This window comes from Adiantum capillus-veneris, chromosome 17 (genome assembly GCF_014529385.1).
Source record: "Adiantum capillus-veneris isolate H3 chromosome 17, ASM1452938v2, whole genome shotgun sequence".
Classification (NCBI taxonomy): Eukaryota; Viridiplantae; Streptophyta; class Polypodiopsida; order Polypodiales; family Pteridaceae; genus Adiantum; species Adiantum capillus-veneris.
In genome coordinates, this window is record NC_140947.1 from 128,886,295 (window position 1) to 128,958,383 (window position 72,089).

Sequence of the window (72,089 nt, forward strand, 5' to 3'; positions counted from 1 at the left end):
AACCGTCAATTTCTAGTAGGGAACTAGGCCCAAATTAGAAAGTCTAAGGGTGCAAGTGGGAAGAGAAGGGAGGAGAGTGGAGGACTTGCCCCACATGCTCTCATTCCCTCTTGAGGGGGTAGGGTATATATATAAGAGTGAGTCTAGTGTAAATCATAAGACCGAGGCCTGGGCTTGGGCTTGGGCTTGCGCTGTGTAGCCCCCCAATCACTCACGCTTAAATATTTTTGGTTTTTTATTTTCGGTTTTTTTTTTTCAAATTTTTTTCAAATTTTTTTTTTATTATTTTATTTTTAAAGGCGACGATCGCGCGCGGTTTAGGTGACCCTTTCTTGGCCACACACACTGTCAACACCTACCTAACCTCTCTGTCAACCGCTCACAGACAACTCACTACCTTATCTACTTACTAACAGTGCTGCTAACCACTAACTAATCTGTTAACCACTCTGCTAACTGCTTACTGACAGTGGGCTAACTGTCCACCTACTTCCTTTCTCACTACCTTATTGTGCAAAGAATGTGTGCAGGCAAACCTTGACAGAAAACTATGTACAGACTGTATGCAAACAGAAATTGCTAATTGCCTTCCTACTTATTCATTCACTGCGAACAAGCTAACGACTACTAATTGTGCAAAGACTGTGTGCAAACAGAAAACACAACATTATGCAGAAATCACAGAACTTGCAGAAAATACAGAATTAACAACTTGCAGAAAAATAACTCATTCCTCTTCCTCTTCTTTCCTACTACAAACAACTCATAGGAGAAGCACAAAGTGCCTCTTGGGCTTAGTGCAGGGCGATTCCACGGCAGCGGCGCCAAAAATGTGCGCTCCTTGCCGCACTGTCGAAGCAAGCGCCTTGCCTAACACTGTGTGCGAGCCACAGACGGCTCCAAGCACACAACTAGCTTAACTAGTAAGCTCAAAAGAGGGCAATGGTGTGTCACTCACCGCTCTATGCTCCTGCCGTGGAGGATACCTCGTCGCGAAGAAGAAGGAGACGTCGCTACGTCGCGCTCAACCGCTTCACCACCGTCGTGCCGCCGCAATGCTCGATCGCACTCTCTCTCTCTGACTCTCTCTCTCTCTCTCTCTCTCTCTCTCTCTCTCTCTCTCTCACACACACACACACACACATACACACACACATACACACACACACACAAGGAGGTGAAGAAGAAGAAGATGGAGCAAGAGCACTCTTCTATTGCACAAATGAGAGAATGAGTGAATTTTAGGTTTAGTTGGCTTTTATATGAGATCACCCCATTCACACTTGGGCGCCCATGCTTAGCCAACTAATCCCTTGAATGTCCCAATTAAAGTGCGCCTCTCATCGGCGATCACTCTTACCCTTTTCCTATTGGTCCGACAAACCCGGTACCTAACTCTACCAAATACATAATACACGTCCGTCGTAGATGATGAGGTGTCCGTGAACCGTGAGGATTAACACTCCTCTTCCTCCCAAGCAAGAAGCCCAAAACTTGAGCAAACCCCCCCCCCCCCCCCCCCCCCCCCCTTCGAAAACAATGCCTTCTCTCTCCCTTTTTTTCACCCCAAAAGAAAAAAAATTGCTCTTTTGCAGTGACTCCCGGCGCCACTGTGCCTTGGGCTTTTTGTTCCTTACTTCAGCTTCCCTTCTTTAATGTAGCCTTGAACTTCACTTTTTCTTCCTTTCCCTTTTAGTCCAGCCACACTTTGCTTTTTTACCTTTACAAAACAAAAAAACCTCAAGCATGTGATTCACATGCTGTCGGTGCTACGTGTGCCCGGGCTCGCCCAATAAGTTTTCCGGCTATGTTGCATGGGAGATCCACCTATCGGCTCCATGTCATGATGCCTCGACAGTCTCAAATGGTGTATTCCAAACATCAAAAAAAGCATCCGATCATCCATGTTCCCTACGAACTGCTGACCTCGGCCGAGCATATCTCCATGCTCCGGACACGGTCAAGTGCTATCGACTCTGACTAGCATCACATGCTGCATGCTACCCACCAGACACCTGGCGAGCTCGAGAAAACACCAAATGGCATGTTTCCCAACGTGGTCCAACCGCCTCGAAACTGACCCCTGTCAAAACTTGATTGTCCATAACTTTCCATCCAAAAGCCCGATTCTCAATCCGAAAAGATCGGCGTGCTCCACAACTCGAGCACTACACGTGTATCATTTCACACCCGCCTTGAACAGCCACCTGTGCTCGCCCAATCCGGCGAGGATCCGCAAACACATCCCACTTCAACTGGCCATATCTCGCACATCCGGGCTCCGTTTGACGAGCCGTCTGGACGAGCTTCTAGAGCATATCAAGCATCACATTTCGGCACACAGAACCATCACTTCGGACACATGAGACCACCGTCCAATTTAGCGCCTGGCAGCACACCCTTGGCTAAAAAATCCATCATGTGCATACATTTCTCGATCCACCTAACCACAATGGCACTTCACAGCTGTATTATCACCTGGGGCCGCATCTGCTCGACCACATAGCCCCGCTTGTGCCCATTTCTATCGTCGATAGCATTTGGCTGCACCAACGGGTCGGGTGGCCAAAAACTTACTATTTTTGGAAATTTTTCACAAAAATTATTTTAATTCACATTTTGAAGCTTTATAACATTCTTAACATCAGGGCACTGACAGAATTTGGAAAACTGCTAAAAATAGTAACTTTTTCCATTATGATCTTTTCATGGTACAATGGTGCTCTTTTAGCTCGGGGTCGGAGACCTTACATCCTCCCCAACGTGAAGAATTTGAGATGTCCTCATCTCAAGAATACATCTGGGTAAATTTTATGCTAACTACTTAGGTACATATATCCTTTGTTTAAAGTAAAGATATCCTTTGATAATAGAATAGTCTTCAACTTTATGCGTCTTATTCTGCTGAACTTTGATGAGATCCTTGTGCTTGAATTATTGCTCACTAGGATTAGCAGTTGCAGCATACAGAGTTGTTCTCTCATCAGCTTCATCACCCACAGTTGGTTGTCTCACTACGGCATTAGCGAAAGCTCCGCTTCCTTGTCCTATGTTTCCTCTTCCTCGGCCTCCTCTTCTGTTTGGTTGACCTCGCCCATTGACGTTCAGAGGTACATTATTAGAACTGGATGTTTGGGAAATCCTTTTTGGACATCGGATTTTGTAATGTCCATACTCATGGCACTCAAAGCATCTTATATTGGGAAACTCCGTAGCTGTCGTAGTAGCTACTAACGGACGATGGTCGTATGCAGGGTCGATTGGTCTGTTACTCCAGTTGTCTGCCCTGGCCCTCTTTGAAAAATAGTATTGACTATCTTGGGTAGTCCTCCGAATCTCTTTAGCTAACGGTTTGGCCCTTAGCAAGGCATCTTGCAGAGTTGCTGACCTGAGAGCTTCTAGCCGGTTGTTCAAGGGGTCGATGAGTCCTTGGCAGAACCGTGTTACTTGCTGTTCCAATGTCATCCTAGGAGCATATCTTGGAAGTGTGACGAACTTCGCGTAGTATTCTTCGACGGAAGAAGTCAGCTGTCGAAGTGAGAAAAACTCATTCATCTTCAAGGCTTGTGAGCGGGTGGTAAATATCGCTCCATCACAGCAGCCTTGATGTCTTCCCATGACTGGGTAGATCCCTTGATATCCAAGTCCTTGCAATGTTGTTTCCACCATATCTTGGCATCGCCAGACAAGCGGAACATCGCAAGCATGGTTTGGTTCTCGGGTTGAGTTCCGGCAGCTTCAAAATAGTCGTCCATTGCTTCCATCCATACTTCCGCATCTCTCTCCACATTAACCCCTTCGCCTTTAAAGGTTGGAGGCTGAGTTTCTTAAGGAGAATCTTTTTCTCCCGAACGGCGGTATATAGAGTAGTAGACGGTACCTATCCAATGGTATAAAACTCATTACTATAGTACTCTTCTCAAATGAACCTAAGCTTTTCCATACTCAAGAAGAAATTTAACTTTTGGGCTTACCTAGCCTACTTAATCTGTACATCTATCACAAAGGATTTAACCATTCCACCATTAGTTTAAATTCCATTGAATACATCCAAAATTGTCCGATAAATAATGGTAAAAACTTTACTCGATAGCTCTGATCCATAATTATAACTTTATGTGCATCAACAGGCTACCTGCCCGCAGCACTAGTCGCACCAACAAGCTCAACGAGTAAAACTCTTTAACATCACTCAGGAGACAATCCACTAGACAAATCCAATGTCATTATTCCGGGAAACATCATGCTCAAGCTTTGAGTACGAGCTATCCTACTATCCCTAATTTTTATTTTTATTTTTCAAACAACATCATTTTCCAATTCGTAAACCATAGCTCTGATACCTGGTGTGAGGTCCCCACCCCGTCATCTCAAACAACGGATCTGATGGTAAACCTGGTGGCCACTAGATCTACAGCGGAAGCAAACAAATTGGTTTATGGTTCATCTAGCGGACGATCTCTCATCACAAAGTGAGTCGAGTTCGAGCCTACTAGCATCAAGATCTAGTTCCACCCCGCAGGGGAAGCGTGATTAATCTTATCTAGCAATCCTAAGACCCACCTTCCAAGAGGAGAGAAATCCCGAGTGCCTTTTTTCCCATGTTTCAGAGGCACGTACACTTGAGACTTCGCCGCTCTAGGGGCAATGAGTAATACTAGCGTCGATTTATAACACTATGGGAACGGAGAGTTCCCGACCAATCGGGACCACCCTTCTCATAGGCATTGGCAACTTGAGCCAAGCACCCACTTTCCACCCCATACTCACACTTCATTTGTTACCTAATTACTACCACAATGGTTGTTCAACATATATGTTCTTTGTTTTATTTTCCGATTCAAAAGTTTTTTAATACAGCCCTTCAACCAGTATTGCAAAGCAGGACCAAGACAGTAATTCTAGTAAAAATTCTACTCAAACTTATTCATTAAAATTCCAATGTTCAGGAGGTACAACATCCCCCCTCTAGCGAGAGTTTACTCCTCCCGTTGTCGCCTAGCTGCCCATACAACTAGGTATGTCCACCGCATAGAATGCACGATATGGACATTTCCACCGCATAGAAAGTAAGATGTGGGTTCCCAGTGCATAGAAAGCAAGTCATGGGTATCCACCGCTTAACCAGCAGTCGTGGATTCAAGAGCCCTTAACAAGGAACTCTGTCCCCTATGATCAGGAGGGGGATCAGGACTAATTCAACATTGGAAATAGAATGAACATGTCGAGCTAAATTTTCCCTAGCAGACATTCTATCCTATTGCAAACAGTATGTCTGTCAACCATTTCTTTCCTACTTTAGACTTTAATATACAAATGAATTCAAATGCCTAGGTTTCCGTCAGATTTCTCCAACATGTTTGGGAATATGTTCTTTCCTAACTAAACGTGTGCAATGTTAAATTAAACAACTTGAATAAATTGTGATCTACCTCTTCCATTTCTTCGTCAATGGCCCGTGAGATGGCCGGTACTTGTTTGTCCATGGGAGCTTTTCCTTTTCCATTCACATTGCTCGTTCCCGCCTCGCGGTCGTGGCCACCACCGAAGCAAGTTCGCTTAACCGGGGCCATTTTATACTCACTACTTTAAATGATAAAATTTGAAGAAAAGAGCTAAAGTCCGAGAGCATCATAACAATCCAAATGGCAGATTAGAATCATTGAACAATCCTCCTTATGCAAGAGGGTTAGATTTTTCCTTCGAGACCTAGTAATTTTATGGGTAATACTTTACTTGTCCTAAGGGAACCGGCTCTAAAGTTAATCACTTGGCTTAGATAATTAAGAATTTCAAAATTTTACTAACTAAATTACAAGAGAGATGAATTAAGCAAGCTCAATCACTTTCCTAGTGCAATTAGAAAGATGCAGAATTACCGCATGCATAGGTGAGAGAAAATTCTCTTCTTAGTGGCCTAATGATGGATTAATTTTGCCTTAATCACATCTTAATGTGTGAGAAAATTGAATCTAACTTAATTACAACACTATTGAGTGGTAAAAGAATGAATTTCATCAAATCTACATTATGACTGGGGCTGACAATTAATTACTATGTTGCCTAGAGAGAGAAATCTCTCCTAATCATGTATTAATCATTGATTAAGAGTGATGAATGGCTGCATAAATTAGCTAATTGGATGATGATTATGTAATGGAGTATAGCTATGTAAAATTAGAGAGCAGCTATTGGGAATTATAACTAGGATTAAGCATAGTAGACGAGAAATTTAAAAGAATGATGAAGAGGTTTACAGATGAGCATAAATTAAATCACGATTACCGTGATTAGGGACTGAAATTCTCTCGATTTTCTGATCCAAATGAGTTCTCAAGACGAGAATTCGGCAGCACTTCACTCCTTTGCTTCTCCTTCAAAAACTGTGTGTGTCGGCAGCACCTCCCTAAGGTGTGTGTGTGTGTGTGTGTGTGTGTGTGTGTGTGTGTGTGTGTGTGTGTGTGTGTGTGTGTGTGTGTGTGTACTAGGTGTGTGTGTGAGCATGTGTGTGTGTGTGCGAGTGTGTGAGCACACCTTTAAATAGGCTCCTCAAGGCTGAAAATCGAACCTAGCTGCTATAAGCATCTGAGTGAGCACTCACTCCATGCATTGGCAAGTCTAGTTACCTTCCCACCAAGTATCCAGTTAGCTAGTTTAACTGGCTCTCACACTCACTCTAAAGCTTGGAAACTCCCCCACTAGTCCCACAAGACAAGAGGGCGCCCCCTAGCTCCTAAAGCTGGCTCTGAATGGCCTGGAACCTGTTCCCACACAGCCTCGAGCCCCGGTGCCTCCCCGCACAACTTTAGGAAAATTTGGTTTTAGGCTAAAACGGGCCATACGAGTCGGAATTTAATGTCATAAATTGCTATACTAAGCTCTAACTAAGGTGTATCTGTCCGAGTACCTCATATTTAGCAGCCCCCGAGGTCCGAAAATGTTTTTTTTTTTTCAAATTCAGGGTACGGGTGCAGTTTTTCGAGACGGTCAAAACTAAACGGGTCGGGTGACCAAAAACTTACTATTTTTGGAAATTTCTCACAAAAATTATTTTAATGCACATTTTGAAGCTTTATAACATTCTGAACATCAAGGCACTGACAGAATTTGGAAAACTGCTAAAAATAGTAACTTTTTTCATTATGATCTTTTCATGGTACAATGGTGCTCTTTTAGCTCGGGGTCGGAGACCTTACACGACCAACTCTTGACTAATTCCTACAGAGGTCTCTACCCAATGTCTAAGCTACAGCCTTCAGGAGTGCATAAGAGGAAACTTCCTACAACGCTTTCTAGAGCCGAATACCCATCAAACAATCTCGAAACGCCACAGAACTTGAAAGAGACCGTACTAACACCAATAGGTGCTCTCCCTAAGGTCCATGAACCAAAATCCCGATCCTAAACTCCTGGTGCAAAATCACATAGGATGTCTGTCCGAAATTTGCAGGTCGTCGTTTTCGAAAACTAAAATGCTTAATGTGTAGCTCTACTCAATGTGAACGTGTGGATATGTTGCAATGCAAAACGGACAACGTATGCTCACTGAATCACCAGATGAAGCTCGTAGGTAGAGCTCGTAAAACCGGATCGTACGCGTGCAATGTAGGTATTGGCGCGTAGCTCTCGTCGGGGGCAACACGTTGCACTTCTCTGCACTCGATTCCGACCACCGGTGCATGCGTAGCGTCAAGATGAAGCTCTCACTCTCTCTCGTACACAGTACACTCACTCACAGACTTCAAACTTTTTTTAAATGACAAAGGTTTTTCTCATTAAGGTCAAAAGGTGGTATAAATACCTTACAATCTCAAACCCTAATGTTCCAATTTAACCATCTACTCAATCTAAATGTCAAAACTGGGATACAATCTGGAAACTTTTGTAAGCCCCAATATTTACAAAGGTGAAATGTCGGGTTTTTTCAATAAATGAATAATTACAAAAAATCATAATCCGCCGAGCAGTCATTTTCCGTAGAGCGTGTCCAGCTTCTAACAGCTGGAAATCAAAAAATAATACCCTATAGGTTGTAGACGGCTGGATAGTTCACTATGTGGGAACGTCTTCTTAGAAGATAGGCAGCAAATTACTTAGTAATTACTATGGTAATTACTACAGTAAACCCGCAGTGTATAAATAGGGCCCATTGCATTGTAATCGCGTTGGCAATTATTATCATTTGGGTTAGCGCCTTGGCTATACTTGTACTTGAGAATCATTGGCAGTATTGTCGGCTGTACTTTCTCTCTGTAAATCATATTCGCTGTAATCTTGATCTGTAATCCCAATCATGGCATATATTTCAGTTATACTTACTTCTCGTCCAGTCTTTTGAATCTGAATCTGAATATGAACCTTATGTCCAGTACATAAGTCTGATTCTTATTTCAGTATCCACATTCCAGTCTAGTCTCTGATTCCTGTCCAGTCTGCTGTCTGAAATCTTCCTACACTAATAGCTGAAATCTTCCAACACTGGAATTAGCTGTCTCAAGAGATCAGCTCCAATTCCATTTTGGCGATCACGGTGGCTTGAGATGAAGCTCGTTGACTGAAAGACTCCTCTCCCAGTTCAAAGTTTTCAGCAATGGCACCAAAATCCAATCGTGGCCGGAAATCAACCATTCGTGTTGACCCCATTCCTAAGGAGTCAGGAAGAGAGTCTGACCCCAAGCAAGAGAAGATGACTGACACTGAGGCTCAGGAGGAGCATAGTCAGGCTGATGAGGCGCAGGACTCACAGCACTCCAGCCATTCTCGACGCCGACGGGTAGAACGGGAAGCACGGAAGGCAAAGGGTTCCAAGAGTTCTCGGTCTCGGCACAGAGATGAGGATACCAAAGGCAGTAAGGGAAGTCACCGAACTTCTAGCAGACAAACCAGAGAAGACACTCACACTGAGACAGAGACAGAGATTGATTGGGATGCTGACACTGACAATTGCAAGAAGGCTCCCAAGCGTCATTCTGAATCCAAGAAGAGAAGTGGCAGGATCAGTAGTAATCGAAATGATTACACAGCTTCCCTGAAGATTTTCTTTCCAATATTCAAAGGGGGGAAAAAGGATGATCCAGATGTCCACATACAAGCTTTCGAGCAGTATGCTGAACTAAAAAACATTGATGAAGATGATTGGGGGGAATATTTTCCACAAACCTTGAAGGAGGCAGCGAGGAAATGGTATTACCATTACCCTGCATGCCAGCTCAAATCATATAACAAATTGCTTAAGGCCTTCAGGTTGGAATATTCTGACAATAGAGGGGATGAAGATATTCTCTGTGAATTAGATAAGATCAAATAGAGGAAATTGTCAGTCCGCAGCTATGTGGAAAAGATAAAGGAGCTAACCAGGCAGTTGCGAGAACTGCCATCGGAGAAGAGATTGAGGGCATGGTTCCTGAATGGGTTCAGAAGCAAGAAGCTTAGGGAACAAGAGGTACCAGCCCCTACAAAAAAATTTAATGATCTGGTCCAAAGGGCATTAAAGCTAGAACAGCAGGCTAAGAAGGAAAAGAGCCACAAGAAGCGAAGGACCATTAGCAGTAGCTCTGCTACGGAAACTTCTGATTCCAATGAAATGTCCAGTAGCTCCGAGAGTAGTTCTAATGAACGAGTAAATGAGAAATCAAAGAAGGGATCCTAGACCAAGAAAATTGAAGAGATGGCTAGGCAGATTGCCGAAATTAGCCACACAAGACAACCAGTAAGAAAGATGGAGACTTGGTGTTCAAGATGCAAATCCAAGGACCATATCTCCACTGAATGTTCACAATGTACCTACTGCAAGGCCTTTGGTCACCTATGGAATAATTGTGGCATTAGAATTCACCAATTTAAGAAAGGAAAGGATCTGTCAATAGTTGCCTACACCGAACCAGTGAAGGTAGAACCAATGAAGGTAGAACCAGTCAAGGTAGCTCAACAGGAGAGACCAGGTACCATTGGTACTGGTCAAGGACGTGGCAAATACCAACCAGGAATGGGCAGAGGCAGAGGAAGAGGCAATTTCCAAAACAGAAGCATGAATTGCTATACTTGTGGGAAGTATGGTCATTTTGCAGCCCAATGTCCAGATGCACCTGTAACGACTACTACTGAGGCTAAGGCACCAGAGCCAGTCCCAGTCAGGGTAGTTACGAGGAGCAAGGGAGTAGTCATTGAAGAAATCCGAGACACTTCAAAAACACCAGTCAATCCTAACAGCAACAAGTGGGCTCAACAAAGGGAAGTTTGGAAGGCCAAAGGTAAAGAGAAGGTGGTAGATGAGTGGCAAGAGCAGAGGGAACTAGCAACTAAAATCACGGAGAATTTAGCTAAGAAGCTGCCAGAGCAGCCAGAAAGTTCTGAAGCTAGAGTCATTCAGCGGATACCAGCCCAATCGACTGATAAAGATCAGTCAGTACCGGCCATAACCAAGACCATGCTGGCTGGGTACATGGACTAGCTGATGAAATGGGAGTGGATGGAAAGAGTGGAAGCACTGCAAAAGAAGAATGACAGTGTGAAGATACCAGTTCTTCAAGCTCTGACAATCAGCCTGACCAAGAGAGAGAAGAAATTCATGTGAAAATTTGTGATAGAATCCAGAAGCTAAAGGAGTACGAGCGGAAGTGCGGCGCGAGAGAGAGTGCGAGAAGAAGAGCACGAAGATATGGTGAACTCGCTCTACTGTAATGTGTAGAGCATAGTGAGTTCTTATTAGGTTTTTACAAAAGAATATGTGTACATACCTGGCGGCCCGCCCACTTACCTGGGCGACCACATTGGGCTTTATACCCCAACAACCTCCCACTTAAAGTCCAATGTGGTACTTTAAGTGTGAGAGAAGCTACTATACAAGCTAATATACAAGAGATGTAGAGAAGTGATGTACTACCCTACACCTAACTGCTTGCAAAAATGCGCAAAGCTCTCTGAGGGAAGTCCTTTTGTAAGTAGATCAGCAGGATTTTCTGTGGTGTGAACTTTGACAAGCTGAAGTTGCTTATCCTCGAGCATTTCCCTGATGAAATGATACTTCACATCCACATGCTTTGTCTTTGAGTGATAAACTGGATTGCGAGCCAATTGTATAGCACTTTGACTATCACAATATAACACAGGCATCTCTTCTTTGATTCCCAAATCTGTTACTAGTCGATTAAGCCAAATTGATTCTTTGCATGCCTCTGATGCTGCAACATATTCAGCCTCTGTAGTAGACTGAGTAACACAATCTTGTAATCTAGAACGCCATGATACTGCTCCACCAGCCAATGTAAAGACATACCTTGACGTAGACCTTCGGTTGTCTAAGTCACCTGCATAATCTGAGTCTGTAAAACCCTTTACACTTAGCTCCTGACTCCCATAGCATATACGCATACTCTTTGTAGCTTTCAGGTATCTCAATATTCCTTTCACTGCCTCCCAATGTTTCTTGCATGGGTTTGACATGTATCGACTTACTACTCCCACTGCAAATGCAATGTCTGGGCGAGTAGCAATCATTGCATACATCAAACTACCCACTGCAGACGCATATGGAATCTTATCCATTTCAGCCTGTTCTTCCTCAGACACAGGACAATCTTGTTTGCTAAGTTTCACATATGGTGGCAATGGAACACTCAGTGCCTTTCCCTTCTCCATATTGAAACGTTGCAAAACCTTGTCAATATACTCTGTTTGAGATAACCAAATCAACTTCTTTGATCTATCTCTCTCAATGCGCATACCAAGTATATGACTTGCCTCACTCATGTCTTTCATGTCAAACGATTTTGCCATCTTTGACTTCAAAGCTGAAATTTCTTCCAAGTGCTTGCCAACAATCAACATGTCATCCACATACAAAATAAGGATCAGCCAACTGCCATCCTTAGCCTTCTTTGTATATAGACAGTGATCGAACTCACTACGTTTGTAGCCTTGAGAAAGCATAAACTTGTGGAATTTATGGTACCATGCCCTCGGTGATTGTTTTAAGCCATAAAGACTCTTTAACAACTGGCATACCCAATCTTCCTTGCCTTTCTCAACAAACCCTTCTGGCTGCTGCATGTAAATTTCCACATCTAAATCACCATGCAAGAACGTTGTCTTGACATCCATTTGGTGCAACACCAAATCTAATATGGCAACCAATGCAAGAAAGCATCTCAATGTAGTCATCTTGACCACCGGAGAGAAGACTTCATCAAAGTCAATGCCTTGTTCTTGCTTAAAGCCCTTGGCAAAAAGCCTTGCTTTGTACTTTGGCTGACTATCATGAGCAGTGATCTTATACCTGTAAACCCATTTACAGGGTAGAGCCTTTTTGCCCCGTGGTAATTTAACTAGCTTCCATGTCTTGTTTTTATGCAGAGCTGTCATCTCTGACTGCATGGCCAATTGCCAATTCCCGAAGTCCTTCATTTGCACTGCTTCCTTGTAACATGAAGGCTCATTGCAATCAGTCAACATGACATAATTCATAGATGGAACAAACCTATCAGGAGGTCGCGTGACACGTCCAGATCTGCGCACAATAGGTGGCTCAGGCTCAGCCACAACCTGTGGTTCCACTCTATCATGTCCTTGCTCCTCTTGAGCCCTGACATTTTGTCTTGCACGTGCAGGTCCATCTTCTTGGAAGACAACTCTTCTAATCTCCTCAACCCTCTCTGGTTTAGAATGATATTTGGATTCATTAAAGTGAACATCATTGTTGCGGACAACCTTTCTGGATTTGGGATCCCAAAGTCTGTACCCCATCTCACCAGAATTACCATAGCCTAGAAAGATGCACTTTCTACTCTTTGGCTCAAGTTTGTTCCTAAATTCCTTTGGAACGTGAGTATATGCCTCAAAGCCAAAGACTCTGAGATGCTTGTATGAGGGAATTTTGCCTGACCATACCATCTCTGGCACTGAATCCGTCTGCAAAACCTTGCTAGGAGATCTATTTACAAGATGAACATCTGTTGATACAGCTTCAGCCCAAAACCCATTTGGCAGCTGTGCATTAGACAACATACTTCTGACCTTCTCTTGTATGGTCCTATTCATCCTCTCAGCAACACCATTTTGAGGAGGATTGTAAGGAGCAGTAAGTTCACATTTTATACCTTTTGACTCACAAAATTCCTGAAAGGCCTTTGAAACATACTCTCCACCATTGTCAGTGCGTAAGCATTTAAGCTTCTTGCCACTCTGATTCTCCACAAGTGTCACAAACGTTTTGAAAACACTAAACGCTTCATCCTTGTGCTTGAGAAAGTAAACCCATACTTTTCTCGGGTAATCATCTATAAATGTCATAAAGTAAGAAGCTCCCCCTAGAGATAGGTTAGGCATAGGTCCACACAAATCACTATGAACAAGTGCCAACTGTGTATCTCTTCTACTGTTTCTATGCTTATGTGGCTACTGTGTTTGCTTACCATACAGACAATGTTCACAGAATTCAAAATCATTAAATGAAAAGCCAGGCAAATAATCAGAACGAGACAAGATTTCCATTCCCTTCTTGGACATATGTCCTAACCGGCTATGCCACATAGAAACGTTCGGCTGCACGGTTACATTGATTACATTCTTAGAGACATTTGATACATAAATCATGTAAAGTCCTCTAGACTTTACTCCATGTGCTACTGTCATAGAACCCTTGAATATCTTCCACATGTTCTGTCCAAAAATGGTGATGTAGCCAGCATCATCAAGTAAACCTGTGCTGATCAAGCTCTTTGTAATTGCGGAAACATGTCTCACATTCTTCAGCGTGAAAGAAGATCCATTCTGAAACTTCAATTGAACATCTCCAACACCTAAGATCTCACATGTCTGCCCATTGCCTAGCCGAACATGATCTTTAGTGGTCACATAAGAGGTAAACCACTCCTTGTTTGGAGACACATGAAGTGATGCCCCTGAGTCTATAATCCAGTCACTCAGTGCATTTCCATCAGATGCTGTAAGAAGAGCTGAGTCCATTGTATTCTTCAAGAAGTAGATGTCTCCTGACACTAGACTGTCATCCTCTGCAACAGTGTTTGTCACATTTATTTCTTGAATCTTCACTGAGGACTTGTTCTTCTCACCATGGTCTTCACCTTTCTCTTTGCCTTTTTCTGCTTTCCATTCTCTGCAGTCTCTTTTCATGTGACCCTTCTTGCCACAATGGTAGCATTCTATGTCACTCTTGCCTTTAGCACTGCGGGACTTGCTACGAGACTGATTCCTCTTTCCACCTTTGTACTTTTCTTTGGTCCTTCCCCTGACAAGTAAGGTTGTTCCTTTGCCTTTGTCCATTGTCTTTCTATTGGTTTCTTCAGTAAGCAGACTTCCTTCTACAACTGCTATGTTCAAACCATCTCGAGGTGCAGAATTACTCAAAGCTGTGTGAAAAGTGTCCCAACTTTCCGGCAATGTGATCAACAGGAACATAGCTCTAACAGGTTCATCAAACTTGACACCTTGAGCTGACAACTGACTATAGATTGTGTTGAATTCATTTAGATGATTGGACATAGGTGTCCCTTCTTTCATCTTCAAGTCAACAAGCTTCTTAAGCCAGTATACCTGTGAAGCTGCACTCTGCTTCTCATAAAGATCACTCAGCTTTAACCATGCTTGATAAGCCAACATCTCGTCTGCTACATTGAAGTAAACGCTTTCTGCCAAAGTCAACATAATGGTAGAAAGTGCCAATTCATCCATTTCGCTCCATTCATCTTCGTCCATATCTTCTGGTTTTATCCCCTTGAGCTTTATAGGTTTTATCTGCTTCTTTTGTACCAACATGTGCCAAATCTGCTTCTTCCACAATGGGAAATTGGTTCCATCCAGCTTCTTGCTATTGTAAAGAGCAGTGTCCTGTGATCCAGCCATAGCTACGCTTCACAGTAGTTTACTTTTCTGGGAAAAATTTGGCAGAGTTTCCCCTGTAAACTGACCTCTGAACCAATATCAACCTGTCAAATGAACCAAGAAAGCTTCAGATTCTGCAGAAATTTTGGCAGAGCCTCCTTTGTAAAATGGCTCTGGTGTACTAAAAACAGCTCAAAAAACATTGTCTCTCTGACACTGTAAGTTGCGGGTAAACCTGTCCTGCACCTGTACTATCTCTGACTGTCCTATCACTGTCCTGTAAGCATAGACTGCGACAATGCCTCAACGGCAGTAAAGCAAAGATGCAATCCCAACTGTCTAACTCACAGTCAATACATCCTAGCTGCCTATCTAAGGGTGCTCGAGGGATCGCTCCAAGACCTGTATCACCGAAAGGATCTCAACATTCGAGAATCCCCCAGCTCAATAAAACCTCACTCGACCCTCAACAAAGGCTGCAATAAATCTGACAGTACATAGAGTTCCCACAAAGTGATACATCCACAAATTTCCCACTATATGCTGTAACCGCTGCGGCGGTTGTTTGCTGCGTGACTCACAGCCAGCAAACCCTCAACAAACATACATCATCTCTGACAATACATCCCATGTGGAAGTACCTGCAATGTCAGGATGAAATCTGGAATATCAAGCAGCAAACACAAGCTACCTGATGAACTAGTGGATGTCGCCTACAGTCTGTGTGTAGATGCGCCCGTGTCGTATGTGACACGCCTCCAAGAACTGTGAGCCGTCCTTCGATGTGTAGACAGCCACAAATCAACACTCTAGGAGTGTCGATATCCTCAGCACCTGCAGTCGTAGGCCGAAAACCCCAAATTTGCAGAGTCGGATCTACACCCGTCGAGACCACGTAGTCGAAAATGGCCTGCACATACCTTTGTCGAAGCCGAACGGTGACCGAGATGACCTCAGAATGAAAATATGACAACACCAAGCCCTTCAAGCTTTCCCACGAGATTTGGGGCTGTGTCTTCGCCTATCGAATTTCACTCCAATCTGAGTTGGTGACTCTAGCCTCCTGCAGTGCTGCCCCAAGCCTCGATCTGAGCTCTGATACCAGTTGAAGGAGTACGAGTGGAAGTGCGACGCGAGAGAGAGTGCGAGAAGAAGAGCACGATGATATGGTGAACTCGCTCTACTGTAATGTGTAGAGCATAGTGAGTTCTTATTAGGTTTTTACAAAAGAATATGTGTACATACCTGGCGGCCCGCCCACTTACTTGGGCGACCACATTGGGCTTTATACCCCAACAGAAGCTGACTGTAGAGCTGGAGGATATAAGAAAAACCTTGCCTAAGGTGGCCAACTTTATCAGACAATGCAGGAAAGTTCAGGCAGAGGCCAGAATAGTGGACCTGACGGATGTCCGAGATGATGAAGTTCCACTTATTCAGGTAGACTACAAGGTCAAGAAGCAGTGGGAACCTCTCTCAAGCGTTATCCTGGATGGAGGGGCAGGAGTCAACATAATGGGAGCCCATATTTAGCAAAGAATGGGTATCACCAATATGAAACCAGCACCATTCAAAGTACGGATGGCAGATCATAGAGTCGTAAAGGCGACGGGTATGATTGAAAACATGCAGATAAGAGTCGGGAGAGAGAAATTCAAAACCAGTTTCCTAGTCCTGGATGTGCAGGGAGCATATGGGATGCTACTAGGGCGCCCATGGTTGAGAACAGCACATGCTGTTCATGACTATGCAAACCAAACTTTGACCATAGAAGGGGCCAGTGGCAGAATCCAAATCCAGACCAACAATACCAGGAGCTGGAAAAAGGAACTAAGGCCCAAGGAGTTGTGTCAGAAGTACAGAGCCAAGAAAATCGAGCGAATGCTAGTGGCTATGAACATATTCCCTTTGGCAGAAATCGACTTGAATGCAATCTTGTTGAACAAAGAGCAGGCTGACAAGCAGAAGAGACAATTCCCTGATCAGTTTACTGAAGTCAATACAGGGGAAAGAACAGTTCAACTAACTGAAAGGATGGTGGAACCAGCTGATACTGGAAGTAGAGGAACCAGTATGTTCTGAAGAATACCCACTGGATCAAAATATTGAATTAGAAACGAATGGACCATCCTGGGATTATGCTGAAGAATCGACCAAACGAAAAGAAGGCGGACCAAACTGGTTGCTTCCAGACGACTAAGAAGTAGAAGAGTGGAACCTAGGATCAGAGGAAAATCCTAGAATGATCAAGGTTAACAAGCATCTCAACCCGAAAATGAAGGAAAAGGCACGAAAAATGTTCTAGAACTATAAAGATGTGTTTGCTTGGGAACATACAGATCTGAAGGGAGGAGATCCTGAAGTCTGTCAGCACCGAATACCACTGAAACCGGATGCTAAGCCAGTAAGATTGCAAAGATACCGGATGAACCCCAACTATGCAAAGAAGGTCAAGGAGGAGATTGATAATCTTCTCAAGGCTGGGTTCATTACGGAAGTGGCAAGCAGTGATTGGCTATTTCCCATAGTCGTCGTCCCCAAGAAGAATGGAAAATTGAGAGTTTGTGTCGACTATAGGAAACTAAATGCCCAACTATTAAGGATCCATTTCCCTTGCCTTTTACTGATATGTTGCTTGATGAGATCGTAGGATATGAAATGTATAGCTTCATGGATGGTTACAGTGGCTATAACCAGTTACAGATTGCTCCTGAAGATAGAGCCAAAACCACTTTCATCACTGAGTGGGGAGCTTTCATGTATTTGGTGATGCCTTTTGGCATGTGCAATGCACCAGCTACTTTTCAGCGGTGTATGATGGAGATGTTTAATGAATTTATTCATCGGTTCCTCGCCATTTTCATGGATGAGTTCACTGTCTATTCAGATGAGGAACAGCACCTTCTATTCCTAGAAATGGTTTTCAAACACTGTCAGGAGAAGCGGATTTGTTTGAATCCATTCAAATCTGTTTTTCTAGTCTGGAAGGGACAGCTACTGGGACATGTGGTTTCTCGCAATGGAATAGAGATAGCCAATGACAAAATACATTGTGTTCAGCAAGCTAAAGCACCCAGAACTTCTTCAGAGTTGAGTTCTTTCTTGGGTTATGTGAGTTTCTATAGAAGATTTATACACTAGTTTGCTTCTCAAGCAGTACCACTATATGAGCTTACAAAGAAGACCAGTAAGTTCAACTGGACTGCTGAGTGTGAGGAGAGTTTCCAGAATCTGAAAAAAGCCATTACGAGTAAACCAGTCCTTAGGCAACCAAATTGGGATATTATTTTCCACGTACATGTAGATGCTTCGGGATTGGCAATGGGGGCAATATTAGCTCATCCACATGGCAGAACAGACTATCCGTTTTATTTTGCTAGTCGCAGATTCAGTCAGGCTGAACAAGGCTATACGACTACTGAGAGAGAAGCCCTCGGAATGGTTTTTAGTGCTACGAAGTTCAGGCATTATCTATTGGGAAAGTTATTCCATTTTTATCTGGACCATCAAGCTCTTATGTTTCTGATTAACAAAGTCATCATTCAAGGCAGGCTGATAAGATGGATGATGTTCCTTATGGAATTTGAATTCAGAATTTTCCATAAGCCTGGCTGAAACCATTGTGGAGCTGATTTTCTTTCAAGAAGTACGGAAGGATATTCAGAATCACCCTTGAGAGATGAACCAGTGGATGTTGATTTATTTTAGTTAGAGGCAGAAGAATCAGTGGATCCTGAATGGTATGATATTTATCAATTTCTTTCCCAAGGTGCCTTTCCAGAGGATTGGAAGCAGAATCAAAAGAATCAGTGGATCCTGAATGGTATGATATTTATCAATTTCTTTCCCAAGGTGCCTTTCCAGAGGATTGGAAGCAGAATCAGAAGAAAGCTCTGATCATAAAAAGCCTGAAATTTACTATCATAGGAGGATTACTTTATCGACTGGGTGTTGATGGTATACTTCGACGATGTGTCCCTATGGAAGGAAGAATGCAAGTGATTTCAGAAGCGCATAATGGTGAGTCTGGTGGACACTTTTCCAATGAAGTAACCTACAAGAAGATTCTGCAAGCTGGTCTGTGGCAGCAAACACTGATTGCTGATGTCAGAAGTTTTTGTAAAAGTTGTGACATATGTCAAAGAATGGGTCGACCAATAGCTGCAGATATGACTCCCTTGATGCCAATACAACCACTGGGAGTATTCATGAAATGGGGACTGGATTTTATGGGACCTTTTAAGAAGGTGACTCCCAGGAAGAACAAGTACATAGTAATGGCTACTTGTTATGTTACCAAGTGGGTTGAAGCTAAGTCTCTTCCTGACAACACAGCCAAGTCAACTGCAAGGTTTCTATTTGAGAATATTGTCTGCCGATATGGATGTCCAGTAGAGATTGTGCCGATATGGATGTCCAGTAGAGATTGTGACCGATCAAGGAACACATTTTATCAATGACACCATGGAAATCCTATTGGATATGCTTTCAGTCAAGCATTGGGAATCCACTCCTTACTATCCCAGATGCAATGGACAGGCTGAAAGTAGCAACAAGACAATAAAGACTATTCTCACAAAGGTGGTGCAAAAGAAACCAGACCAGTGGGATTTGAAACTTCAGACTGCTCTATGGGCTTATAGGACAGCTTATAAGGTAACTACTGGAATGACACCATTCAGAATGGTGTATGGTACTGAAGCTGTGGTTCCTATGGAGTTTGTGATCCCCAGTCTGAGAATGGCTGTGAAGTATGGGTTAGACTTCAACCATAATCTTAAAAAGAGGCTAGAGGAACTGATGCAATTAGATGAACTCATGCAAAGGGCTATGTTGGAACAAGAAATTGTTCAACAATGAAGGAAGCACTGGCATGATCGCCGAATAAAAGTTCGAGAATTCCAGAAAGGAGACTTAGTGCTTCTATATCAGTCTAGACTGGGTCCAAAGAAGCCAAACCTGAAGATTGCCTGGGCAGGACCATTTGAGGTAGACTGGGTCTTCTCCAATGGCACAGTCAGACTGAAAGATTTATATGGACTAATGTTGCCAGGAGTATATAATGGAGCAAAGATCAATCTTTATTATTCAGAGACTAGAGAAACTGGGCCAGAATAAGGTACTAAGGAACTGGAACTTGCTGATCAAGAGATACCAGAATCAGACATTTTTGGACTTTTTCATGTGCAACCAATTCCAACTTCAGAACCAGTACCAGAAGAACCAAATTGGGCTGACCTTAGAATTAGTACCAGTATGGTCGAGCCAGACTGAAAATCAGTCCAGTCCCAGTGGGGACACACTTTCCAAATTTTAAGCGCCCAACGGTCAAATGGCACGCCAGTAGTAATTATTTCAGGGATGGGTCGCAGTCTTGTTCAATGCATGTCTGCCACGACAGCAGCGACGCACACAAGTCTAGGAGCGGCAAGTGGTGGAGCTTTTATGGCACGAACACGTATAACAGTCAAGAGAGTTAGCATTTTCCCTCATAAATCCCCTGCGCGACACTTTCCTCCTGTTAACCATTCGCCATCGCCAAGCTCTGAGGTTTCTTCGCTGCAGCCCCGCAAACTTTGACCTCTAACAAGACAGTTGAATGTCAGCTAGCCTTGCCAGTGACACCAAGAAACGGCTTCGACACGACAAGTAAGTCATCTTCTCCTTCGCATGTTTCATCGTCATCGACCTCACAGTGTATGGGTAAGGAAACGTTCAAAGAAGATGCAAGAGTCTCTTGAGGAAACCCATGCCATAGTTGCTGCTACAAAGGCAAGCCTTCCCATTATATCGTACAGTAAAATCCAGTGTTATGTATTCATTGACCAAGCAATGACTCTACTACAACTCTGGGATCTTAGAGTTGTGTTGCAAGCTACAAGAATTGCTTTTGATGCAGACATCATCAAGCAAGTTCTTGATTCCTTCGACGCTGAAGATGGCAGTGCCATGGAAATGGTAGGAAGGTGTCAGTGACACCAAAAGCCATAGCATTTGCATTCCAAATGCCCAATGAGCCCAAACCTTCTGTGGCAACTGCGCAGCAGATAAGTATAGCTGTGAAGGAGGATGAAACGGCTAGACGAAAGCACAAGTGCTCAAGGAGTTCCATTAGCAGGACTGGAAGCTTCCACTACTTACAGGTTTGTAGCCGAAGCAGTCAGCCTTAAAAACAACCCAAAGTATGTATCCGGAAAACTGTTTGCTATGTTGTTGGCCAAGATATTGGATCCACAGGTTCCTATTAACCTTTGTCAAATTCTCTCGCATAATGTACTCCAGCAGACTACCAAGCTAAAATCTCAAAATGTTTTCAAGGCCTGGTATGTTTGGCAATTCCTGTATTGGGCTACTGCTGCAGATGTTAATGAGCAGGTAAAGAAGGCTTGGAGTGAGAAGCCAATTTCTGAACCGAAGAACATTGAGCTGTCCTCAGACGACGAGGAAACGGACAGTCAAACCATTTCAACCAACCTGAAAAGGAAAGCAACTGCAGAACAGGCTGGCAGTTCAAAGAAGCCAAAGATTACACTAACAAAAAGCAGCGAGTTTTTGAAGCAGATAGAAAGCCAGGTCAAGACAGTAAACACTGAGAAAGCTGGAGTGAGCCAGACAGAGCAGCAATCTGCTCAGAATACTGTGCCTGACCAGTCAGTCTCGTAAAAAATACAGTTGCTATTGATTCTGGGAAAGATCAAGCCAAGCCAGCCACTTCTGAGAAAATAGCGGACCAGTCAGGGGACAAAGGCAAGAGCCAACTGGACAAAGGGAAAGGTCCAGCTTCCTCGACTCTGCCTGGTGGAGTTTCTACTCCAAATACTGGAAACCTTCTGCAGCTGGTAAAACAGGACAAGTTAGACTAAGCAATTGAAAGGGCATCTTCTGCTCAACAAAGCTGATTATGCAACTTTACCCTACATAGCTCCAGTGGCAATATATGAGCCTACTGATTCTGATCCAACCACAGTCAAAGACAGATGTTCAGTCCTTACAGTCTTCTTGGAATACCATTGTCAATTGTATGGGACAACTGATGGAGGCTGCTGGATCAAAAGAGGAAGTCAAAAAGCTCAAAGCTGACTTGACAGAGGCATAAGATCATATTGAAAAGCTCCAGAAAGCCCGGGAAGAGCAAAACATACAACACAGGGTACTGGAAGCTCATTCAGAAAGGACTAATGAGTTGTTGAACAAAAAGTTAGCTAAGGCTGAATCTAAAATAATGATCATCAAGAATCAACGGAATGAAGCACTGAGAGCTGCAGAGCGGGCTGAAACAATGCTCAGGATGAAGCGGGCGGAATTCAAAAACCTGTTAATGCGCCATACAGCTCTGAAGGCTTCTCTGACTGAAAGATACATCTATATCTGAAATTTTAAATCCATCAGGCAATGTTGTTTTTAATTTAGAGAATTTAAAGTCCTTGATGGAAAGTATGCAGAGTGATTTGCAGGACAAGGTGACTGAGTATAATAATGCTCTGATGAACCAAGCTATATTAGATTATATTGAGCAGCAGACTTCTCCGGACGAGGAAGAAGAAGACGAGGAATATGAAGCTGATTAGGAGGAGGATGATCAAGAAGCTGGACATACAAAGGATGATGACCACCATATCCACCTCCACGACCTGGTACTGGTGGGACAGGGCCGACTGAAGGAGGCCAGTCACCGGACCAGCCAGGCCAGAATGAGGGCCAACAGGAAGGACAGGCTGAAGGACACCAGTCGGGTAACCAGCAGACTGAAGAGCAGCAGCCCAGTCACACTGGGAATCAGCCAACAGATCAGTCCCAACTCAGCAGAGATGCTATTTAAGGGAAAATGAAAGTGCAGGATGAGGGACCAGTTGTTGATCATCAGCATTCACTGCAGCTCATTACCCTGAATAGGCAATTGAGACATCAACATGCCTCCATAACCAGACAGTATCTGGAAGATGATGATCTCTTGTCTGACTTGGAAAGATTTCAAAGGTTATACGTGGGAGCCAGGGAAATGGTAGAACATTGGAAATCAGCAGCTTTCCATGATAAAGAAGCTTGCCGTCTACCTGCGCATCCCAATATAGTCCAGCTGCTGGAATGAGTTCCTAAATGGATACTCAATGCTGATGAAAGAGTGGCAAACTCGCACTGGCAAAGGCAGTCTACTGCAGATTGTCGCTCCCTAGCTCTGGAACTGGAACTTCTGCTGGGTAACAAACCAACTTACCGCTGTATGAAGGATGTTAGGGTACAACTCAAGGAAGTTTTGGTGCAAATGCAAACGGCAAGAGGTGTTTTGGATCAAAGAGTCAAAGCCATTCTTGAGAACCAGATAGCCACTAGCAAAGGATCTCATACTAGAATGTCAGTCGGAGCACAGGCAACTGCTCTCCGAACACTGTTCCAGCTAGTGAGAATCACCAGAAAGATGATGCAGCAAGAGATTTAGGCTGTTCTCAATTTCTTAGAATTTGTGCATGATTCTCCAGTTCTCTTGTATGTTGTTCCAGCAAGAGAAACAGAACTGCCAAGATTCTTTCTAGCGCTGTATCCTCAACATCCAGAACCAATCGATCGTCTCACATATTTCAAAATCACTGATGAGCTTCAGGATTGGTATGAGCGATCAACTGTAAAATAGAAGACTTGGCAGACGGTGTTCAATGATGCTCTCCAAATCAATGACATTCAGGCCACTGAAAGAGGAGATGCATAGGATCCATCTGTGTATGGGCCAGTGTAAGATTCAAGTCAGAGGACTGACCAGGATTACTAATCAGTTGCTACAACTTACGGTCGAATCTTCTAAATTGCCTAAGAAATACATTGCAGCAAAGCCGGGTCTGGCACCACAGTACAGGGAGATGGCTGAGATTCTTTTCGAAGCTCGAGTCAAAACTAATCAGCCTCTTCCAGAAGGATGGATCGATATTGCTTCACATTGTCATAAGCTGGCCAGAACCAGACTGAGCAAGGACAGGCGTACACTCTATGATCTGACACCAAAACCTATCATTCCCTCACGCCTTATGAAGTAGAGATGACCACCGACCGGCGGGATCAGCTTGAGTAGGAGGCCATTTACCGATTGATTTAGAAGGAGAATGTTGGTACTGGGACTTCTCAGGCACCGTCTAGGTCAAAGGGCAAACGGAAGACGGTCCAATGGAAGGATACTAGGTAGTTCCATCTCAGAATTCAGTGGCGAATTTTCTCCTCAGCAGGCAGGTGGAGATGACAGCTCTACCTTGGCCTAATGACAGCTCCACCTTTGCCTGGTGAGAGCTCCACCTTGGCCTTTTCAGCTGCCTCTCGCAATCCTTGGCCTTTTCAGCTGCCTACTCGCAATCTTTGTATGGCCATTCTATCAGTGGTCAAGCCAGAATCCCAACATCAGAACCAGACGATGGATTTTTCAGTCTCACATTAGAATCAGACAGGGGAATTTTTCAGCAATTTTGGACTCTTGCCAAAATTCAAGAAAGAAGGGAAGGATGTAGACGGCTGGATAGTTCACTATGTGGGAACGTCTTCTTAAATGATAGGCAGCGAATTACTTAGTAATTACTATGGTAATTACTACAGTAAACCCGAAGTGTATAAATAGGGCCCATTACATTGTAATCGGGTTGACAATTATTATCATTTGGGTTAGCGCCTTGGCTATAATTGTACTTGAGAATCATTGGCAGTATTGTCGGCTGTACTTTCTCTCTGTAAATCATATTCGTTGTAATCTTGATCTGTAATCCCAATCATGGCATATATTTCAGTTATACTTACTTCTCGTCCAGTCTTCTGAATCTGAACCTTATTTCCAGTACATAAGTCTGATTCTTATTTCAGTATCCACATTCCAGTCTAGTCTCTGATTCTTGTCCAGTCTGCTGTCTGAAATCTTCCTACACTAGTAGCTGAAATCTTCCAACACTGGAATTAGTTGTCTCAAGAGATCAGCTCCAATTCCACCGATGTTACTGTGGAGATGCGTCATGGACGAGATGCCGACAAATGGCAAGCCTCGTTGGTGCGTCGATGTAGCACGTTCGCCAGTTTCGAGGTCAGCCTGGGCATGCCTTCAGTTTCACTTCTTGATTTTGCGTCGTCACCGCATGACTTGGGCGTCCTTTTTCTTTGGGCGTCGATGTCGATTCCTTTGTTTTTTTATTTTTTGTGGGTGCGTATGAAGTGCGTGTATTGTGTGTTTATATGTGTGTGCGCATATGCATTTGAATGTGTGTATGTGTGTATGCGTGCTCGTGAGTGCATAGATGAGTGTGTGGGTGTATGGAATGGTGTGAAGGTGTGTGTGTGTTAACGAAAGTGCGCATGTGTGAACGAGAGCAAGAGAGAGTTTTTTTTTTTTTTTTTTTTTAATAATAATTTTTCTACGTGTTGCCTACAAAGAAACGAGGGAGAGGGAGATGGCGTGAGTAAGCGGGGGTGGGGGGGGGGGGGGGGTAGGGAAGTGGGGTGAGAGAGGGAGGGGATGTATGTGTGTTGGTGTGTGTGTGTGTGTGTGTGTGTGTGTGTGTGTGTGTGTGTGTGTGTGTGTGTGTGTGTGTGTGTGTGTGTGTGTGTGTGTGTGCGTGCGCGCTCTCTGTTGGTTGCGCCAGCGGGCTGCTCATATATATATATATATATATATATATATATATATATATATATAGAGAGAGAGAGAGAGAGAGAGAGAGAGAGAGAGAGATGCCGACGGGACGTGAGTGGGTGAGGGATGGGGTGAAGTGTGTGTGTGTGTGTGTGTGTGTGTGTGTGTGTGTGTGTGTGTGTGTGTGTGTGTGTGTGTGTGTGTGTGCTTAGAGAGAGAGAGAGAGAGAGAGAGAGAGAGAGAGAGAGTGGTAACTAGCTGGTTCAGGCTGCCTGGCGCGATAGGAAAGAGAGGGGGGGCGAGAGTCAACGGGGTGGGGAATAGGGTGAGGGAGTAGTGCGCCAGGGGGGTGAGGGTGAGAGAGAGGGTGAAGGGGTGGAGGTGTGTGTGTGTGTGTGTGTGTGTGTGTGTGTGTGTGTGTGTGTGTGTGTGTGTGTGTGTGTGAGTGAGTGAGAGAGAGAGAGAGAGAGAGAGAGTAGGTGGTAAAATATATATATGCCCAAATGACTTTCCATCCTTCTTTAAAAAACTAAAAATTGTCTAAATGATACTCATGATTTTTGAACATCCTCAGCCAAGAGCTTTCATAATATTAATGCCAAAAATTACAACAGGTTTGACCTTTACTTAATCTCTATCTACACTCTCTACGTATCCTCCCTCTCTACCTAAACTCTACACCCTCTATCTCTCTACACCCTAATTTATTTCTAAATCTTAATCTTATCTATCTACTATCTACTTAATCTCTATATCTACCCTCTTTCTACCTTCTGAACATAGAGAGAGTGCTAAATAGAGGTAAATCTCTACACTCTCTCTAGTCCCTCTTATCTATCTCTACACTCTATGTGTCCTGCATCTCTCGCTCGACACCCTCTACTCCCTCTATCTACATCCTAACCTCTCTCTACTCTCCCTCTACATCCTAACTTCTATCCACACCTCTCTCTCTCTCTCTCTCTCTCTCTCTCTCTCTCTCTCTGTCTTTCTCTACCTAGTCTCTTATATCTCTACACCTTCTCTACATACTCTCTACCTAATCTACTTAATCTCTACACTTTCTCTATCTATTCTATTCAACACCTCTCTACACCCTAATTTTTTCATAAATCCTAATTTTATATATCTAATCTTTATCCTCTTTGTAAGTCTCTCTCTATCTCCTAATCTCGATTCTCTCTATTGCTAATCTCTATGTATTTTCTCTCTCTACCTAATCTCTACCCACTCTATGTGCACCTCGCTACACTCTAATCTTTTTCTAAATCTTAACTTTATCTATCTACTCTCTACCTAATCTCTATCTATACCCTCTCTATACTCTCTCTATCCCCTAATCTTGACTCTCTCTCCACATAATCTTTCTCTATACCGTCTATCTACACTCTCTCTCTCTCTCTCTCTCCACTCTTTATCCTTGTTTCTTTCTCTAATCTAAGAATCTCTATCTACTCCCTCTCTCTCTCCATTCTTTCTACACCCTTGGTCTTTTTTCCTCTCTCTAATATTTTGTCTTCTCTCTCTTATCCAATCTACACAATTTTAACACTTCTCCTCTTAATCTCTCTTCTCCCATCTCTTTTCTTCTTTCTCTCTCTCTTTTCCTCTCTTCCACTCTCTATTTCACATGCACTAAATTGAATCTTTTTCTCTCTAATCTCTCTCTAAACCTTTTTTTAAATACAATTTTTCATAATCACTTTTTATTTTTTTGTTTTCTAATGTTTAATTTTTTTCTATTCTTGTCTTTATTTTTCTTTCTCTAATTTAACATGCACATCTTTCACACATCAACTCACTTTAAGTTAACAATAAACATACAAGAAGTTTAATGTGTAGGTGTGATATTTAATTTAATTTTTTCTCTCGAGTTAAACATCTATTTAACATTAATCATGAAATCTATGATAATCTCTAAATCTACGCTAATATCTCTTTCTCCCTCTCTTTTCCTCTGTCCTTGATTACACACCAAACAATCAAGCAAGTATCTACAAACTAATCACACGTCTACAAGAAACAATCAAACAAGCAAGCAAGAAAAACCTACACCAAACATGAAAGGGATACAAAATCTTTGAATCTAACTTTTTTAGTGTATGTGTGTGTTTAAAACAATGGAGGGATACAACTTTGCGAGAGAGAGAGAGAGAGAGAGAGAGAGAGAGAGAGAGGTGATACTTTAAAGAGAAGAAAATGCAACAAAAAAAAAAAGAGGAACAACTCTTTATATGAACACAAAGATCTTTTAACTTTCCACATTTATATGTTTTTTGACTTTCCACATTCATGTCTTATGACTTTCCACCGTCGTTTGTCTTTTCAACTGGGGAGACCTAATTGACAAGCTTGCAATACCCATTTTACCCATTTGATAAAGCGCTGATCTTTGAATAGTAGCACATCTAAATTTGTCTCCTCTCATAACCCCCCTAAGCCACATGTAGTTTTTGTGTAAAGTCTTGTTGGACAAGTGTACACATTGAACACCCACTTGAGACCTTTATCACATACATATCAAGTTTCAACAACATTAGGAGCAACTTTAGTGGTTACTAATTTGGAATCGAGCCCAAGTCCATACGCACCAAAATTCGCACTTTACAGCCACTAGGCTATGTAATTCGAATGCATAAGAGTTTTCAATATATTGGTAGAAGTAGCTCAATCAACTAAAGTTAACGTCCCGAGAGGAAACTATAACTTTTACCTACAATGGACAACTGAGTCTTAGCTATAACCCAAAGGGAACTATTAACTTCCACCTACATCTGGACCTTGGAGGCTTGATTATCTTGCAAACTTGGCTACACGGTTCAGCCCATTCGAATGGGCTACATCTGCCTCAAAGAGATCATGAGTTTAATCCAACATTGCCCATTTCATTGCATACGTCATACCAAACATACCTGCACGCAAGTATGATGAGCTTCTTTTTTAAAAAAAATTGAATCCAGGGTAAAAATTATAGGAAATATATACTAAAATCTGCAAATTTATAAGTTCTATGCTTTTGTCCGACTTGGACAAAAGGCTTTCCCACACATACTCCAAATAACTTAACTTTCCATTTGGTTCCACATTTCTAGTTTAAGCTCCACATTGAGTTCTAATGCAATCTATGTTCTTCAAAGAAACATTTACAGGTTCTTGAAATATCTTAACATACCTTTACATCCTCGTGAATGATCATTCTAGATGTATAGTTACATCCCCAAAAGACTTGCGAACCCAGAGGCCCACCTGCCAATATTCAAGCTTTCCCTCCTCAAGTATGAAGTGATATTTTGATGAGCACTGCTTTAGTTGGGACAATTTACTATAATCAAGCAGAATTTGATAGCCACAGCTTCTCTAGTCATCTGGGAAAAAAAAAATTGCCTTCTGAAACTATTCTCCCATGCCACCTGGAAAAAACATTCTCCGAAACTTTATGGTGCAAACAAAAAAGACTCGTCTTCCAGTAGCCCTTCCACCATTTTCTCAATAATCAGCCAACATTTTAGGAGCTGCAGACCTCAGCGTTTTCAGATTTCTTTCACTGCATTCAGTTTCCAGCACTTGCCATATGGTGTATAAAAAGGGGTACTTACTTATGGCCCAAAGAATAGGAAAGGCATGCCTAGAATGCAAGTTAACAAGGAATAGGGACGCATGACACCTTTAAAACTGCAGGACACAGGATCTTGATATTACACCAAGCTGCCTGTACTGACAACTTGCTTGAGAGGCATTGCCATGACAGATTGAGAGCTAAAAAGCATACTGATATGTAGCTCTCTTCGTAGCTTCAAAAAATAAATATTCGTTACTTACACAGTGCAAGGACACTCTCTGAAGGAAGAAAACAAATAGAGGGAAAATGAGCAAAAAGACGTATGTATCAAAGTGCAGTCGACCATCTTCATTACAGACACAAAAAAGTCTGACTTTCCATTTTCATGATTCTTCATTTCCTAAACTCACCCTTCACTTCAAAAATTTTAAAAGGCTTTTCATTTTTTTGAAATTGGGGAGACCTAATTACTTTAAATTAACAGAATCCCTTTGAGCAATTCCTTTTATGGCCAGCAGCAGTAAAATAGAAAACCTTACCAACTACTACATGATGGCAAGCAAGTCAGAGTAGGATTTAAATGCGCAGATTTGGCCTTCCTCACTTTTCAAGCAAAATGAACATTCACAAGCGGTTAAAGCAATTCGATAACAGTTAACTACATTGCTCAAGATGCATTAACTGCCAAACATACAAAATTGAACAAAAGCCGATAGTACTCATAAGTGATAAGTCCTCTGTTTTACAAAAAAACTGCCAAAATTTGGCCAATTGATAGTCAGGCTTCTGCACATTCAATGTAAGCCACTACCCTAAAGGGAGAACTCAGTTCCGTCGGGGACCTTGGAATCCACCTACAGGTTGCGGCTTTCCAAAGTTGCCACCACCAGCAGGAGCCTCCTGACATAGATAAAAAGGGGAAGATGATGACAAATTTCCTTTCCTCCGTAGGCCTTTCAAAGACACTACTACATTATCAAACAATGGCCTTTCCAAAGTCTCACCTGCTTAACAACTCCTGGAAGCTGCCCCATGTTGAGGTGCTGCAACAGATCCATTGTCTCCTTATCGACCTGAACACATGCACACGTTTCAACTTGGAGATGGGCACCATGAACATGGTAAACGACAAGAGCCTGAACTATATGGGTAGCCCACCTCAATGATATCTGTCTTGATAGCGCTTTCCTCGGGTACAAAATCCATACGCCTCTCCCGCTCCTCTTCTTGCAACTTTAAAGATATCCCTCGCACAGGTCCTCTCTGGATACGCTTCATCAAATGCTGCATAGAGCACACCTTGTTACACGTTGAGCAGAGAACCAATCCACATAATCACAAACCAATGTTGCAAGACCCAGAGATGTCAGATATACAGCCAAATTGGGACAAGGAGGTTATTTGTAAAAAAAAATCTTCCGAGGGAAATTAAACACCAAAAGGTCCCACCGCGGCATCTGGCCATTGGAAAATCGGTGCCATAAATGGCATTCAACTATGTCTACTGATGTAAACTGCTACCCAGAAGTCAATCAATGTAGACAATTGGTATTGCAGTACAACGCTCATTGGCAGATAGAGACATCAGTTACGGCTTTTTTCCAGTTCTATTACACACAGATAACACACGGTGTCCACAATGTGCATGGCCATGGTAAGCAATAGTTCAGCTTCTCTGTGTCTGAGGATAGGGGGGAAAATTAATCCATTAACTCAAGCTGGGAAAATTAGTCCATTGACTCAGGCTTTCACTAGGCCAATCAAGCCACAGATTCATTCTAAACATGGTTCCTGAAATAATTTGACTTGAGAAACTCACAGTTGCAAATCCCGCAATCTTGTTGCGAAGGCGCTTGGAAGGAATGATGGCCACTTCCTCGGCGATCTTCTTGTTGGTCTGGAAATCCAGGGTCATACGAGAGTAATATCTCTCGATCATAACTCTGGAGGCTTTCTTCACGGTCTTGGTTCTGACACGCCCCTGTAAACGTACGGGAAGGAGCCTGTCAGGGAGGCAATACACGGAGACGATACAACGACAGAGAGAGAAAGAAAGCATACCATTTTCGCAGACGAAGTAGACGATCACCTGCCGGGAGATGATGCGCAGGAAGGAGATTGCGCTCTCTCGCAAGCACGCAGAACGCTCGAAAGACCTAATCGCGGAAAGCTCTGCTGCATAAGAGACTAGGGCTTTTTTGGAGTTTCCACACTTATGCCCCGCCCATTTCTAACCCATCGGCCGGGAGTCGGTAAATAGCGGTCAAATTCTAATGTGGCAAAATCACAATTTAACTTTCCCATGCCTTGATAAGACACAATATACAAATTCAGATAGCATTAGCACTACATGGTGTGCTTGGCCGGCAAACGCAAGAGAAGCCAAGATAGCTTTCATTGCATTGCTCTTGAGCAACCAAATGCACGGTACATATGCTCAATCATTGGAGAAAGTGCTAACAGTTGTGTTTGGAGTCTACTTCATCTTTCTGTCGGTATCAGCAGGGGAGGGATTGACTTCCAATGCGAAGAGTGCCCAAAATGGGCAAACCACCTCACGAGACACAACATTATCGAAAAAATTAATTTGTCCACTCTACAGAGCCTCCAGGTCCTCATCATAAGAGAATAAGTTGGCATCAAAAGGCAAGCTTCAGAGTCAATAATTTGATGGGCCCTTGGAGAAGAGAAAGGGAACATTGTGCTTTTGGAAGGTTTCATGTAGCCTATGAAGGCGCTCGTGGACCACCCATAGTGGTAGTAGAGCTCGATCAATCATCGAGAACAGGCCACTAGAGAGTGGATGTTAAGTGTGTTCATGGTTCCGTGGTGCTAGCATCCAAGGTCAGAGTGCCTATGGGCGGTTGAAATAGAGTGAATAGATAGGCCACCACTATATAACCAAGCATTGAGGTGTTATCCTCATCATATCATATGATGCATATCGTGTGTAGGTGTACCCTAGTGCCTATAGTCTAGTATTTGTGCTTAGTTCCAAGATGATATTGGGATAGAGCAAGGATGTTACTACATAGTATGTAGTAAGCTTAGCAAGGTTGTGAAGTGATGTTACTGGGAAACACACTCACACCTTTGCATTTGTAGTGAGAGTGTAGAGAGCATAGAGAGAGAGCTGAGAGATAATGTGAGGCAGCATATCATCTTGTATAAAGTGTTGTTAGCTGCGAAAACACATTCATTGTACTTGGGACTTTAGTCTCTAGCTTGGGTTTGGGACCGTTGTTGAGCCTCTCAGAAGTACCAATACTGTGTATCATCACACAAAAGGTGGTTTGATAAAGAGTGTCAAGATGCTCGAAAGTCCTTGATAAAGCTACGTGCAACTATGGACAAAGATAGCTATGAAAGTCATTTGCATACATACGAGGGATTGATTCAAAAGAAGAGAAGAACATGGGAAGTCAAGCATCAATCTTTTCAAGTCCAAGAAAAGGCACATGTATGTGGAAGATTTTAGAGAAACTTGAAAAGCAAGCGGGTCGAGAGTTTTGGTAACTTGAGTCTTATGGATAGGTACACACATTATAGGCAACTATCTGAGCAACCAAATACTGGAAAGATTCCATTTTATGGTTCACTCCCATGTATGCTCGCAAACAAAGACACACACGATGAATAAATTCAAAGTGGTAATACTAATGACCACAATATAGCAGCCACAAAAGCTGTGGCTAGAGCACACACACAACTGAATCACTTGCAAAGAGGCCGGTGTGTCGAGTGCCGACAACAGCAGCATGTGACAATCGGGGAAGTGGTCACTTAAAAGATCTTCGCCAATGTCTGTATACCGTTGGGTGGGGAGTCGAGACCCGCCGCAAAAGCTTCCAAGGGTGATAAGGTAGCGCAGGTTGCACCGTTCATTGACGAGCTTGCGCAATTTTCACCTTGGCAAATATTTGGGGGCCGATCACTGTGTTGTGGTCGTCAAATTCAGCAGACAAGGGGGGGAGAGAGCGTTTGCTCAGCTCAAGCGCACGTTGCATATACAAGAGCTTGTGAGGGAGCAACAAGGGCCATTGAATGTCAGGCAGAAAGAGAGAGCGTGATATAGTTTGGCACTGTGTCGATGTGTGTGTGGTGCAACTATAAATAATTAAGGAGAAATTGAATATGAGAGTTGATCGCTCAACTTTGACGGAGTTTGCCATGGTTGGTTCACGATATCTGGGTGTGGGCCATGGTTGGTACAGGTAGCACCCGTGCAAGAGTCTTTGATGAAGACGGGAAGTTGCTAGGTACAAGATCAAGTCCCCTTCAAATATGGAAGGAAGGAGAATTTGTAGAGCAATCTTCCACAGACATTTGGCATGCAGTTTGTGTCGCTGTTAAGATATCTTGCCAAGCTGCAGATGTGGCCAGTGGAGACATAAATGGGATAGGATTTGCAGCAACGTGCTCCCTTGTAGCTATAGATGCAGATGATTCTCCGGTTACCGTTTCTTTGACTGGTGATGCAAGGTGCAATGTAATTGTTTGGATGGATAATAGGGCCACAGATCAGGCTGATCGCATAAATTCCATGCACTCACCGTTCTTACAGTTTGTGGGAGGGGCCCTTTCTCCTGAAATGCAAGCACCAAAGAGTCTTTGGGTAAAGGAGAATCTTAAAGAATCCTCGGCGGTTGCATTTCAATGGATGGATTTAAGTGATTGGCTCACATACAGGGCTAGTGGTGATGACACACGGAACCTTTACACTTTGTTTGCAAGTGGACATATCTAGGGCTCTCATGGAGAAAATGACCAGCAAAGACTCTACGGCTACTGTAGCATGTGGATGGGATGATGTTTTTCTGGCAAGAAGTTGGGCTTGAAGAGCTTGTTCAAGGAAACTATGCAAAAATTGGGCGAAGTGTTGCATTTTCGGGTTATCCATTAGGGTATGGCATGATGACAATTGTTGCGAAGGCAAGAACGTCTTTATGTGGACAATTGGAATTGAAACTGCTTTGCACTTCCTGAGAAGCTTGCGTTGCTAGAAGGAACTCCTCTGGGAACGGCACTCATTGATGCTCATTCTGGTGGCATAGGAGTAATGGAAGGAGTGCCTCAGAGCTTGAAGGCGACAGATTCTAATGATCCTTTGCGCAGTAGAATGGTGCTTGTTTCTGGGACATCTACCTGCCACATGGCTGTTTCAAAGAAGAAGATTTTCATTCCTGGCGTATGGGGACCTTCTTGGTCAGCTATGATACCTGAATAATGGTTAACTGAGGGAGGCCAAAGTGCAACCGGTGCTCTCTTAGACTACATCATTGAGAATCATGCAGCAACTCCTATCTTAGCGAATTGTGTAGATGCTTAGAAGGTTTCTATCTTTGAACTTCTTAACAAAACCTTGGGAACGCTTGGGGATAGCTCTGTTCCTTTTCGAAATGCTTTAGCCAAAAATCTGCATGTTTATCCTGATTTTCATGGGAACATGACCCCTCTCGTAGATTCGAAGTCAAGAGAAGTAATTTGTGGACTTCCATTGAGTAGCACTAAGAAAGATTCAGGATGTGCTAAGTGAAGCTGAAAAGGTGGATGTGGTCGACAGAAGGACGATATTGATCAATCATCAAATAATTGCACTGCCAAAGGCTGGTGTCTGCTTTTTTTTTTAGCTTTTTTTTTTCTTTTAAATGCCATGCATCAAACGATGCCAGGGGACTAGCTGCATGGCGAGGAGGGACATAGGGAGAGAGAGAGTTGTTGGATGGTTGTGACAACTTGTGTGTACTTGTGGGTTGGCAGTCCACAACCGCCAACTAGGATCAATGGGGGAAATAGAGAGAGAGAGAGAGAGAGAGAGAGAGAGAGAGAGAGAGAGAGAGAGAGAGAGAGAGAGAGAGAGAGAGAGAGAGAGCTGGACTGAGATGGAAGGGCATGCAGTTATCGGGGAAGTCATGCAAGCTCAAGGGATGGTGGAGAACTAGTGGCTAGCTGAGTTCGATTCTGTGAGTGTGTGTGCTACAGTCGGAAGCCTGGCTACCCTGCATAATACCCAAAATAGCACACTACAAACCATAGGATATACTAATCGACATACCTGGCAACCACATAGATGCATAATCGTGAGATACACGAACAGAGAGAGACAGAGTGCAAGAGAGAGGCAGAGAACATGCGCAGGTACACCTCCGAGAGCGGAGTGCTACGCCTGGCACGATGAAAGAGAAGAGAAGGAAGGAGAAAAGAATAGACATGAGCATTGGGTGCAATCTCCCCCCGTGCAAGAGTGACCATTTCCCTCTTGCACGTATTTCATTTATAGATTTCTTGAATGGTAAAAAATGAGTACAAACTGGCCGACCAGACATAATTGGCCAAAGCTCATAAAGAGCACTTTAATAATCAAATATACATAAAATGTAACATCCTTTTGCATAATCCATTATCTGCTGATGCTTTTGCCACCTGTCAGCTGCAATAGATAATAAAATATCAATTCTATAACATACCTCTCCGTTGGAAAGCAACTGTCCTCAGTTGCGAAGATAAAAATCTACAAACAATACTTGGGAAAAACAATGATTAAAAAATAGTAAAAGAAAATTCCATAAAATTAGACAAGGTTGCTTATGCCTGCCGCCGTCATCCACATACTGACTATTCTAGTGTCCCATACCACTAGAATAAACAGTATATGTCATACCCTGATGAATCAGGATATCATTGGTCACACTCATCATAATCAATTCGCATCAATGTCAATCCAATTCCATAAGTACTGTCGCGACAACCCACAAAAATTGAAGTCCAAATATCTGCCGACATATATCCATTTCAAATCCAAAATCCAAATATCCAAATCCAAAATATCTTTCATTTTCTATACCCGGGTAACAAAATCATACCAGTTACAGTGGTGGCCAGCCACTGCAGCATGATTTTGTGATCGGTGTTGCCTAAATCGACGAATCTACACCAATAAGACATGCTGCCTAAATCGGTGAATCTGCACTAATGCTTCCTAAATTGGTGAATCTGCACTAATGCTGCCTAAATTGGCGAATTTGCATTTGGTATAAGTTTAAAAATCATGAATCTGCAATTTATCAATGTACTGCCTAAATCGGCGGATCTGTACCAAGATGAGTATCTACACACTGCCTAAATCGGCGAATCTGTGTGCATGTGACCAATGGACTAGATCAGGCAAAACATCTACTACCTGTTTGACACAAAATTGGAGTATGCTTATGTGACAAAGTATTTATAAACAATTTTTCTAGTATCCCAAAGCAACTTAGCTCACATGAGTAGCTACATAGCTTACTGACAAATCATCTCAACAAAAATTTCTTTCAATACAATTAGAGGGCATGACCTTAGCATTGTAAGAGGGTATCATAAAATCGGATAAAATGTGGTTAGGATATTATTACGAAAGCTGTAAAAATGAGTTTATAAAATAAAGTAAAGAGATTACTTATCTGACGTCCTCGCATAATGGTCTGCATATTAAATTCAGTAACATTTGAAACACCACGAAGGAAAAATTTGATGCAAAGTTTGTTTGCCAAGAAAAGAGAATGAAAGTAGACAGTTTGAAGTGCAAATGAGCGGATAATAGAGGTGTGAGCTAAATTGACAGGGTGGTTTGCAAGATTAGGATGACCAGTGGATATTAGTCGTCAGAGAAAGTGATGCCACACTCAATGTATGAATGTTAGGATAGGTCAAAAGCAGGTCTCCTAAAGTAGTTTACCTCAAATTCGGGTAGAGAGGTAAATATCCTTCAGTAAACATAGTCTTTTGCGAAGGAGTATGGGAAACATTGGCAGTGATGTGATACATAAGAAAATAAATGAAATTATATCAAGTAATATGTAACAAAAATTGACTTACCATTATACCATATGATGGAACAAAATAGAGCAATCAATTTGAAAATCTAATTCCATTACATCACTATTTGTATATTACGCCATTAATGATGTATTGTAAGATTATACCCATTTGTAGTCTGGATAGCAGTCACTTTAAGTGTTGGTAGCTAGAAGTGGATATAGTTAGAGTTCTCAGATGGTCATGCTTGTAATACTTAGGCCTGATACATCTTGATCATGCACAAAATATTGAAAATACATCCCAATGACATATACCTAGCATGCAACAGATGCGATAGGACCGTAGTACGTGAGACCTCATACGACATCAAAACCATAAAAGAATTTTGACTATCATCGCTATATCCATTGCTTTACAAAAATTCGTTGTATTGTTGCACAATTTTGACAATGATTCGGACATCAACTTCAAGCTATGAAAGTCGACCATATAGAACACTCACAGTAAGTATGTGTGTGTGTGGTTGTGGGTGTGGGTATGCATATATCATCGGAAGTGACACGTGAGTGTGTGGGGACGGCAAGAGGTCATCGACTTGCGAGGTTGGGGACAATCGAATACAAAAGTAGGGTCCGCAGCTCAGGTGTAGTATTGATATCAATAGTGATCCAAAAGGTAAGGGGGAGAGAGATAGAAATGAATTGAAATGTTATATTAACCTTAACCGGCATCAAAAGGCCATAATTAACTATGTGACCAAATCCGTGTGATTGCTGAAAAGCTTTGTCAATGTCCGCTGCAGTAAGTATCACCGGCTGGAAACCTTCCTTAAGAGAGAGACTCCTAGCATGTGAAAGCCCTAGTTATGATCTCTCACTGTGTGTTTGTCCTCGTTCTTTGCTCGCATCTCGTGAGCTTGCGTGCAATAGTACACAGAGGCCTTGAGTCCTGAACTAGAGCGCTGAGTCACGTAGGGAAGCGCTGTGAAAGCGGGCAAAGGGAGCTTGCAGGTCGTGAAGTTGAGGGTCATGGGAGGACGAATAAGTAGAGCATGAGCATGAAGCGTGGTAGTTGTTGAGGTACTGAGCTTGTTGCCATATTGCAGGGGGTCAATGCGATCGGTAGCAACTGTTGCAAGAAACTAGATTACTTCGTTAGCTCGAGCTGAATTAATTCATCATGCTGCTTGTGGATCATTGGCTTCGTCAAGTATTTTGATTGGAATGTTCTGCTGATTATATTGGACATCTCCGGCGTCATGGGAGGGTGATAGGGATGGTGGCTCACATACTCAGAAAATGGCGTCCACCTCTCTGGTTATAGTAGATGAATCTACCTCTCCATTATGTGTCTGATCTTTGTGTGTCTGTCCTCAATTGAGCTTTTGCCTCAGGGGACGAAAACACACAGTTGTGTCAAAGTGAAGGTAATAACAAATCATGTACTGCAAAGTGCCTCCCAAGGTTTTTCGAAAAAGCTCGCTAATATAACATGGTGCCAAGGATCCCAAGATGTGCTCTTGGACACAGAAAAGGGCCACCTCGTGCGCCGTAGCGCCATGTGATTGCGCTCCAATCTGGTTCCTTGCGCCAGTCACTGAGGAGCTACAACACTGTCCGCCAGGGTAGGTAGTCGCCAAGGGGGTGGGCAGTCTTGTGTGGGCGGCAAAAGCAACAGATGAGGGGGAGAGGTTAGTGAAAGAAAGTCGAGAGAGAGAGAGAGAGAGAGAGAGAGAGAGAGAGAGAGAGAGAGAGAGAGAGAGAGAGAGAGAGAGAGAGAGAGAGAGAGAGAGAGAGAGAGAGAGAGAGAGAGAGAGAGAGAGAGAGAGAGAGAGAGAACGCTCGACGGTTGCAGTTGATTATTTGCATGGGTAGGCACGTTCTGGTGGTAGGGAGATAACTGCAGACCGAGAGGCAAGGAAGTGAGCGCTGGATGGTTGCATGGCGTCTTCATGGAAGGGCGGCCGGAAAACTACGAGAGAAAGAGAGGGCGATAGTGGGAAAACCACTGCATGGGTGGTTGGTAGAGCAACCGCAGAGAGAAAGCGAGAGAGAGAGGTAGTAGCTAATGCTAATCAAGCTGTAAGAGATGGTGTGTGTGCTAGCATGCATAGCATGCTTCACTCAAAGTGTTGAAGGGGTGGGTGGCGTTGAATGTCCAGCTCCAAAAAGGGAAGGCTCAGGCACCCCATCACGTAGCTGGCATGAGAGAATTTGACTCTTAGTGACCCATAGTTGATATCCAGCTTGGCCATAGGAGTGGGAGCTACATCGCATGCATGAAAAGGTTGGTAGGTGCAGCTGCCGTGAACAAACGGTGTTGGACGGCACCAGTAGTTCCTTGCATGGTGCAGTCTTGTGAGCCGTGGGCTGAGAGAGAGAGAGAGAGAGAGAGAGAGAGAGAGAGAGAGAGAGAGAGAGAGAGAGAGAGAGAGAGAGAGAGAGAGAGAGAGAGAGAGAGAGAGAGAGAGAGAAACTGCCACAAGTACGATGAAGGCTGCATGGGGGCTGGTCGAGAGGAAGTGGAGTGGTAGCAGGAGAGGAAGATTGTAAAGCAGGTCCAGTCTCAGCTCTAGGATTGCAAGCGACCCAACTGATTGTGTTATTGCCGCTCGATATTGTAGGCGAAACCCATAGTTAGTGGAAGGTACACAATGGTCGGTATATTGTGAAAAAATGGCGGACGGCAGGTAATGGACGATGTACGTCTGCTGCAACTAACATTTGCTAGCAGGAGTGCAGATCACCATCGTTATTCCCTCTATTTACCGCTCCGTATGCAGATGGTAAATAGTCATTAGTTAATACATAATATCCCTCTCTTTGCCGCTCCTTATGCAGATGATAAATCGTCACTAGATCATACATAATAAATCCGCTACAGGAAGTTCATGAAGATATAAGGGCCGTTATCTAGCTAGGTGTTATGCATCGACAAAAGACACGTACGTTGATCTGTGTAATAACTATGAAATAAAAATTAAGATTTCATGATCAATATAGTGCTTCTTCTCATGCATGAGTTTTAATCTATTTTTGTACTTAAGAGTCACCATAACTAGACTACTAGTATTACTACCAATCACTAGATTATGTCTATTTCACTATGAAAATCCCACAATTCTTGAAGTATTCATACACATTTGCAGTCCTAGTATATTAATAATAATCACTTATATATAGGTTTTAAGCAGCTTCAAAAAATAAGTACAGGTAAGCATCACTTATCTTTGATCGTGTTGATTTCCATAGGCATGATTTGTGTAAAATTCGAGAACGTAGCCCATGCTCTGATACCACTGCTATAGCCGAAAGCCTGGCTACCCTGCATAATACCCAAAATAGCACACTACAAACCATAGGATATGCTAATCGACATACCTGGCAACCACATAGACGCATAATCGTGAGATACACGAATAGAGAGAGACAGAGTGCGAGAGAGAGGCAAAGAACATGCGCAGGCACACCTGCGAGAGCGGAGTGCTACGCCTGGCACGACGAAAGAGAAGAGAGGGAAGGAGAGAAGAATAGACAAGAGCATTGGGTGCAATCTCCCCCCGTGCAAGAGTGACCATTTCCCTCTTGCACGTATTTCATTTATAGATTTCTTGAATGATAAAAAATGAGTACAAACTGGCCGACCGGACATAATTGGCCAAAGCTCATAAAGAGCACTTGAATAATCAAATATACATAAAATGTAACATCCTTCTGCATAATCCATTATCTGCTGATGCTTTTGCCACCTGTCAACTGCAATAGATAATAAAATATCAATTCTATAACAGTGTGTGTGTGTGTGTGTGTTGCTGAGGTGCAAAGGGGTGGGTATGTAGCTATCGGAGGACTCCAGTGGTCGACATGTGGCTAGGTAGAGAAACATGCAAATTATAGAGAAAGGTAAAGCCGTCAGTGTTGGTGGGTGAAAGTCGAGAGGTGAGAGTAGCGTTGGTTGATGGTGAGCGTGAAGGGCACGAGAGAGTTGCATGTGCCCAAGTATCATACATGGATGCAAGATCCTCTTCTGCTCCAAGCCACTGGCTCCGAGCCGCTCTAGCTAATTTCAGAGGACTACGCCATGCAGCACTCTTTGATGATCGACCCTCGCAAGTGCACTTTCATTGTCTTGGACAAGCAAAGGATTGATGAGGACCTCAGTTGCAATGATGCTCAAGAAGTAGCCATATTGGTGGGGGATGTCAATCTGTATATGAACGATGTTGAGGAGCCATTTACTGTTGAAATTGAGAATATGTTTTCCAAATCAGATTGTTGCGGAAAGGGTTTTGGTAGAGAAGTTGTGCAACTGATGATGGCTTACACTATTGACCGTCTAAGCATCTCAAAGTTTCGAGCGAATATTGAGGACACCAACTTTGCTTCCCTTCACCTCTTCAGGAGTTTAGCGTTCAAAGATGTCATTCATAATGCTCAAAGAAGACTAGGTTACGAAGGTTACCACCTCATGAAGGTCTCCTGGGATTATTCCTGGGATTATTTCCACACCAGACCACCTCAACTTCTTCTTCTACTTCTCTTTCCCTATGAACGTAAGTCTTGATGATCTCGACTCAAATTTTTGTCACACTCTGAAGAAAATTAACCCTATTATAACAAACTTCAAACTTTGAATTAATAAGCATGCCATTATTATAGATCCTTCTACATTAAATATCATGATTCTAACTATATGATCCATTATTACTCTTCCTCATCATAATTTGATGAGAGATTTTTTCTTAATTACCTTGAGATTTTAAACATTTACAGGAATCATGCTAATCAAGAAGTGGTAAAGAAATAAAATTAGATGAAGCAAAATAAAATTGCGTAATTACACTTAGCTTTTGATTATTGAAATCTTCAATTGTTTGAACGTAGCCCCAGATACCACTGCTACAAACGGAGGCGCGGTGTCCCTGCAAATACCCAAATACAATATATTGCAATCCATGAAATGCACCAATCTACTTATCTAACAAATCTCGTAGCACATAATAGAAGCCGTAAGCGAACAAAGAGAGAGAGAGAGAGAGAGAGAGAGAGAGAGAGAGAGAGAGAGAGAGAGAGAGAGAGAGAGAGAGAGAGAGAGAGCAAGAGCGAGACATCGCAACAGCGCACGTGCAGGCGCACCTCCTAGAGCGGAGTGCTACGCCGGCACGGCGAGAGAGAGAAGAGAGAAGAGGAGAAGAGAATAACACAGACACTGGGTGCAATCTCCCCCCGTGCAAGAGTGACCATTTGCCTCTTGCACGTATTTCATTTATAGATTTCTTGAATGGTTAAATTGAGTACAAACTGGCCGGCCGGTCATAAATGACCGAAGCTCATAAAGAGCACTTGAATAAAACATGAAATATATTTCCGTATGCATAGGCCTAGCTCGGTCAAGCCTTTTCCACCTGTCAGCTGCAATAATTAATAGAAATATCAATTCCATTACAAGTAGAGTTAAGGAAGACACAAGAAACATGTGTTGTTCATGATGGCTATCTTCTCTATGGCTCTCGGCTATGTGTTACTAAAAGGTTAAGAGATAAAGTCATGTATGAATTGCATGGTCCACCATATGCTAGGCATAAAAGGATTTAGGAAGCAATGAATGCAATCGACACATATTCCTTTGGGCCTACAATGAAAAAGGGCATAAAGAAAATGAGACTCAATGCATTACTTGCCAAAAGATCAAATATGACCATGGGAAACAACCCGGTTTGCTCCAACTGCTCCCAATTCCTGATTCTCCATGGGTAAGTATCGCTATGGATTTTAACTATGGCTTACCAAAGTCTATCCATGGGAATACATGGATATGACAATAGTAGATAGATCTAGCAAGCAAGCCCATTTTATACTTGTAAAAAAGACTAGTAAGGCTCCACATATGGCACAACTATTCATCTTTCAAATATTTAAGTATCATGGTTTGTAAACAAGTATTGTTTCCAACATGGATCCTAGAATGACCATTATTTTTTGAAAGAGACTCTTTGAGAATCTTGGAACAAAGCTCAATTTCTCTTCAGTCTATCATCCTCAAATGGATGGGCAAACTAAAATTGTGAAGTCCATTGTGCTTGATCTACTCAAAGACTATGTAATGTAGGAATTAGACCAATGCAACCAATGGGAGAAGTATCTACCTTTAGTAGAATATGCATACACAACAAGTACAAAACATTTTGAGGTAATCAAAGGAAGGTCAAAAGTTCCCCCCATTTTGAGAATGCATAGGAAGATCTTTGTTGCTACTAATGAGTATAGTTGTGACTTATGTGATGCTTTTGCTAAGATTAAAGAAGCTTTCTCTATCACACAACAAAAGCACAAGGCTATTGTTGACAACCATAGAAGAAATATTTAGTTCAAAGAGAATGGCTAGGTTCTCTTCAAGTTTCCCAAAGGTCGTTTAAGACACACTATGGGAAAAAGTTGGCACGGAGAAATCATAGGTCATCAAAAGTACTATGCAAAATTAGCACACACAGGTATTATGGGCCATTCCAAATTCTACAACCAATCGATGAAACAGCTCATCAACTCAAGCTACCCTCTCATTGGCCAATCCATAATGCATTCCATGTAAGTCTATGAAAGGGCTACAAGGGTAATTCACCGCAGAGCCATTAGCAGAAGATCCTCCATAATTTGAAGGGGCTGATAAGGAGATATTGCAACTCAAGCATATCATCCGCCACAAAGACAAGGTGCTACACAATGGTAAGGTGCTACGTAACTATCTCATTAAATTTAAAAACTACCCTTTTGAAGATGCTAAATGGATGCAAGAGTCACAATTGAAGGATAGTATTTCACTATTAGCCACCTACAATAGATTGCATACAATGCCCTAATGTTTTTACATTGATGTATTCAATGAAAATGCAATGAAGAAGAGCATGATTCTCTCTTTTCAACTTTGTTGTCTCAAATTCTTTATTAATGTTGAAATGTAATGTGTATGCATACCAAATGTTGCACACTTGCAGTAGAGTTTCTCTTGAGTACTGAGTAGACTTGCAATCTATTGCAAAAAGGTGTTAGTGCTAATAAGGTAGACATACTTCCAAAATATTTTCTTCCAAGTGCCAAGTAGATTATTCATCTACTTTGGAACAATGTCCAATGTGCTAGTGCTAACAGGGTAGACATACTTCCGGTCGATTTTCTCCCGAGTGCCAAGTAGATTGGTCATCTACCTTGGAACAATGTCCAATGTGCTAAAAGTGGATCCTGAACAAAAATCCAATGAACCAAAGATACCTCTCTTGAATAGAAGCATAGTCAGATACGACTGTGATTTCAAGGGTGGGATAATGTCACCAAATTTTGTTTTTGGTCTACTTAATGAATTTTCTCTCTCTGGAATTGGCTATTATAGTGAGAGAAAATAATAAATAGTAGAAGGGTTTATTATGTACAATGGGTAGAGGAATGTGTTTGTGAACTAAAGATTTCCAGAATTTGAATGCATTTTTCACAAGTGCCAACGAAATCCAATAAGGAATCAATCGGGATCTTATGGGGCAAAGACGAGACATTTGCCAGTCCAAAAGAGTCTTGAAAGCCTCTAAAAGTGGGCAGTATGGCTAATCAAAAGGTGGTAATGGGAGCAAAGGTGTTATTATCCACACATCATGCCATCCTAAAGCTATGTGGAGATAAGGGATGTGGTCCACAAGCCTCCCATGCAAAAGAGAAGGTAAGAGGAATAGTTCTAAAAATAGAAAACTGCTTTTATATGACTTAGGTGAGTATTTTTTGAAATAAGTAAAAAGTTAAGGAGTTTTTGAAAAAAATTGCCCATGCAACTTATTGGAAACGGGGACATGAACAACTTTCTACTTCAAAGTGTTCTCATTTGAGGACCACAAAAGAAAATATTTCTTTGTTTTTATGTAGAGCTACGCTCAAGAGAGCAAAGGAACTTCTATCTGCCTAGCTCACACTTCTTTAATGCTTCTTACAGTCTTAAATACTTCTACCTTCTACGTGCTTGATTTTAATTATGTTCTACAGGTTTCTTGATCAACTTTGTGCGTTATTATCGGCAGTTGTACCACAAATGTTTTCCTAAATCTGATGCTTTGGTGCACTTGCCATTCCCAATACGACCAAGTTACTCATTCTTCTACCTTCTGAAGAACTTGGCTGCAAAGTTAACATCCTTCACAAGATACAACTATTCAAGTCCTAATGGAATTCTGCAGAATAATTTAACTTCTATAAAGGGGTGTGTGAATTGCGATTCTTGTTTGTGCACTTGCATATACTCTAGGAGGGCATATCTAAAAAATTTGGTTATTGTTTGAGTCATCAACTATGAGTTAAGCAGTTTCTGCAGTAATTGGCTAAGTTGGCTTAAAACTTTGGCAAAAAGTGGTCATTTTGAGTGATACATGGCGTCATTGGGAAGCCCTAGAGGTGAGGAATCCACAAGAAGTGACTAGATAGGAAACAGATGCCAATGTGGCAGCTACTGCGGTTGCTATCACCTGCCAGTTTTTCATCTCCAAGCATATCTACAGAATCCCTGAGCCTTCTATTTGCCAAATCCACATTCCATAAGTAAAAAAAGTTGAAAACTATAATGGGAACGACCTATGAACTTTGAGAATAGCGGAATTAAGAGAATTAAGGTGAGCATTTTGTGAGATCACTTTGAGAACATAGAGGGTGAACTTAATTGATGGCAGCAACATAAACATAGTACTTAATTAACTTGGCATGAAGAATACTTTTGCAAGAGAGAGAGAGTATTAGAGAACATGACAATAGTTGATGACCGGATTTACTTGGAGCCGGTCCCCCCTCCAAAAGGCGTTTGTATTATAGATTCTCCCATCAAGAGAGACTTTGTTACAATACAATTTTTGTGTTCCTTGTGACCTTGGTGATGCTATGAAGATGGAAAGCTTCATGCATCACGAGCTTAACATAAAATTCGCAAAAAGCATTAACTATCCCAAGCCTGAGTCCCAAGGCCTCAAACACCTTCGAAGGTGGAGAGAGCTAGCGGGGAATGAGGGTAAGGAAGAGGAAGAAGAAACATTTCATAGGAGAAAGAAGTAGTTCTTCACTTATCATCACTCTTCTTGCTTAGCATAGCATGATAGCATAGTAATGAAGATGAAGAAGATGGAAAGCTTAAGCATTGAAGCATGGCTCTTGGTTGGATTTGCATTCCATAGCCAAGAGTGTTGGTGTAGGCTCTCCACTTCTCAACAAGCTTGGAGAAGGAGATGGAGCTCTTGCACTTTGCACTCCACACAATGAGAGAATGTGTATGTGTGAGTGGGAGAGTATACTCCCCTCTCATGCTTGGTCCACACCTCTCTCTCTCTCTCTCTCTCTCGTATTATTTTATTATTTCATTTGGACACGTGTCATCTTTTTCCTCTTTGAGAGAAAGAACTTAATTATTTATTTTCATGTATCTAAATTCTCATTGGACCCCTTTAAAACATATCCAATAGCATTCAATCACATCACGAGGGCCACATGTTGAGGATCATTTGAACATGTGTCTTTTATGCTTATTAAGTCATTTGGTTGACTTGAATACTTCAAGGACTTAGTCAATCAAGCAAGCATGTGTCTTTTATGCTTCTTAAGTCATTTGCTTTGGATTGAATACTTCAAGCCTTAGTTAATCAAGCATGGAAACGTTCATGCCTCTTGAGAATTTATCTTTGAATTTAACATTTCAAAAACCTTAGTCATTTAAGCATAAAAATCACGTCAAGATTTGGCAAGGTTTCCACAACCACCTTAGCACCTCATGCTCGGATAGGATTCCCACCTCGAGGTTAGCCCTAGCTTACGTAAGATCAAAGGACTTTTTAACATTAGCTTTTGGAGGTCTTTAATGAAGCTAACCCTAATAAGGTCTTTTAGGCTCCATTAGATGCATGTTTCTCTTTGATAGACTATCTCCGTTTGGACCCCTTTTGAGATGTAACCATCTCTCCTCTTGGTCCCTTGCTGAGGTAAATCTAGAAGCACTTATTGCACATTACTCTTTGGTAGACCGTCTCCTTTTGGACCCCTATTGAGATGCAACCATTTCTCCTTTCGGTCCCCTGTTGAGATAGGTTTAGAAACACACACACACACACACACACACACACACACACACAGATATATATATATATATATATATATATATATATATATATATATATATATATATATATATATATATATATCCTAACTCTTGTTCCGCTTTTATCTTCCCATATTAAGTGATCAGTTTAATATGAGAAAATCATTTGGTAAAGTCAGATATTATATTTTATGACATTACCTCTCTCTTGAAATCATAGTCATCCTTGATTATGAGGTAGAGAAGATAAATCCTAGTCATTAGTCCATGTTTCTTAGCAGATAGAGGATCCATTTTTACCCTACGACATCATTCCAGAATGAATGACTAATCCATTTGGTGCTCGGGAGACTTAGCTGTCGCAAGCATGTCTGCTCTTTAGTCGATATACTTCTAAAGTAGAGTGACAAGTTCTACTTGGTGTTTGGAAGACGTCGTTACCACAAACATGATCCTAGGCATGCATACTTCTTAGATTTTGTGCACAATAAAAGAAAGAGAATGAGTCTTATAAGACAAAAACTTTGTTAATTTAAAATGCATTTTCATTTGCTTACTCTAGTTTAGCATTGTAAGCATTGACAAGGTTCATATTATCCTTAAGCTAGGTTCCTTGCATCCATCTAGCATCTTCAAAAGGATAATTCTTAAACTTAACAAGATATCATTGGATAATCTTACCGTTTCTTAGTACCTTGTCTTCGTGTCGAAGGATCGATGCAGGCTACAACATCTCTTCTTAATCTTCAATCTCTGGTGAGTCCTCCATTATTGATTCTTTTGGTGGCTCTCCTTTGTAAGGCTTGAGTAGGCTCACATGGTTAGCATTGTGTCTGAGCCAATGGTTGGGCAACTTTAACTAATAAGCCATCTCATTGATTGGCTTGATAATTTCAAAAGAAAGGACCACAGTATCTTTTTGCTAATTTAGCATAATACTCTTGGTGGCTCGTAGGATTCTTGCCCATAGTATGCCTTAGACGAGCCTTGAGAAACTTTAGCAAGACCCACTCATTTTCCTTGAAGGCTAAGGCTCTTCTATGCTTTTTAGTAGCATCCCTTTTTGCCTTTGCTTTAAGATGGATATAACCTTTTTAATCTTGGAAAAGATTCTTGTGAGTCTCTGATATATTCATTAGCAGAGCAGCGAAGATCTTCCCATATACTTTAATTAGTGAGGGACTTTTGGATCTTCCCTCTTTAACCTCGAAAGGTGCTTTCGTCATAGAAGTATGTACAATGTCATTGTACACATACTCTATAAGAGGTAGGTACTTCTTTGATTGAGAATGTTGATCTACTTCCATGACATAGGCTTTTAGTAGATTCAAGAATTGTTAGATTAGTTATTTCGCTTTGGTCATCCATTTGTGGATGATAGGCCAAAACAGAAATTTAATCTACTTTCTAGAGTCTCAAAGAGACCCTTCTAGAAATTACTGGTTATTCTAGGATCTTTGTCAGACACTATGGATGTTGGCAAGCCATGATACTTGAAAATTTGAGATTCTAAAGAGGGTTGCCATTTGATGTGCCTTAATAGTCTTTTTGACACGCATAGAGTGTGTTTTGTTGCTAAGCCTGTTGACTTAAACAATCTAAGATGCTTCCCTCGATCAAATTCCAATTTTTGGTATCCCACTCATTTTGAAACATACTCTTGTATGTTTACTTTTCATGGTAGACCAACATAAATACATTTCTAATTCTCAAAGAGTAGATTATGGAATCCCTCTTTGCCTTGCATAAGGAGAAGCATGGGATTCATACATGATTTTCTTATTGTATGGGTGAGTAACACATAGCCTATTGCCGTTTGGAAGATAACCATCCTTCAAGGTAAATGGTTCTTTGTTTCTTTCGTAATGCAAAGGCTGTAATTACCTACTTAAAGTCTTGGTCAGTAGCATACTCATCTATCATAAAAGATAGATCATTGTGAGTTGCTATAGATACCACATTTACCCTTGGCCGTTGTGAAAGTGCATCGACCACTTGATTGTGCTTGTTGCCAGCAATGTGAGCAATATGAAATTTAGATTGCAAAAGAAAATTTTCCCATCTCATTTGTTTGTTGAAAAGCTTGGTTTACGTCATGAAGTTCTTGAGGCATTATGATCCATTCGTAGGATGAATGGAGCCCCCAAGAGATGGTGCTTCCATGTGTCTAGGGCATGTAGAATAGCTAAAAGCTCTTTTTTGTATATGCCCAAAACCCGTTCATCAGCATTGAGCCTTTGACTCTCATATGCTATGGCACGTCCTTCTTGAAGCAAAACTGCTCGAAGGCAATCACCACAAGCATCACAGTGGACCCCAAATGGCTTTGAGAGACCTAGAAGCATGAGGACTGGTTGAGATAAAAGCTTCTCTTTGAGCTTGTCAAAAGCATTTTGTTCTTTAGCAGTCCATGTACTTAATGTTCTTCTTTGTTAAGTCATGCAATGGTCCTACTATTTGAGAGAATTTTGAAATGAAGCATCTATAGTATGAACACATACCAATAAAGCTTCTTATCTCATGTAGATTCCTTGGATTAGGCCATGCTTTTATAACCTCCATGTTGGGAGGCGTTGTAGCATGACCTAATTGTAGCCCACACAGAATTATCAATCCGTGGATTGGCAACCCGGCTAGGGCATGGAAGCACGAACATCGGATGAATATAAATAGAGGATTCAAGAGAATACCTCACCAATGCAAGTAGAAATTAGCCATGGCAAGACTAACTCTAATCATACTCTAATCACTAATCAATCAACTCCTACACACATCAAGCCCACCGAAGTCTGACTTGCCAATCTTATGGAGTCACAAGAACACAGCCAACACAAGCATCCATGATCAACACACACACTTATTCCATTGAAGTTGGATTTTTCAATCATCACATGCCAACCAAGGTACTCTAATCACATCACACACAAGTGACATTGAGCTCAAGACTCTTAAACCTTCACACACTTAAGCACACAATCAGACACAAACTCTAATGACATGACCAAGAGTGCACACACACTACACGAATCAAGAGAATTAGAGAAGTAATCAACTAATTGAAATACTTATGGAAGAAGAGAGTTAAGATCAAACCAAGAAGTACACACCTCTCTCAAATCTAGAATAATGAGAGTGTAATACTACTTCATGACATAATGAAATGTAGAGAAGATAAAACTAATGAGTAAAATAGGGATTAGATTAATCAAGCTTCTCTAATTACAATGGATTAATACTAGCCTCTTAAGCATGGGCATTACGCTCAAGGCTAAGCCATCCATAGAGTAAACACTCAAGAGAGAGAGAGAGAGAGAGCTCTCAAAAGTGGATCCTCAAGAGTGGATGAAGCCTCCTTGCATAAAGGCTTCCTTTTAAAAGCTTTCACCACATTCCCTTCTACTATGGGTTTAAGTTTGAGCCCTCTAGCTACCATTTACAACTTTGGAACTCCCAATGAGCACAAGACTTATACACAGTGAAATTGGAAATATTATGCACAACCATAGCATATCTCCCGCTTGATGCATAACCGGTGTAGCCTATGTTAGCCGCTGCTAACATTCCCCCCTTCCTAATTTGGCGCACGGCCTTGTGTGCCGGTGAAGTAAAACACGGTGACATGGTAGAAAGTAAATCCATGGAAGAAATGTTGAGCTGCAAAACATAAGAACAAATAATGAGCATCAAAGGCCAATAAGGATAAAAAAACATGAAGTACAATGAACAATCATGCAAGTGAATTTTTTGCTTCTAAAAGATGGGTGAACCATAGTAAAAAACTAAACAACATAGCAAAAAAACACTCAAACTATCATGAAGATTAAATCACTTGAAATTTCAGTTTTATGCATGAAACCCAAGCAATCAATTAAGACTCTAGGCTAATGCAAGTTCATAAACCTACTAGCCTAAAAACTATGTGACTAATCTTAATAAATCATTCAAGTCTATCATGTGTATGGGCTATAAAAAAGCTCCTAATCTATTAGTACATTGTCATAGCTTTTTGAAGCTTATGGAAAATTGTTTTTGTCATTCATAGAAAAAAGTAAAACACATCACAAGGCTACCACCTCAAGGCAAGTCTAGGTACGACTCTCGGCTCCTTGAACCCTCAAGAAGGTGCTCCAAAAGCCTGCTAGCCTACCAAGGCGACGGCTAACCCCTATCAGCCCAGGGTGTCGGTTTAGGGCCTTGACCAAGTGAACCAAGTTGATTTCCCTGGCCTGCCAAGTGCCAATAAGGCGCTAGGCCTCACAAAGACACAACAAAAAAAATTCTTTTTATGTATCCAGTAGCATTTTTGCTACTTTTTCTTGACATTTTTTGGCTTCATTGTTTCCTTTTTTAAGCACTTTTTTTATTTCTTCCATCATGAGATGTTTATGGCAATTGGACTAAAGAGACTAAAGCCTAACCATAGCCCTAGGTCATGTTAAAATTGAATGGAGTATTAAGACTATCACTAAGAGTCTAGGACTAATGAGAAATGAACATGTATTAACCTAAGGTCAAGGCCAATTACCTATTATTAGCACGCATAAAACCTAATTTTTTGATGGGTTAATATTCACAAAGCAAAGTGTTGAAACTTTAGGATGCCTAGCTTTTGAACATGAAAGAACCTAGCTTAGAAGCAAAATTTCACTTAAGCCAAGCATAGAGAATGGAGAGATGGACAAAAGAGCAAAATCATGGAAGGATTACACCTATTCATACTCTTTTGAGCATCCTTGAGCAAGCATCCCATTTGTAGAGAAGTCTCTTGATCCTTTTATTCACAATCCAAGCTGATTTGAAGCTAAGTGTAAACACAAGCTACAAAAGCCAATTATTGAAAGCCAAATGCACAAAAAAACATTAATGAAAACCTAAAGCTAGGGTCTTGAATACCCAAATTTGCCAAAGAAAAAAAAGTGCCTTTGGTTATGCACATGATGCTCTTTGATAGCAAATGTATGCATACATATAAAAAACAAGAGAGAAAATTGCTTCTAAATAAGCACATTTTGCAATTGAAAGTCCTCTCATGTATGATTCAAGAGGTGATTAATTTCTAGCTCAATGAAATATGGAATTAAAAACAAGCCAAGAGCTGAAAATTAATGCAACTTTGATGAAATGAAGTGGCTCTTGAAAGCCGAATTTTACAATTTAAAGCTCCAAACAAGTTGGCTAAACACTAGCTCAAATGAAGTTTTACAAATTTTATGAGCTAGAGATGACTGTAACTTGATGAAATGAAAATGAATGGCTCTCAATAGCCAAATTTTGTACTTGAAATCTCTTAAAAAAGTTGGGTAAACACTAACTCAAAATGAAAAAATTTAACTGTTGACCAAGCTATGAGCTAGCATGTATACAACTTTTAGTCCAAAGAATTGGAATGGCTCTAATTAGCCAAATTTTGCAATATATTGCAATGATGACCCCTTCTTGGATCAATGAAAGTTCAACCTTGCCACATCCCTTCAAAACAACTCAAATCATTAGTGCTCTTAAGCATTTGAATTTTTAATACAAGCACTAAAAGCATGCTCAATCATAAGCCCGAAATTTTACTGCTCTCCCATGAACATTCACAGAATCTCAACTTTAGTGCTATGCAAGGATTTTTCATTTAGAGCAAGCACTAAAATACACAATTAATGTCAAGCCTAACTTTTAGTACATAGAATGTCTCAATCAAGCATTATTGCATGTGCAATGTAACTCTCAAAGATGTTCAAATATACACCAAGATTTTTTTTCAGTTTAGTGCAAAGAGGATCTTTTAATTAAGCAAATCACCAGATCATGCATAAGTCAAAAGAATTTGTATATTGATATTCATTTATGCATGGAAATGATCATGATCACATTATCATAGCACACACTCAATGCCTGCCTGCTTGCTCTTACATATCAAATATGACATACATATCAGAGAAACGAGTATGAAAGCCATTTGCAGCGGGGTCAAGACTAGGCGAATAGGGTTTTAAGTGGCTGCCCAAGGTCTCCCATCCCTTGGTTATGACTTTTGCTAATGAATGTCAATTAGGAAATTAGAACTCTAATTCCTTTTGATTCCCTTTGCTACTTGTGAAAACATTAGAATCATTTACAGATTCTCTAACAAAAATCAAATACGCAAAAATAGAGCTTTTCATTGACTTATCAAAAGCAAGCGTATTTACTAGGGATATGGCATTCCCCGACTCATTAGCGTCTATGTACATGCTCTTTTCAGTGTACGCGAATAGATTCTCCTTTCAGGGAACTTCATGTTGGCAGCCATGCGGTTGAAACATGGTGCCCCTAGGATAGCATCCTCATGTTGGAGAGCTAAAAAGAAGTCTTCTTTGTCGATGCAGCTTTGGACATGAAGCCTCAACTTCCCAATCAAGGGAGTAGCGGAGGCTTGCTATCCCTTGAAAGCTGCATCGGTAGTTAGAGTATCTCCCATCTCAAAAGCTTGAATGCCCAACTTAGTGGCCAACTCCATTGATATGAAGTTGTGAGTAGAGCCAAGGTCAAAGAGAATAAGGGCATCATGCTCCCTTACTTTTTCCCAAGCATAGGAGAGGTATGAGCCTTTGCAATGAGTATCCTCTTTGACGCTTCAACCATGGAAGCTCTAGGAGTGTCATTGAGTACATTTCTTTTGGGGCAAGAACCATAACCATGTTCTTACTCCCCACACTTAAAGCATTTATGGTCTTTATGAAAGGCCTCCAATTCTTTAGTAGAGAGCTTATTTTTTTACCTTTGTAAGCTCCTTTCTCCTTGGCCTTGTTGTTGTTGGTGTTTGTGTTGCCTTGGGAAGAGTTTTGAGCATTGCTTTTCCCTTTAGCTTCATTTCGATCCTTGTTTTCCATGGCTTGAAATTTCTTCTTGCCCCTTGTTGGAAATCAATCCTTGAAGCCACCATAGTTTGGTTGATGACTTCGGTGGTAGTGCTATGCCGTTGTGAGTTGACATACTCGGCCATTTCTTTAGGTAATACCGCACAAATTTTTTGCTTTTGTTCGATGAAGTCTATCCTTTGAAAGACTGTAGCTTTGAGATGTAAATCCCAAAACTTGTTTACCTATTTGTGGATAGACTCGTTGAAGAGTAGCTTCAAACTCCACCATTTGGTAAGCACTTTGTCCATTGCATCGCTTGCAAGGAATTGCTTCATGATGGAAACTCATAGAGTTTTCCATGTCTTCGGGGCCTCGCTATTGCCATGAAGGCTAGCCCACCATTGACGAGTAGATTTCTGGGAGTGCATAGCTACATGGCATAACTTGGAGGAGTCCATGAAGCCCTTGTCTCCAAAGGTCGCATCAAATTGTTGGATGAAGGCCAATAGTTTGTTGGTGGCACCAAAGGTGCCATCATAGGTGAGAAAAGAGATACTCTTTCCTCCCCCTTTGAATTTCTTAAGCTTTTGGGATCTTCGCCATGCAGGGTAAGTTTTGCAATGTCCTCTCCTCTTGTATTCTCTAGGAGAATAACTATTGCTTTCATCGGAAGAGGAGGAAGGTGAAGAACAAGGACAAGAGGGTGACCGCTTTCTTGCCTTTTTCTTCCTTTGTTTCCTCTCTTTCCTTTCGGAATGACAAGGAGAAGGACTATGGGTTGACCGTTTCCTCGTGGGAGGAGTTGACGATAGTCTAGACCGCTGTAATGGAATTTGCCTATTCAATTTGAGAGTAGCGGAATTTAATGAGAATACTTTCAAGAAATGATTTTGTGAGCATAACGGGTAGACATAATTGAAGATATCAACATAATCATAGCAATTAGTTAACTTGGCATAGACAATACTTTTGCAAGAGAGAGAATTTAGAGAACATGACAACAGTTGAGGACTGGATTTATGTGGAGCCGGTCCCCCCTCCAATAGGCATTTGTATTATGATTTCTCCCATAAAGAGAGACTTGTTACAATACATTCTTTGTGTTCCTTGTGACCTAGGTGAAGCAATGAAGATGGAAAGCTTCATGCATCACCATCATAACATAACCTAAACTTGAAGAAAGCTTTAACTATACCAAGCCTCAGTCCCAAGACCTCAAACACCTTCGAAGGTGGAGAGAGCTAGCAGGGAATGAGGGTAGGGAAGAGGAAGAAGAAACATTTCATACGAGAAAGAGCTAGTTCCTCACTTATCATAACTCTTGAGCTAGCATACATAATAGCATAGTAATGAAGAAGAAGGAGATGACAAGCTCAAGCATTGAAGCATGGCTCTTGGTTGGATTTGCACTCCATAGCCAAGAGTGTTGGTGTAAGCTCTCAACCTCTACTTGCTTGGAGAGGGAGCTCTTGCACTTTGCATAGCACACAATGAGAGTGTTTGTGAGTGTGTGTGGGTGAGTATACCCCTCAAGCAAGCCCCTAGCTAGCTTGGGTCGACCCCCCCTTGTAGCTCATGCTTGAAGCTCATTGGACCCTCCCAGGCCTAGCCAATCATGAGCAGGAGGCATTACAAGCAGTAGGGGTAGCCTTGAGACAAGTGTCCCCCTTTCCTTTTTGAGAGAGAGGGCTAGATAAATGCTAAAACAATTAGATAATTCATGTAATTTATCATTGGACCCCTTTGAAGCTTAGCCAATAGGCTTCAAGCAACACATGAAGGTAACATGGGTAGGGGCCTGACATGTGTCCTTGCTGCCTCTTCACGTTGGGGCTTCCCTTGTGTGTGTGAGTGGGTGTTCTCTCTCTAGCCCCTAGGAAAAGGGCTCGCCCTCCCTCTTGTAGGAATGCTTTTGACTTTAGGTGATCAAGCACCTTACTCACCAAGCATGACAAAGCACTTGAACTAGGGGGTGTTCCCACAAGCATCTCAGGCAAGCTTCTCAAGGCACCTCAAGTACCTTAATCATGCAGCAAGTCAAGCACCTCAAGCATGGAGCCAGTCAAGCACCTCAAGCATCTTAATCAAGCACCTCAAGCAGGACAAGTACCTCAAGCAGGACAAGCACCTCGAGCTTGGGCCGGGTTCCCACCTCAAGCTCAGCCCTAGCTTACCTAAGGTCAAAGGACTTTTTCACACATTTATTGGAGGTCTTCAATGAAGCTAACCCTAAGGTCTTATGCTCCATTGGTTAGCCTTGCTCTTTGATAGACCATCTCCCTTTTGGGCCCCTTTACCATTGGCCCCGTGTTGAGATAGATCTATAAGCACATATCTATATATTAACACTTGTTCCCGTTTATTCTCCCACATTAAGTGATCAATTTAATATGAGAAAATCATTTGGGTTGGTTAGATATTAGATTTTATGACAACCGCCGTCTTCATGGAGCCTGTTGAGCCAGCAGAGGATCACACCCACATTTTTGCTCACACTCATCATTTTGTAACCATTGATTGTAACGAGCGAGCAGAGGATCACACCCACATTTTTGCTCACACTCATCATTTTGTAACCATTGATTGTAATAAATGTCTTTCCGACATTAATTTTGATTTGAGCCATTCATTAAGTAACGGGACTCAATTGAGTTTCCAGCTTGTAATCCCGAAGTAATTTCACTTGCTGATGTAATTAGTTAGAGATGTTCTCACCTCCAAGGCTGAGGTATATAAGCCAAAGTTTTTGTAACCTAGGGATTCAGATTATTAATCAAAGTGAGTTTTTTGAGCGCCGTGACTGTGTCTGAGAGAGAGTGAGTGAGAGAGAGAGAGTCTTATCTACTTGCTACGCGAGCTATGGAGCCGCCATTAGAGAAGCGACACCGCCATTGTGTTAGCAACGGCGAGAGCTACACACAGATACCAAGAGTGCATGCTATCGGCTTCTATGTGTGGTAAGTTCCTACGAGCTTCGGTGTGAGTTTTCTTCCAACTCGTGTGTCGGAATTGAGCGTGCAGCATATCTATAGAACCACAACGAGTAGAGCTACACATTAGTGCCATCGGGGTCAAGTTTCGGTCACCTGTATATTTCGGCCTGTCTTCATACGCGTTTACCGCACGGAGTGGTTATAGGTTGAGTTTGCAGTTCAAGTCTTAGGGTGTTGTTCTTACCTAGTGTATAGACTTCCCCTTGAGTTTGAGATCGATTCAATGATTCTAGATCTTGTTTCGTATAGCATTCGTTCGTAGTACGGATTTCAGTCACTTACGTATTTTAGAACTTAGATTTGATTTCCTTAGTAGTGATTGTCATTAGAAGGTCGAGTAGGTGATTTGACATCCACCTAGTTGTTTCCATGCGCCTGCGGGTCAAGCTCCGTTCTCGTCTGACAAATTCTGTTGTTGGTTGAGTTCTCGCTATTTAGCTTCCGCTGGCGGCGTAACCGCCTTAACATTTGGCGCCGCTGCCGGGGACGAGAGCCCTAAGTAGGTGACCTTAGACTAATCCTACGAGGTGAGTCGTATAAACTACTTTGTATACTTTAGTTAGAAAAGATCTAGTAGTGGTGGACTCCGAAGATCTCGAGAGATACTAGGAAGTGGGGTATTCCTGGGTCTTCCGTGTTGACAGTATTTTTAGTTTAGCTTAGATTTGTTTGTTGTTTTGTTGGTGTTGAGTAGTTGTTGATAGAAGAAGAATTTGCTAGTCCGTGAGTGGCAGTGGATCTCTTTAAAATCACAATTACCAAACCCATTTTATGATTAGGAATAGCTTAGGTAGGACTTCATTTGATCCTGATCTAGAGCTAGTAATCATTGGAGTATTTGCTTGATATGGTTGATTGCATGTTAGATCACTAAACCGTCGAGTTAGTAGTGAAACTTGCAATAGACAAAAGTCAGAGAAATTTTCTGTGTATCTGGGAGTTACTGAGCACTTGAGAAAGCTTTAGGAAGGATTCTGTGCCAAAAAACTGGAAATCTGCAACTTTAGACATCATACGCGTATGATGTCTAAATGACCAAACAGAGACCAAAACAGAAATTTTGACTTTACCAGAGTGTTCAAAAGGGGGGTTATACCCTAATTTCAACTTAAAACAAGAGCATTAACACTCAAAGAAACCCAAAAAGACAAGTCGGAGTCCAAGAAACGCAAAGAATAGGAAATTTCGGATTCAGATCTTGTTTTTACATTCAAACCTGACAAAAACACTTGAAACTCAATTATAAACATTGGAGAAGGCTTCAAGCCAAGAATAGTCAAAATCTGGGATAAAAGACATCATACGCGTATAATGTCTTTTAGCACATCCACTGCTTATTTTTGATATCTGACCTGACATGATTGTTACAAACACTGTAGAAAGCATAAATATCAAGTCTTGACCCAAATTGATGAAAAAGACATCATACGCGTATGATGTCTTTGACCTAATTTTGGACATATTTTGATACTTTGCCAACACATATCCATTGTAATAGCTGTCTAGAGGTTATATTTCAAGTTTCATCCCATTTGGATCACAATTGACCCAAAACAAGTCAAAAGCGGAAAATTGCCAAGAAAAGCCTAAATTAGCCATAACTTGCTCAAACAGAGTTCAAACTGAATTTTGTGAGTGGACAGAGCATAAGGGGGCTACTAAGAGTGAGCATAACCAAAATAGTCCAAATCTATGAAAAAAGACATCATACGCGTATAATGTCTTTTTCAGCATAACTGCAACAAAATTCTCACTTGATGAAACAGAAGTTGTCCAACTGACAAGATTAAACAATTGACCAAGTATCAATCAGTTTGGATCAATTCTGACCACAAAAACTTGGGAAAACAAATTGCCGAGACGGAAAAGTTAAAGTCCTTTAGGGGAATTGATGAATTTGAGATCGGGCAGGAATCTCCAGAATAACCAACCAAAACAAGGGGAACAAGCAAGTGTCATATCAACCGAGGGAAGTGTAAACCAAAGTTGGGTGCAACCATTAGAGCCGATCTTTGAAGGAAGTGTTTCCGATACTTCTTCGGAAAGATCTTACGAGATTTTCACCGAACACTTGGAACACTTGAACCTAAACAACAGAGAAAATATGGCAGCAAGACCATCAAACCCTTCCGCCACAATGAAGCTATTGTTCATAAAATACCAGTACGACAATGAGCAAGGTGCCAAGATCTACAAAGATGGAATGGACCGCTATTGTGTAAAGATAGAAGATAGACCTAGTGAGTTCAAGGACTTAGTGCCTGTGAGCTATAGCGGAGATAGATATCTAGATGACGAGGGTACCATGTATTTGGTAGTCCTAAACCCTAACATTGTTGACAAGTGGGGATTGATGGGCACCAAAGCCAAAGTAGATGAAGAACTTGAGGAGAAAGCACCAATAATGAACTTCCCTGATGCGAGGTTAAGAAGAGAGAATGAAACTACAAGGATCAGCACTGATAACATCTATGTGGGGCTATACAAATATAATAATGGGGAGCAAGATCTCTATTATAGATGTGAAGAACCCTACACTGGAGAGTTGACAGACCAAAAAAGAATTTATGTCTTTACCTACACAGAGGGATCGAAAGTGAAAATTGTCGCTTACGACAAGTATGGGAGGCAATACTCAGCAATGGGCAAGAAAGAATTAGAAGGATATACATACTTAGCTGAGCTTTTGAGGCTAAGACCACATATGTGGACCACTGTAGGAAAATGCTTGGAGAAATTTGGGATAAAAGACCCAACATCGAGACTGCAAGAGGGTATACAAGAGCTGAGCAAACCACAAAAGAACGCTAAGCCTGTACCCTTAAACAAGGTCGGAGAGTATTGCGAAGGTGAAGAGGGGAATACAACCTTACCAATTGAATTCCAAGGAGTGAACACGATGGCAATACTAGACAGCGGAGCTGGGGTAGCCATTGCTACAAAAGAAATCTGGAAAAAATGGGGGAAACCAGCCATAAGGAAGACTAGGTTGAAACTCCAATTAGCAGATGGACACATGGAGAAACCTATGGGGTTATTAGAGAAAGTCGTAGTGACTTCTTGCGGCATTGAATACGAACATACTTTTGCTATTGTCGATTTTGGCAAGGAGAATAACTATGATATCATACTGGGAAGACCATTCATGAGACAGTTGAAAATGGTCTAGGATTGGGGCTACGATCACATATACCTGAGAAATATGGAAACCACTACACGTGTGAACCTGAAAGACCATAGCTACAAAGATGTGAACGGAACACCGGTAGAGGAGTTTGATTCAGCTACTTTGGCGGGATCCGAATTTCCAGCTTGGTTAGGTAAGCCCAAGGAGTTATGGATGTTTGGAGCCTCGAAATGTGGAAGTCTGAGGTGAGAAGAATATGTTTTAGAAAGGGCTATCGAAGACGAAACTTATATAGGAGAACCCTTTCCAGAGGACACGCTTGAACCATTAGAATGGACACACATTCTAGCAACCCTAAATGTTTGTGCAATTCCGGATGGTCCCACAACGAAATTTTGCGACAAGGACGGGTACGACGTGGTTCCGTACTTCATGTTGAGAACTGTACTCGAAAAAGAAACTGAAAAGAACGATACACTGGAAAAGGAAGATGAAGAAGAGGTGTTTCACGACATTCCCGATCATCCAGAGTGGGGAAATGAAGCAGACAACGAGTCAACGGACAATTCAAGCGGAAACGAAGAAACGATAACGGATGTCCGATTTTATGATTTCCCGAACCAAACTAAACAACGCCAGAAACGCTATAGAGCAAAGAGAAAAACAAAGGGGGTTAGAACCAATCCGATGCCTAGAATAAGAGGAAAAAATCAATTCCTAATGCTAGTAAAGGGGGAAGATTGTGTTAAGGACAAGATTTCTGGAAGAATGAGAGGCAATGATCAAAAGAGCTTACGAAAAGACAAAAGAAGCTCAAGAAATCAAGTTCAAAGGAATGAAACGAAAACTGAAACAGAAAAATAAGAAAAGAACAAGCGCAACAGAGAACACACGGAGTCCAAGTTAGAACGTAGAAACAAGTACAGAGAGCTCAAGAAAACTCTGAAAGAAGTTTGGACGACAGAAATTGAGAGTGGAGAGGACGAAAACGCCAAAATCAAGGAAAACATGGATGTTCCCTCTCACTACAGGAAATTCACAATAGAGGATAGGAAGGTGGTATTAACCCAACCTATTCGAGAGAGAAAGGAGAACGAATCTTATGACGGACCGGAGGATGCAAAAAAAGTTGATTTAGCAGCTCCAGGGGAAACACCTAGACCAGTGTACATAGCCACAGATTTGTCTCCACGCGAGGAAGAGAGACTTTTGAGTCTTCTCAGAGAGTACAGGGATGTGTTTGCATGGTCTTATAAGGACTTAAAGGGAGTTGACCCATCAATATGCCAACACACAATCCCACTAAAACAAGACGCAAAGCCTAGCAGACAGAGACCATACACATATAATGATACGTTTGCTAAGCGAATCAGAGAAGAGATAGATAAGCTAATGGAAGCTGAATTCATATACGAGATTGAACACACCGATTGGGTATCTCCGATTGTGGTGGTACCCAAGAAGAACAGAAAACTCCGAGTGTGTGTCAACTTAAAAAAAGTGAATACTGCAACAATCAGGGACAATTATCCCCTGCCGATAACTGATCATGTTCTAGAGCGTGTATCAGGGAAAACAGCATACTCCTTTCTTGATGGTTTTTCAGGATATAACCAGCTAGCCATAGCACCGGAAGATCAACATAAAACAGCTTTTGCAATGGAGTGGGGAATTTATGCTTATCGGGTTATGCCTTTTGGTCTAACCAATGCTCCCGCAACCTTCCAGAGGTTGATGACGCATGCTTTCAAAGAATACTTAAGGTTGTTTCTAGAAATATACATGGATGACTTATGTGTACATTCTCTTCTGAGAGATGAGCATCTAGAACACCTAAGAAAAGTATTTGAGAAATGTAGGACATATCGCATTTGTCTCAATCCTGAGAAATGTGTGTTTATGGTCCGACAGGGCAGAATTCTGGGACATATTATCTCACAAAACGGAATATCCACGGATTTAGAGAAGATAAAAGTTATAGTGGATATGCCTAGACCAACCAATGCGAAACAAGTACAGAGCTTTATGGGACATTGCGGATATTATAGACGATTCATTTACATATATGCTATAATAGGCCAACCACTTTACAGGCTAATAGTGAACTTTGAATGGACAGAGGAGTGTGATGAATCATTCAAGAAATTGAAAGAGGCACTCATTACTGCTCCAGTCTTGAAATCACCAGATTGGGAGAAGATATTCCATGTCCATATAGATGCTTCGGCATATGCAATAGGATGCATTCTGGCTCAGCCAGAAAAAGGAAACATGGATTTTCCTATCTGTTACGCCAGTCGACAACTCAACAATGCAGAGAAGAATTACACCACAACAGAGCGAGAAGGATTAGGAATGATATATGCTGTGAAGAAATTTCGGCATTATCTTCTAGCCAACAAGTTTGTGTTTTCTACGGATCACCAAGCCTTGCTCTACCTAGTGAATAAACCATGCAATACCGGTAGAATAGTGAGACGGTTCATTATCTTACTGGAATTCAACTTCACGGTAGTAGTAAAGAAAGGAAAAACACATCTTAGAGTTGATCTTCTTTCGCGATTGACGAATGGAGAAGACCCTATAGGAGTAGATGACGACATGCCAGACGCGTACTTGTTCAACATAGAAATGATACCGAAGTGGTCTCAAAATGTCGTTAGCCTATTAACCTATGGAGGAGAGTTTGATAGAAGAGAATACAACCAGAAACATATTGCTATTCAGCAATCCAAGAATCTTCAATTGGTTGCAGGAAGGTTGTATCAATTGGGAAATGATCATGTTTTACGACTATGCATCAATCCTGAGGAATATAATATATATCTCCGCGAAGCACATGTTCAGGAATGTGCATTTCATTGTTCAAGAAGGAACACATATAGGAATTTGTTACAATTGGGAGTCTATTGGCCAGGAATGAAAGAAAGCGTACATGAATATGCCACTGTATGTATTGTATGTTCATCAAAACCGCCAGCAGAGTATTCGACATTATATCAGATAATGATCGCTCCGGAATGAAGTCAGTATATTGTTGAATATCTCACAAATAGAACTTTCCCAGAAGGAACGTCAAAAGCTCGTCAGAAATCTGTAGAGACAGAAGCTATAGATTACGCTTTAATAGGAGATCAACTCTATAAGAGAGGTAAAGACAACCAGTTTAGGATTTGCGCATCAGAGTCTGAGTATGTGATAATCCTGGAGCAAGCTCATGGAGGAGTAGGTGGAGGCCATTTCTCAGGTGATAAGACAACACAACTTGTCTTAGCCGCAGGAATATGGTGGCCTACATTACATATGGACGCTGAGGAATACGTTAAACGGTGTGATGACTGTCAGCGGACCAAAGTACCACTTAAAAGAGATGATATGCCGCTTAGACCAATGATGGGGGCAAGAGCTTTTGCAAAATGGGGGATTGATTATGTCGGACCCATTTCACCTCCTGCATATAAGACTCATGCACAATAGATCGTTGTGGCTACAGACTATCTAACAAAGTGGGTCGAAGCAAAGGCAACTCAAAAAGAAGATGCCAGGACCACGGCACAATTTCTATATGAATACGTCTTTGTACGATATGAATTGCCAATAGAAATTGTGAGTGATCGAGGCACACATTTTATAAATGAAGTGATAGAGATCCTTCTAGATGAATTCATGGTAATCCATAAGAAATCAGCCCCGTATCATCCACAAGCAAACGGACAATCTGAAGCAACAAACAAAACCATATGCACGGTCCTTACGAAGATTGTATCTGAGTCGAGAACTGACTGGGACCAGAAGTTGCATTCAACATTATGGGCATATAGGGTAGCATATAAAACATCAATAGGAACGACCCCATATAACATGGTTTTTGGGCTAAATGCTATCTTACCAATAGAATTCTTGATTTCAACCTTAAGGGTGGCTAAGGATCTAGAGTGGACAGGACACGAGCTTTCTGATAGAATAGATGACCTGGAAAAGCTAGACGAGCTTTGCCTAAAAGCAGTAGCTTCTATCTACGCTCAAAAAAGGCGACAAAAGGAATTTTTTGATAAGCATGTGCGGACTAAAGAGTTTAAAGTTGGGGACTATGTCCTAGTTTACACTCTGAAACATCATGCTAAGAAGCTTAAAAAGCGAGGGATGGGACCTCTGGTGATTAAAGATCTATCACCAAGTGGAGCCGTCAAGCTTGCTACATTAAACGAAGAAGAAATGCCCAATTGGATTAGTGGATACAGAGTGAAAAAGTATCTTTTGCCGCTAACCCAAGACATGCTTCTCAAAATACATCAAGAAAAGCTGCGTGTCCAGAAAAAGAAAAAGATTGTGGAGGAAGCGCAAGCCGAGGCAAAGGAAAGAATGGAGAAAAGAAGACTACTGCGTCAGAAACAGCGCAATGAAGGAGCAATACGAATAAACGCAGTCAGTATAACAGAAATGGATAATGACAAAGAAGAACCCATCATTGAATGCAAAGTAGGAACCAACCAAATCAAAGCCAGAGCACTATTGGATTCAGGAGCTCAAACTAACCTACTTTCACTCAGTTTGTATAAACAATTGACAAATGACACTAAATTACAAACTGCCAAGCAAGAGTTAAAGAGTTACTCTGAGAATTCAATCAAAACTGTCGGATGCACAATTGTACATATACAGATTAACCAGTATGTGTATCCTCATATGTTTTACGTGGTTGAAGACCAAGCTACACAACATCCATTATTGCTAGGACAACCATGGCAGAAGCAATACAATGCAATGATTGACTGGAGATCTAAATCAGTGCTTATCAAATACGAAGGTGAAAGTCAATCAGTTAAGTTCACCAAAGGAGCAGAGCCAACTCCAAAGGAAGAATCCAAGAACAAAGGTAAACAACAACCAGAGAAAAAGAAGAAGCAATGGCAACCAAAAATTTCTATACAACTGGATTGCTCTTCGACGAGGAACTCTCAACATTGGATAAGGAAGACAAGCAATAATATAACAGCTCAACCTTGGCAAAAAACGGAGTCAAAGTTGGTATGGAGACCAAAAAAGGTTGTGCCAGAGAACACAAAGGTGGAAAACAGTCTTCAATACCAGACAACAGAGTGATTCCAGACAATCAAGGACAGTGAAACAGATCTGGATTCCAAAGAAGTTCATGATGGCACAAAGCTATAGCAAGCAAATTTGGATCCCAAGGATTTGTAAACAGGAACTCCCTTCAGTACAATCCACGGAAAATCCTAGGTATTTCAAGGCGAGGAAATCAACACAAGGAACAAAGCAGGTTTGGGTCGCAAAGAGTTTGTGGCAAGCACAAGCGAAGCGGAAGCAGATTTGGATTGTGAAAAAGAACAACAAGGTAAAGAAGAATCCATCTACTGATTCTACTACCGAAGTGCCAAAACCAACCCAAAACCCGACCACCAATCCTTCAATCAAACAAAGAGCAGCTTTATTGGAAAGACTGTTGTATCATCGCTCTACAATTGCATTGGGAACTTATGACCAAAACAACTACAATGCTTCGCCCACAGACACTTCATAGTCATCCGGGAGGACAAAGACTAGGAGGGGGGGAGGTATACAGGTATACAGGAGCTACAAAGCAGCTACAAGCGACAAAAACAAAGAAAAATAAAAATTATATTACAAGGGCAGTGTCTTACATGATTTTGCAATTTTTATGTTTGATTGCAGATATTGATAATATTTATGCCCTTATATACCTTGTTTTGCAACAAGAAGAGATCAAATGATGAATTTGGATCTCTAGACGTGTAAATATCACTAAATAAGAGTGTTTTTGGAGCTAAAAAGTGGAAAAAAGTGGTAATCCAAGTCCAGAAATCACAAATAAGTGTATATTCATATTCACAGGGTTACCAGCTATTTGTTGTGTATGTTTGGAATTTTTTGGCTTCAATTTGCTATTTTCCTTTATTTTTTATGATTTTCTTAATAAAAGTAAAAGAAAAATAAAAAAAGCAGGTGAAATGAGATCGGAAAAAAGAAAAGAATAGACGGTGATGGTCCTAATGACAAGGGCAACCCATGGTAAAAATTGGGTACAATTCTGAAAAAGTTGCGGAAAGTCCGAAACGGCAGAATTTTGGCAAGTGGACGGAATTCTAAGAAAACAGGTCAAACGGAGTCCGATTTGGGAAATTTCAGATCCTAAAGCGCATCTCACAACGAGATAGGAGCACATGACAAATTTGGTGGCAAGTGAACCGGGAAGTCCGAAGTTAAGTATTTTTCACATCACTTTCAAGCTCATTTACACTATTACCTTCTTGGAGAAGAGCAGAGAGCCACAGGAGCACAGATCTTCTACGACCTTCTACGACTTCCACGAGAGCTCAAAGGACACCAGACATGAGAGGTAGACTCGTTGCCATAAGCTTTTGATGCTTATCATTAACTTTTGTCGCGAAAACTGACCAAAACCAAGAAACAAGAGCAGACGGGGAATGGGGTAGAATGCTAGGTAGTGGCACAACCGCCTAACCACACCTTGCAAGAACTTATAGGTGGGTTACCCTAGTATAGAAGATGGGTTTCTAACACTCAAAGGTCGAGAAAGAACGACTGGAAAAACCCTAGGTCAACAGAGCCTGCAAGAGGCAAACAGGAAAAAGTTGTCGAAACAACATGAAACTTCACAGGAAGTTCAACCACATCAAGGACAATGCAACCATAGAATATCTCCAAGTTTGAATCACAAAAAGTAGGTCGGAACAACCGATTTGGCTGCGAACACACAAAGCGTCATTTTGGCATAACGGCTGAAATTGACGACCGAATGAAATGAAACTGCACAAGCAGCTTCAAGTAACTATCGATGACTTATGTTTGCAAGCAAAACCCAAAAGAAAGCTGATTCACTTACCGATGGTGAAAAAGACGCTTTCGGGCAACCAAAAGGAGAAAGATGGAAAACGGGGAGCCAAAGTCAAGTTCAACCAAATAGATGGCTTCACAACATATCCAATGAGCTGGAAATGCAACTCTCGAGAAGAAAAGTTGAAGAAATTCAACTCCAAGGCAAAAAGACGACTTCGGAGACTGAAATGCCTATAAGGGGGCTTTTTAGCTAAACTGATGACTTTTTAAGTTGAAAACTCGTTAGCAGGGCTTAGGGCACTAGCACAAAGCATTCTTTGCACAAAAAAGACCAACATTTCAAGAAAAGACATCATACGCGTATGATGTCTCACAACATGAATTTCACATCCATTTCAACATTTGAGTGCATAGCCTCATTCCACATGTTAATCACATCCTATGAACCAAGTATCATGAGAATTGGAGTTAGAAAACCCAAGGAAAACCAAAAAGACGCAAAGTAGGCCATAAAATTGATTTTTGGTCCTAATTTTGTCAAAATAACTCCAAACTCATTGAAACTTTGTAGGATTGTTGTTAAACACATCTACAAGCTATCTGGAACCAAAAAGCACCATTTTGACACAAAAGACATCATACGTGTATGATGTCTATTTGCACTTATAGAGCCAGAACTGCTCATTTGTCATCATACATCCATTATATATATCTAATACATGCTACATATGAAATTTGGAACCATTTGGTCAAGACGATCACCCCAATAGCCCAATTGAGGGAAAATCCTTCACCTAAAGCCTATTTTTGGCCCAAATCCAACATACTCAAGTCCAAACCAAGATTTGAGTAGAGACAGTCCTTCACTAGTACATGGGGAGTCCACAGAACCAATCCCATGCAAAATTGATGAAAAAGACATCATACGCATATGATGTCTCCAGAGCCATTTTTAGCCCAAAATCTATCCAAACTTCATAAATCCACTGAATAAGCCTATCTAAAGCCAAATCCAAGCTTATAGAGAAATTTGGTCCAAAAATACACTAAAAGACATCATACGCGTATGATGTCTCACTATGTGATTTTGGCACCTCAGGGCTTCAAGCACCAAACAGAAGTGATCTACATGCCATTTGAAAGTGAACCACCAAGTTCTATCCAATTTGGATCATAAAATCCAATTCCCTTTCAAAATTTTGCCAAGAGCCGGAACTGGACTAAATTGGCCAAAACTTGACCAAATGAGATCCAAACTCAAATCTAAGCATATGATAATCATGTATACACTATCAGCTACAAGCACAACCAATATGAAGTCATTTTGACACAAAAGACATCATACGCGTATGATGTCTCCAGCATGATTTTGAGCCCATTTTGCATATTTTTTCACCTACCTTGCATCCTTAGGCCCTGAATAGCTCATGTTTCAATTTTCAAGTCATTTGGATAGTTAAAAGATTCATTTCGGCTTTCATTACTAAAAAGACGCTAACTTCTGAAATTGGAGTTACAGGATCCATGGATTCCACCAAGTCATCGGCAACGAAGAGAAAAAGACCGACAATCAAAGATGCTATTGCAGAAGCGAAACCATTTGACATTCCAGCAGAAACCCTCAAGCCAACCAAAACTTGGGTGGAGGAAGCAGTATTGGAGAAAGAGGGAATAAAGATCTATCAGGGGACTTTCAGAGATCCTCAAGGGCAAGCGGTGGATGTACCGATGATCCCACAGGAATTGGTAGATTATAGCAGGTCAGAAGACATCAGCATGTACCTGGAAAGGGCAGACTTGCACAGCTTCTTCACCTCGAGACCATCAGGTGTGGATACAAGAAGAGTGTACGAGTTGGCAACATCCATTCAGAAGGATGGAAAAGCCACATTGACAGCCATGGATGGAGAGAAGGTTGAAGTACAGATCACTCCACAGCTAATTGCAGACGCATTGAAGCTGCACAACAAAGGGAGCTCGGTCAGGGAAAGAAGGGAGGCCATAGAGGTCTATGGGCCCAAGAAACAGAATGCGACCTATGGAGATATGGCGGACCCAAGAGCGGAAACCCTTTGCCGACTGTACAACCAATTTCTTCATGTTTGCAGTAAAAGACCACAAAAGTATACGACACCACCCCATGCCATTGCGACCACCATCACATGGGCATTAAAGAGCAATATGCCAAAAGAGGTGAATTACGCTCAACACATCCACGAGCAAGTAATTGCCATGCACAACGAGAAGCCAAAATACATAGGAGGAGCGGAAATTCTAACAAGAATAGCTTATGAAGCTATTGGAGCTAGAGATCAGTGGCCAAAGGCTCCCTCCCAGAATGAGTGGCTTAGAGAAGCCGACGAGGAGGAAGAACAGCCTGAAGTATCCAAGAGGGCATCCACAAGAGCACGCCGAAAACTAGAAGTAGTTTCAGAACCTGAAGAGGATGTGGACGAGCCACTTAAGAAGAAAGTAAAGAAGAAGGTTGCTCCCAAGCAAACCAAAAGTCAGAAAGCGGCAAGAATGGAAAGATTAGTGGAGCAGTTTAGAGCAGAAAGAGCTCTAAAGGGTGACTTTGAAGAAAAGTGGGTGCCAGACCCCACTAAAGTCGGAACTAGCTCGGCCAGGCCACATATTGATCAATACGATCAATATATTAAAGCTTATGAGGAGTCAGAGGCTATTTTGGAGCAGCAACCTGTCGAGCCATACACTGAAGAGGAGGTACAGCAATTAAAAGCTGAGCTAAAAAAGACGACAAGGGGAAAAGGAAAGTAGATGGGTCTACTAAGCCTCAAGAGAAAGATGGGAAAGCCGACAAAGGGGAAGCCAAGGAAGCTGAGGACAAAAATCCCTCTATGACTGATGTAACAAGCCCGAAGAAGACGGAAAAAATTGTGGAAGAGACCACAGTAGAGGTGGACACAGATGTTTTGGAAAAGCCAGAAGCCGAGACCAAAGAAAAGAAGATAGATCCAGTTCAGCAAAAGAGAAATGATTATGAGGATCTGGTAGAGATAGGATACACCGAAGAAGAGGCCCTTGAGGCAGTTTATGGGATCACCCTACAAAAACAAGATGAACGGAGAGGGACGGAGAAAAAGAAAAAGAGTAAAAAAGAAAGTGAAGAGAAACTGGACGAACCGAAAGTACTAGAAGAGCCAAAGCCAGTGGAGGTGGTGGCGGTGGCGGAAAGAGCTTTAGAGTTGACAGATGATGATGAAAAAGACATGCACATGGTGCATGAACTGCTCAACAAGATAAAAGAAAGGTCCAAGGCAAAGGAAGTAGAGATTGAGACAGCCAAACAAAGGGAAGCGGAGTTGCAGAGAAATTTAGAGAATGCTATGACTGAATCTGAAAGTCATAAAGCATCACTCTATGACGCGGAAAACGAGAGAGACGGCTTGATACTCCAACTAGCCGAGGCTTCAAGAGAAGTAACAAGTGCACAGGAAGCAAGGGAGCGGATAGAGGATGAGTTGGAGGTGGCTAAGGATGAGCTCATTGAGCTAAGGGAAAGACTCGAGCTCCAACAAAGAACAATCACTAGACTCAGGTCTACCCCTAGAGCTAGCAGAGCAGGAACCGAACAAGAGGGAGCTATCGTACCAGTTTTGGAAGACCAGGTCACAAAGAGAGCTAAGATTAGAGCAAGTGAAAAGGCTGCACATTGCGGAGGGATCATTGGCCGCAGAGGAGAGGCTCACATTAGAAAATCAAACACTACGGACAGAGAATGAGGCCCTCCGCAAACAGCTCCAAGATCTACAAGAGCAACAAAGAAGAGAGACAGAGACACCACACGAAGAATCAGGTGGAGCAGCCATAGAGCTACCAGAAACTGGAGAGGCAACCACAATTGAAGATCCAGCCCCAGCTCAAGATGTGGCCTCGACTTCAAGAATCTCTGAAGAAGAAGAACAAAGGCTCCATGACCAAATAGAAAAGTCAGCAGAGGAGAGTGCCAAGGCGGAAATGGAATGGGAGAGGAGACTCCTAATCTCCATTAGACTTTAGGGACTAGACACAAAAGTGCTCCATGAACAGTGGATGCAACCCAGCCTGCCTTTCCCTTTGATGAAATTTGAAGTGCTAAAGACGAAAAAGAGACTAGAAGGAGAGCAGTATGTCGCTCTTTACGAAGGCGACATCACAAAGGAGGAACAATCAAAGAAGATAGTAGATTCACAACCTAGATGGAGGAAAGGTTGGCTGAACAAATACCCAGCCTACCTCATCTACTTGGTGGAGGCACCAAAGGAGATCCGGGAGGATGCAACCTTCTGCCTGGTGCCAAGAGTCAGAAACTGGAAAGAGCATGGTAGGATTGCAGAAAAGAAGCCAAATTGGCTTAATTATCCCAGGATGCCAGGACCAAAGGCAGGAGAGAGAATAGGTAAAGCCTACATGGTGAAAACCCTAACGGGCACCATCAAGCTCTTTACTGGCTCTCCTGACCTTTCATGTCAGATGCTCAAGAAAATCTGCAGGACTCTCTTAGCTTGCATTGAAGTGTTCGTGCCAGATAAAGCCACGACCTCGAGTCTACTATCGACGGCCGACACGGTGTCTGATATGATGTACGATCTTTCATTGCAGCCTTCTCCAAAAGTGTTACACCTCCTATACCAAAGGATTATGTTTTTGCCTAGCTTCCACATGCAAACATTCGAAGAAGCTTTCTACACCGGCTTTTTCACCCACGAAAGCAAAATATTCGGCCCAACCTTGACCATCGGCAACCTACGATACGAATCACATTTGTAGATGCTCAAGACGACAGGACTTTATTGACCAAGCATAAAAGTCATGTTAGGGACGACATGAACGCGGGGGGGGGGAGTGTTGAGCCAGCAGAGGATCACACCCACATTTTTGCTCACACTCATCATTTTGTAACCATTGATTGTAATAAATGTCTTTCCGACATTAATTTTGATATGAGCCATTCGTTAAGTAACGGGACTCAATCGAGTTTCCAGCTTGTAATTCCGAAGTAATTTCACTTGCTGATGTAATTAGTTAGAGATGTTCTCACCTCCAAGGCTGAGGTATATAAGCCAAAGTTTTTGTAACCTAAGGGGATTCAGATTATTAATCAAAGTGAGTTTTTGAGCGCCGTGACTGTGTCTGAGAGAGAGTGTGTGTGAGAGAGAGTCTTATCTACTTGCTACGCGAGCTACGGAGCCGCCATTGGAGAAGCGACACCGCCATTGTGTTAGCAACGGCGAGAGCTACGCACAGATACCAAGAGTGCGCGCTATCGGCTTCTATGTGTGGTAAGTTCCTACGAGCTTCGGTGTGAGTTTTCTTCCAACTCGTGTGTCGGAATTGAGCGTGCAGCATATCTATAGAACCACAACGAGTAGAGCTACACATTAGTGCCATCGGGGTCAAG

General features: G+C 41.9%; 2 protein-coding genes and 1 pseudogene across 2 annotated transcripts; 2 read left to right on the forward strand and 1 right to left on the reverse strand.

The window, feature by feature from the left end:
• Positions 1–29,689: 29,689 nt before the first annotated feature.
• Positions 29,690–31,192, reverse strand: LOC147438061 (small ribosomal subunit protein eS17-like). Its single transcript, XM_086487434.1, has 5 exons — positions 31,053–31,192; positions 30,811–30,972; positions 30,150–30,275; positions 29,996–30,064; positions 29,690–29,891 (listed from the first exon to the last, which is right to left on the reverse strand). Exons 1-5 carry the CDS (start codon positions 31,053–31,055, stop codon positions 29,817–29,819), a joined length of 435 nt encoding a protein of 144 aa, XP_086343560.1. The 5' UTR covers positions 31,056–31,192; the 3' UTR covers positions 29,690–29,816.
• Positions 31,193–33,161: 1,969 nt separating this feature from the next.
• LOC147438062 (uncharacterized) lies at positions 33,162–34,527 on the forward strand (annotated as a pseudogene).
• Positions 34,528–40,871: 6,344 nt separating this feature from the next.
• Positions 40,872–41,354, forward strand: LOC147438063 (GCN5-related N-acetyltransferase 9-like). The gene has a single exon (XM_086486689.1). It carries the CDS (start codon positions 40,872–40,874, stop codon positions 41,352–41,354), a length of 483 nt encoding a protein of 160 aa, XP_086342815.1.
• The last annotated feature ends 30,735 nt before the right edge of the window (positions 41,355–72,089 follow it).

Coding starts and splice junctions, on each gene's coding strand:
- LOC147438061 (XM_086487434.1), bottom strand. Junction 30,276..30,810: donor AGATTGCGGGATTTGCAACT/GTGAGTTTCTCA, acceptor TGCTCTATGCAG/CATTTGATGAAGCGTATCCA. Junction 29,892..29,995: donor TTCCAGGAGTTGTTAAGCAG/GTGAGACTTTGG, acceptor TATCTATGTCAG/GAGGCTCCTGCTGGTGGTGG.
- LOC147438063 (XM_086486689.1), top strand. CDS start 40,872: ATGCAGCACTCTTTGATGATCGACCCTCGCAAGTGCACTTTCATTGTC.